We start from the raw sequence: 59,328 nt of genomic DNA, 5'->3' as shown, positions 1-59,328 counted from the left end.
TTTGAATGATGGCATATTTTATATTTAAATTATAAACATAATAAAATTTAGATTCATTAAAATATTTTTCCAACTTTTATGTGTATCATCAAAAGTAAAAATAACTAATTAGAAAATTATAAATTAGATTTAACAATAAACTATGATCAATACGATCATTCAATTACATATTAGATATTAATTAAATTTTAAAAAATAATTTTTTTCACTTAATTAGCATCAATTCCGGTTCATAAATTATATTTCCATTCTTTTAATTTTTTAATTAATTATCCAAATAAAAAGTTTAAATTTGCATCATATTATTAATCATAAAGAAAAATAATATACTAAAAACTTAATTGATTATCTGTCAAAGATATTTATTTTTATAATTATTTTAATTAACAATAAAATTTTATAATTAACTTTAAATTTAGAGATATATAATCACACACAATCAGTACTTACATCGAATAAATTTAGTTTTTATAAATTTATAAAATAAATTTTTTGAATGAATGTACTATATTAAATTATATTTTTACTATCACTAAAATAAAATTTTAAAATCATTTTAAATATATAATTTTTCATATTTATAAATTCTTGTTTAATTTCACAAATATATACTATAAACACAATTTTTAATTTTGATACGCATGATAATTTAGCAAATTTCATATCCGAATTGACAATTAATTTCCTTTTAATCAATAATTAATAACTAATTAGGTTTTATTAAATTAATCAATTACTTTTAATTGCCTTATCTGCGTAAAATATTAAATTTACACTTTATACTTAATTTGGGTCCGTACAATTCGTTGACTAAGTTTATTATTAATTAGTTTAATTGATTATTAAAAAAAATAAGAATGAAGAATAATATAGTCTAGTTTTTTAAATGTTTAAATATGTGGATTTTTTTTTTAACTAATACTATTTTATAAGTTAACATTAAAAATACAGAAACATATTCAAATCATAATTAATTCTTTTATCAATAAAAAATAATTTTTAAAATTGAATGATTTCACATTTTGTATATCAATTTATATTTTCATTAACTACATTTGTATTTTACTTATATAAACTATTAAACATCATTTACGTATTTTGAGACTTAGAATAACTAGTTAGAAAATGTTAAGTTAAAAAAATATTTATGTCTTGATATGAATGATGACCTTTAATTATTTTGATTAGATGTAAAGAAATACAATTGTTAAAAGTTATATCTTATGCACTATTGGAATATGTTTCGTGAAGTTTGTGTTTGATATTTCAGACAACAACACGAAAGAATCATGATTTGATATGATATTAAAGTTGACCTTTAATACTATGTGTTTGAGATCTGTTTTGTAAAGATATTCTCCTAGCATGTGCTGAAACCTATGAAGAATAACTAAAGTCAAGCTTTGAAATTCCTCAATTGCCATCAAAATGAGTGTTTTGCTACATAGACATGCCTTGATACAAAAGGAAGTTTCTTGCTATAATGTTCAACACACCAGTGACAAAAAGTGATTTTTGAGCATGAAGAAGTACGAACATTAAATGCCCCAATGATCACATTCTTCATATGCAAGCTTAAGAGAGGAAATATGTTCATTTAGAGACAACAAATACTTGATTGAAGGAGACCTTTAAATACTAGAAACTTTGAAGATATGAAGTACGAATTGGAGCACTCATTATTCAAAATTCTTTTTGTATAAAATTTTATGTGTAAATTCTTGTAAAGTTATAAATGCTCTCAAAATACTTTGTTTATCTTGAGAGAAAAAACTAAGTGTTGAAACTATTTATCCGTATGTAAGATGATAAAATGTTAGTCATTGTGCAATCAAACCAATAAATCTTCTTATTTGTGTTAAAGCCAGTCGTGGCTTGATAGGATAAAGAATATTGGTTGTAACAAGCTTGATGTAGAGTTTGAGATAAAGAGTCAGAAGTGATAGTAATAAATACTTGTAACTTGTTAAAGTTTGTGGAACATGGTAATTTGTCAAGAGCTGGACGTAGCTTCAGTGGTTGAGACGAGCCAGTATAAAGATCATAAACTATCATTTGATTTGTCTTGTGAAAATTTGATATTGTTTTCTTAAGTTTTATTTCATCAGATGATAACTTTGTTGTATTCAAAAAAGTTTTTAAATTTAGTAAAAATCAAAATTCAACCCCCCTTCTTATGATATTTGCCTTTACAGTTTGGTATCACAGCTCAACCTCTTAGGGTTGAGCACCTCATAGTGTCTAAAGGAAAAGATCCCAATGGCAAATAACAACATTAATAGTTAGTTCATTGTTGAGGGAGCATCTTTCACGATGCCACATAGCTGCACATGATAGGACTATCCTTACTAGAAAGACAAAATGGAGATGTATATCAAGTTCAACCACTACAGACTCTGGCTAGTCATCACAAATGAATATATACCCATTCCCAGACCTAAAGCAGAATGGACAAACACAAACCTTTCTATAATGGAGCTAAACAAAAAAGCTTGTTATACTTATACTCTGACATGTGCTCTATCCAGGAATGAGTACAACAAGATATTCAGACTTAAGAGAATTGGAGAGGTTTGGGACTCAATGAGCTTAAACTATGAAGGAATAGAAGATGTTCAACTAAGAAAGGCTACCACTCTAACGTGACATTATGAAAGCTTCTCCATGAAAGAAGGAGAATTTGTGGATGACTTCAAGTGCTTCTAAATGGTCTCGAAGCTCTAGAGCACACCTTCACCAAAGCTCAGATAAATTTAAAGATTCTAGACATGGGTTGAACTATTAAGTATCCTAAGAGTTCAAGAAGTTCACCTTTAGAATCAGGATCATCTACTTAAGAGAGATTTTGTTGCCCTCGAGACTGGAGAAGTTAGCTCTAAACAAGAAGAAAAGAACAACTCTTCTAAAGCTAGCTCTAAAAGTATAGATGACTGAGTCTAATGGCTTCGATAACAATTCTAAGGGACTCGCAGATGATCAAGTGGCTCTCATGTCCAAGAAGTTCAAACATATGATGAAAAAGAAAAAAAAGTTACAACATTCCTCCAAATGGAAACAATGGATGCTCACAACACATGACGGGCGGAAAAGTTTATGTTCCTTGACCTAAAGCCAATTGAAGGAGGAACAATTGCCTTTAGAGGCATGGGTAAGAGAAAGATTACTAGTATAGGTAAAATTGGTGTTCTTTCATTAGCCTCCATAGACAATACCTTGAATGTCTAAAATATAACTTATTGGTTATATTGTCAGATACAACAATCTGCATGTGATTGACAAAAAATTATATATTAGATTTAACAATTAATTATTATCATTCAATTACTAATTAGGTTCTAATTATATTTAATTAAAATAATCAATTTTACTTAATTAGTATTAATTTGGATCTAACAATTTGGTGCACATTAAAATTGATTATTCAGATAAAAACATTTTAATTTGATTCATATTATTAGTAATAGTGCAAAATAATATATTAAAAATATAATTTACTATTATTAGTTAATAATATTTCTTTTTAAAAATTATTTTAATTAATTAGTTAAAAATACAATTAATCATTGCATCGATTAAAATTAATTTTCACAATTTATGTTATTAAAAAATATTTTCTCATTTTGATTCTCAAAATAATTTAGCAAATTCTATATAAAAAATAAAAGATAATTTTGATTTAATCACAATTTAGGAACTAATTTTATTTGATTAAAGTTATTAATTGTACTTAATTACTTTATTTACATAAATATTAAATTGTCATTTTATCCTTAATTTGGGCATGCTACAATACTAATAAAATTATAATTAATCAATACATTAAGTTTTATTAATTTGCTTTACAGTATAGATCAATATGCAAAATTACAAAAAATTAGTAAAAGTCAAATAATGTATAACGTTGAACCATCTAATAAGTGGAAAAAATAGTTTTTATTTTACAAAATATAAAATCATCTCTTTTTTTCTTCGTAAAGACACAATCACCTTCAATGCCCACCACCTGCAACTGAAAAGTAAAGGAAAAAAATCAGAAGAAGAAATAAGGAATAAGAGAAATAGAAAAGGAGAAAAAGAAGTAAACATAATAAAAAAGAATCAACTCAATAATGTCAAATAACTATAATGTTTCTATCGCCAAAATCAATGTCTTTGGATCGTATTCTCGTATATAGAGTTAAATCACCAAATGATTTCCTAAAAACATTTTTTTCTTGCAAAATATACAACCATCTCTATTTCTTTTCGTAGAGATCCAATCACCTTCTATGTCCACCACTTGCAATTGAAAACCAATGAAAAAAATAAATAAAAAACACAAGGAAAAATAAAAATAGAAAAAAAACAAAAGTAAAAATCCTGATAAAAAAATCTCCTGCTATTATTAGCTCTGCCAGGGTCTGGAGACTTTTCTTCTGCAGCATGAGAAATGCAAAATGAGAAAGGCAACCTCAACTATAGAACCCACAACTTAGGTGCTATATATAAATGTCATATGAACTGATTTCAAGAAGTAATTGTATCATACATTAATTTGGACAATAATTTAATTGAATTAATTTACGGGAATATTTTTCAAAACGGAAGCAGCATATTTTATTTTCAAATAAGAAAACGTGTAATCACCATGATTATCAAATTCTCGAGTTAATTCGTACAAGTTTATTATTTTATTTACTCTTTGTGAGTTGACTTTTGAGTAAATTCTTTTTTACTAGACTCTGGGTAAACTCTATAAACTCTAAGTAAATTCGGTAAACTTTCGAATTTACTATCGAGTCAGCAAGTTAAAAAAATTAGACAAAAATACAAGTAATTTTGAGTTGTTTTTTGTTTATTTAGTATTTTATTTAGTGTGTTATTCTCAAATACAAAAATTCTCACATTTAATAATATCAAACTTTTCTTCTCTAATAACATCCAATCTTCAATGGAAACAATGTGTCACTACTATAACATCTAAAAGACTATAAATTATTATCTAGTAGTGATGCATTACTAGACTTAGTTATTTAAGTATTGTGAAATTTATGGTTTACTATTTTGTTTTATTATATTGTTGAAATTTGTAATTGCTATGTTATTTATAGATATTTTGTTATTATTTTTATATAAAGTTGACTCTTACGAGTCCATGAGTCGAATCTATAGAACTCTCACGAATCTACATAAACTTTCGAGTTTGATAACCTTCATAATAATTAATGTTACCAAAAACGTGTAATGATTACCTTGATTAAAAATTATTTAAAAAAGAAATAAATCCAAAATTCAAATGTGTGCAGCAAACTTTCGCTGTTTAAAACATATTAATATTAATTGGACAAATTTGACTGGTTATCAAAAATAAAAGAACGAATATAATTATTATCATAAATAAATGAAAAAATAATCATTTTAATAAATGTAATTATGATCTAAAAGCGAATCAATATCAACCATCATAAAACAATAGGTATTATTCGAACCTTTCTTCAAGTGATACGTGTTATTCAAATCTTAAAAAATTACCTGTTTTTGACATGTGTTATAAATAACAATTCACACATAAAAATATAAAATCTCAAAATCATTTTAGGCTAAAAATACCTCATATATAATAAATAAAATCAAACAAATAAATCTTTACATATGTCAAAATATTATCTTCAAAATATGGACATCTAAACTAAATGAATACTAAAGATATAGCAGAAGTGAGTGCATCCGACGTTTTATTCTAAAATACTAATCAACCTAAAATAAATGTAACTAAGAAAATTATGTCGTTAAGTCTGCTCAAACTCAACAATTTTTTAACAACACTTATAATGAGATGATGATCTCAATAAATAACCAACAGGAGTTCGCATCGCAAATACTGTTGTTCTTTGAATTCTTTGGTTCTCAAAACCAGTGCAGATCTCAGTCAGATTCTTCAAAGAGTTTATGAGTTCATATTTCATGCAATAACATCTCACTGACTTCCCTATCATAGATAGAGGTATCTATAATAATTTGATCACATCCTAGATGGAGGTATCTATCATATAATCTCATAATAAAATTATAAGAGTATCATTCTAAAAAAACTACCAACAAACTCCCTAATTTCATGCATTCAATAATAATTCTCAAAATCACATTACGACAATAATAGAATCAACTAATAATATGAAATCTGTTATGGTTGAATGACTAAGCCTGCAAATTCCTAGAATTCGAGAGCTTGGACTCTCTAGAAACAATAGAAGAAAAGATGAGTTTTATTGATTTCTGCCCTTTTTCATTACATAATTCTTGCTTTATATAGAGTCTATGGATTAAGTGCTAACAGAATTCTATCAATTCTAGTGACAGGGCCTAACAGAAAAAGATTCAAAAAAGGATTTTATCTTAACGGAATTACAAGGATAGCAGACATGATAATCCTTGGTGGGCCAATACTCATCTTGCTAGGTCAGCATTTTTTTGTCGGGTTGTTAGACAAAATCTCTCATGTATTGAGGTTTGGTCACCATTCTCTTTTGCCTTTGATTCCTTTTTGTTGGTATTTGCTCTGTTTGTGTTTTTGTTGGTGGCAATTGTGTAGCTTCTTTCCCTTTCATAACATTCCCATGCGTTTCGAAAAACACCTTGTCCTCAAGGTGATACTCTGCTTTGAGTTCATCCCAGGATTCCCAGGTAGCATCATCTGGGGCTAAGCCCTTCCACTGAACCAAGACCCGCAACTTAGAAGTATGATCCACTGTGTCCCATTTGGTGCTGAGAATGACTAGAGGAGCAATAACAAGATCGTTGTTGATGGAAGATGGTGGCAATTCGAAGGTGAGTGGCGCATTAGAGGTTTGATAGCATGGTTTGAGAAGGGAACAATGAAACACAGGGTGAATGTGGGAGTTCGGTGGAAGTTAAAGCTAGTAAGCTACGGGCCCCACTTTCTGTGTTATCTGAAATGGTCCAAAGAATCTCTTGGTCAACTTAGGATGCGAATCTCCTATTACAAATACCTGACGACGTGGCTTGAACTTAATAAACACCTAGTCACCCACCTGAAATTCAACATCTTGCCTTTTATTATCTGCAAAGTGCTTCATTGTCTCTTGAGCTTTGAGCAGCTTCTTTCATAAACTAGCAAACATCTCATCGCGATTGATCAGAAATTCATCCACAACATCAACATTGGAGGTTCTCACGATATACTGAGGAATGGTCGGGGGTTGTTTCCCAAAAGTAATCTCATATGGTGTCATTTGGATTTCAGAGTGAATGGATGTCTTATAGGACCATTCGGCCCACATGAAGTACCTCCCCCAAGTCGTCAGTCGGGAGTGCACGAAGGCTCGGAGATACTGCTCTACCACTCTGTTTATGACTTCAGTTTGTCCGACTGACTGGGGATTATAGGTCGAGTTCATGCGAAGCTTCGTGTCACTCAATCTGAATAGCTCCTGCCAAAAACGACTTATGAATAGGGGGTCACGATCGGAGACCAAACTACAGGGCATCCCATGGAGCTTGCCCACGATTTCCATGAAGAGGTGAACAACATTGAAAGCCATATGATGAGATGGCAATGAACCCAAATGGATTCCTTTGGAGAAACGATCAACGACAACCATCACCACCGTATGTCCCTTAAAAATCAATAATCCCCCAATGAAATCCAAAGATAATCCCACGACCGCGCCGGCATCGGAAGAGGACATAGTAACCCAGATTGTGTTGTGGTGATCATTCTTGGTTTATTGACAATCAACACAAGCAAGAACAAAGTTGTGAACATCGTCCTTAATTCCCGACCAAGTGAAATTGTCACGTAGTCATGCCAAGGTCTTGGTAATGCCCATGTGACCTCCAGTTGGGGTTGAATGGAATTCATGAAGAAGAGTCTCAATGAAGCAAAAGTGCTTTGGAAGCCAAATGTGACCCTTTTGCATGATCAGGTCTTGGATGATGATGTTGTCTAGGTATTTTCTTGGCTCGCGTTCAATTTCTGCTCAAAGAGCTATATACTCTGGGTGCACGTGGAATTGCTTCTTAAGTTATTGCAAAAACACGAAATTTGGTGTGGTTAGCAAAAACAATTGCCCAGGGGTATTTTTGGGAATTTGAGACAGGGCATCTGCGGCCGTGTTAGCTTTGCTGGAGCGATATTGAATCCGATAATCATAACCCAATAGTCATGCCAAATAAATCTGTTGTTTAGGAGTTTACACAACTTGTGACATTAATTCCTTCAAACTCTTATGATCTGTTAAGATTATAAATTGGTGGCCCAATAAGTACTGGCGCCACTTCTTCACTGCCGAAGTGATGGTGGCAAGTTCCCGAACATAGGTAGAGGCATGAAGGAGTTTGGGACAAAAAGCTTTATTGAAGAAGGCAATAAGGTGATTCTGTTGAGAAAGAATGGCACCCATGCCCACCCCTGAGGCATCAATCTCGATTACAAATGGAAGGGAAAAATCCAGCAACCCGAGAACCAGCGCATGAAAGATAACTTCCTTCAGCTTGTTGAAAGCCTCCTGAGCCTCCGGCGACCAACGAAATTTGTCTTTGGCCAAGAGTTGAGTCAAAGGGGCCACTATGGAAACGTATCCCTTAATAAACCTCCGATAGAAGCCTGACAAGCCGAGAAAGCCTCTTAAAGCTCTGGTAGAGGAAGGTATTGGCCATTGTTGAATAGCTTCAACCTTGGTAGGAACTGGTTTGAGAAACCAAATGCCCAAGGTACTCAACCTGCTTCTGCGCGAAGGTGCATTTGGATAGTTTGAGAAAGAACTGGTGATCTTGGAAGGTCCTGTTGTAGATTAAAATATCATCAAAGAACACAATGATGAATTTGCGAAGATAGGGTGCAAAAATACTATTCATGGTCACCTAAAATGAGGATGGTGCATTACACAGGCAGAACGGCATGACACAAAACTCAAAGTGGCCATTGTGAGTCCTGAAGGAAGTCTTACTCACGTCCTCCTCCTTCATCAATATCTGATGATACCCCTGTAACAAGTCCAATTCCAACAGGCACCACCCAATTTGTCCAACAACTCATTTATAGTCGGAATCGGAAACCGATCCTTGACGGTAATGGCATTCAGAGCCCTGTAGTCTACACAAAAATGCCATGATCCATCACATTTTTTGACAAGTATTACGGGAGAGGAAAAAGGGCTCGTACTGGGTCTAATGATACCCTGTTGTAGCATTGTTTCGACTTGTGCTTCAATTTCGTGTTTCTGAAAATAAGGGTAATGGTAGGGTCTTACATTCACCGACTCAGAATGACAAAGCAAATGAATGGATAGATTGGTGGTCCGTGAGGGAGGTAAGGTGGTTGGGGTCTGAAAAAGAGGGGAGAAGGTGCAGAGCAGGGTGTCAATTTCAGGGTAAAGTGTTTTGGTCGAAGGAAGCTCAGGTGGTATAAGGCGAATGTGGAAACAGGCGCTAGCACTGTCAGTTCGGACCATGCGGCGTAGCTGAGTGGGTGTCATTGAATGAAGGTCACAATTTGTATCTCCTTTTAATTCGACAATGTGCCCATTAGTGATGAACTTCATTGTAAGGTCATTGTAATAAGTCAGGACCAGACCCAATGATTTAAGCCACTGAACTCCGAGGACGATGTCGGCACCACACAGTGGTAATGCATGAAGATCCATGGTGAAATCCTGATTCTGGATGGTGATTGTAACTCCCACATAGAGTTGTTGGCAGAGCACCTCATTGCCGTTTTTTACCACCACTCGCAAGGGTTGAGTGGGTTATGCCGTTAGACCAAATGGACGGAAGAGACGCGCTTACACAAAGTTGTGCATACTCCTACCATCGATTAACACGATCACGGACTAATTTCCGACCCGACCTACCATTCAAAGGGTTTCTGGGGCTAGGTGACCCGATAAAGCATAAAAGCTTATTTGGGATGGGGCCAGGTTAGAGGAAGTATTTGTAGAGGAAAGCTCATTCTCGATAGGGTTTGAGTTTGCGGCCGCATTCTCGGCTTCAACGATGAGAATGAAAAACTTAGAGGAGCACCGGTGCCCTCGAGAGAACTTCTCATTGCAGTTGAAGCACAAACCCTTTTCCTGGCGTATCGCTATTTCTTCAGGTGACAGGCGTTTAAGAGGGATGGGATGTGGTTTGGCTGGAGGCGACAAGAGAGGAGGTGGCAAATTTTTCGATAACAGAGGTGGTGAAGGCGCGGTGAACCGCCCGCGAAAGGGACGACGATGGTCGACCAACTTCTCCTCATGCAGACGAGTGAGGGCCGTGACATTCGTTAGAGTGAGGGGTTGGAGAACCTGCACCTCATGGCGGATCTCTGGCACCAAACTTGAGATGAAGCAACTAAGCAAGAAAGGGGTTGGAAGCCTTATGGTTCTGTTCGCCAGAGTTTCGAATTGTGACAGGTATTTGGCGATTGAACTGGTTTGGGTAAGTTTGGAAAGGATCCCGGTAGGATCCTCATATTGTGACAAGGCAAAATGGCCTTCGAGAGCCTGCAAGAACCCCAACCATGAGGTGATTTGGCCACACCGCGTCATCCATTGAAACCACACGAGGGCCTGTCCTTCCATGGCGAAGGAGACCACAGTGAGACGATTGGGCTTAGGGGTCGAGTGATAAGTGAAGAAATGGTTAATTTTAAACATCTATCCTGAAGGGTCAGACCCATCGAAACGGGGGACATCCAGTTTCATTTGAGGTAAAGGGGTCGTGGGGCAAACAGGGGATGGATTAGTGGATGAAGAGGAAGGGGAGGGATTCGTGTGGTGATTGGTTTCGATGATCGAAACACTGTGTGTGAGGTCATCAAGCTTATTGGAGACATTGGGAAGGTTGGAGGCTAGTTTCGCAATTGCTTCCTTAATTCACTCCATCTTGGATTTCGAACGGGTTTATTTGGCCATGGAAGAGCAACTCAATGAAAGCACCAAAGCGTTATGGCCAAATGACTAAGCTGGCAAATTCCTAGAATTTGAGTGCTAGGACTCTCCAAAAACAATAGAAGAGAAGATGAGTTTTATTGATTTATGCCCTTTTTCATTACATAATTCTTGCTTTATATAGAGTCTATGGATTAAGTGCTAATAGAATTCTATCAATTCTAGTGACAAGGCCTAATAGAAACAAATTCAAAAAAGGATTCTATCTTAACAGAATTACAAGGATAGTAAACAGGATAATCCTTGGTGGGCCAATACTCATCTTGCCAGGTCAACATTCTTTTGTCAGGTTGTTAGACAAAATCTCACATGTATTGAGGTTTGGCCACCATTCTCTTTTGCCTTTGATTCCTTTTTGTTGGTATCTGCTTTGTTTGTGTTTCTGTTGGTGGCAATTATGCATCTTCTTTCCCTTTCATAACAAAATCACATATATAACAACGATTATATAGCAATATATTAACTAAGACATATAATATTTGCAATGACTAGAATATAATACACATACGTACAAATTGGTTATGATCCTAAAGGTTAAATAATATATTCATTAATTCAATGATATAGCCCTTTAGATAATGTCGTCTATATATATATATATATATATATATATATATATATATATATATATATATATATTCAAGAAAATACATTCTCAAGAATCCATACCATGAAGGTTTAAAAAAAGTTATTTTACTCACCTCTTAAAGCAAGAAATTTGTGTTCTTCATTATTCTTCTTCTCCTCTACCGATTATGTTGAAAGAATTTTCCCTCTTTCTTTCTTTTTCTCGGTCCTTAAGCAACCCACTAATACAAAGTCTCAAGGGAGACTGTTTATGTGTGTGATTTTAAGAGAATGAACTGTCTACTCTTATATATGAATTGTACATAATTTTAAATTTGTTTAACCAATTTTTCTTTATCTATTATTTCTATTACCTTTTTGGTAATTCATCACTTAAGAACTTCATAGTTAAGCGCATTTTGCTTTGAGTAGTTATGAGATGAATGATCTTCTGAGAAGTTTTTTAGAAAGCGTGAGTGAGGATAAAACATGCTGAAAAATCTTGTGTTGGTTTGTGGGGTTAGTCATTGATCCTGAAAGCATGCAGAGCTAATTTTTGAGGTCTCGAAAAGGACTATCTATGGAGGGTTCTGACTTACAAGGATGTTGAGTGAAGTGTTACCGCGTGAAGTGTCATAGCGTGAGAGCCGCTGAAAAGTTAAAAATTGGGAATGTGACAAATGATATGAGAGCAAACCTCTCTTCGAGTATAGTGTGGTTTAAGGATGAACCAGATGGAAGCTGGTGAACATGTAACACTCCAGGCAAATCACACCAAAATGAGAGGGATCCGAAGGCTGTGCAAGTATGAGACTATATTGTTGATGAAAACTTAAAGGAAATATTTTATACTACATATATCAACAAGATACATCTACTTTTCGATAATTCATCATTTAAGAACTTAATAGTTAAACATGTTTTGCTTGAAATAGTTATGTAATAAATGACTTTTTGAAAAAAATTTCAAAAAAATGTGAGTGAATACAAAATATGTTAAAAAATCTTACATTAATTATGGATTCTCAAATTTTATATTATAAATTATCATGAATGCCTTAATTCTGTACTTGTAATAACTATATATGACGGTCATAAATTCTTTCCCACGGTGCTTGATATGCACGCCAGTTTTCGTCTTAATTAAGAAAGGAAGACAAAAGCATTCACTACAAAATTTGTATCAAGAAAAAAGAGTTTCTTTAATTATGAAATGACCAAAATGGAAACAAGATCCTAGGATTCTTTTTTCCTGAGATATCCTAATATCTCAGGTTACTAAATTACGTAAAGTATCAATTTGAAATGAAATTCAATGAGCGACAAGTAGTTCACACAATTATTCTTAAATTGGGATGGTTGGTTGGTGAATCCTGACTCCATTTTTGTGGAGCTTTTGAGACTTTTCAGTAGTCAACAATCTCAACTTGTGGTTTTTCGGAGAATAGGGAGCTAAAATGCGTCTGAGAGTCACACCATAAAAAAATTATTTGACTCGGCTCTTTTATCTCAATAAACTATAAATTCTACGTTTCACACAGTTTTTCATGTTGCTGGCAAGCAAAAGAGAACTTAGGAAATATCACATTACATATAACTTTAAGTGTCAACTTGACATCACATTCGAACAACATTAAGTCAGCGAGAGACAAATAATTATATGGCTGAAATTTACATAGCAGTATATACGTTGTCCTTCGAAATGAAGCAAAATTTTCAAGGTAGTAACTACTAGCTGCTCTAAGTCTCTCTACGAATAACATTATGCATGCTGAAGGATTTTATAAAGGAAGACAAAGGCTTCTCACTACAAAACTTATTTGGAAAAAATGAATTTCTTTATCAACTAAAATGGCTAAAATGGAAACAAGATCCTAAGATTTTTTTTCTTCCAGGGATTTACATATAGCTAGTATCAATTTGACATGAAATTCAAACAGCCATAACTCAACAAATATCTTAAATAAGTCTATTTTGAAGCAGAAAGACTTTCATAGCGGGCCTTGAAGAAGGCAAAAAGTGGGTCTCTAGGAGGAAGGACTTCTTTCACAACAGGGTGGCTCATGAACTCTTGGCTCCATTTGTAGAGCTTAGGGAATTTCTCACTTGTGAATATCTGCAACCCTGCTATTTCCTGAAAAATTGGAATCCAAAATGCTATGAAAATAGCTGCAATATCTACCAACCCAAATTCCTCTCCTCCAAAAAACTTATTGTCCTTCAACTCATTCTCAAGAAACTGAAGAGCCTCCAATGATTCTTCAACATTCTTCTCACGCTCTTTCTCATCAAGAGTGAAAACAGATTTCCATGCAGCACCAAAAACCTGATTTGAGAAATCACATTACTTTTAGTAATTTTTTTACAAAACAATTAGCCCATAGCTGTTGATTATTGCGTTCTCTAACATGTTCAAAGATTTCACATGTCATGAAAGGTGATGCTTTGGGGGGAAATCAGCTCAAATCAAGAAAAATAAGAAGATTTTTGAAAAGCTGAGTTACCTTGTCATCAATGAATTTGGACCAGAAACGAGCCAAGGCTCTATGGTAAGGATCAGAAGGCAAGATGGGGTTGTTCTTCCATGTCTCATCAATGTACTCAACAATCACAAGAGACTCTGCTATGGGCTTCTCGTTGTGAATAAAAACTGGAACTTTCTTGTGAACTGGGTTGGATTTGAGAAGCAAATCACTCTTGTTGGCCAAATTTTCTTCCACAAATTTGTATTCAATTCCCTTCAACTTGAGGGCAATCTGGACCCTACACACAAATGGGCTTCCCAAAACTCCCAAAAGCTTCACATCTTCCTGACTAGCTGCCATTGTTTGTAGCACTTCTAACCTTCACTCAAAATAACTATATTGTTTATTTGTCTGTGATGGATACCTAAGGTCTTTTCCTTTTATAGAGCTAGAAAGGGGTAGGACTAGTATTCAGCAGAGACGTGATCAATTAGAAAAGGTATACTTAAATTATATTCAGGTCAATAGTGGGGAAACTAAGAAAAAAATTGGGAAAATTCTGCCGCGTATTAATTCCATTAAATGTATAGATGGTGCCGCATAATTAGTTGCAGAGGCGGAGGGAATTGGAAGCTGCAGGGCCTTGACCCCCCAAGGTTTCTAAACATTAGTAATATCATGTATAAAATTATTTTTTGTCCCCCTCTTCTTAATTCCTCAGTTCTCTTTAATAATTTTTTATTCATATATTTTATCTAAAGTGAAAATAAATTTTCTTTATTTTTTACTTTTTTTTGTTTGATAATTTTATTTAGTTTCTTATATACTTTTTTGACTTTCACAGATCACAAGTTTTTCCATTGTTGCTACTAGCTCTTCTTTCTTTGTGCTATAAGTTTCTTTTATTAGGCTTATAACATTTTTCATCTCGCATTTTTTATCCCTATGATTTTTTTATTGTTTAAACATCTAGTTATAATTATTGGCTGTGTCATTGCATCCCAAATGTATGTTATTTTTTTAATGATATATCTATACTTAATTAACTTATTTAAGCATTTATCATGTATAATTTATTTAATCAAGTATTTTCTTAGAATTTCTCATGTGTGAATCAAGTATCTATTTTTGAAATATTTCAAATAATATGTTTTGACTACAATGATTTTTTCCCACTTAATTTAAATGAAATTTTTTTACTTTCTTCTCCTTTTGATATCAGATGATTTAAACGTTTATGTGTTGATTGCATTTATTGATTAGTATCACTTTTATGCTCAACACAGTCACATATTTCTTTTTATTCATAAGAAAATATTAGTTATATATTAAATTTCTTATAAATATCATGCATGTAAAATTTTAAATATTTTTTCTGAGTCATACTCTCTTCGAACCTAAATATAAACAAATTTAATTATCAAAAATTTAAAATATTTCGATTAATAACACAATTCAGTTAATAACATTTAATTAAAAAAATTTCATTTAAAATATTTTTCTTCCTAAAATACCATTCATAATATTACTAGTAAAATAACATTTAATTTGATAACTCATTCGTCTTTCATTCATCAAGGACACGATAAAGTGTTATTCACATGTCAATGAGCAACCAAAGTTAATTTCCTAAAAGATAAGAGATAAAATATTATGACTTAGTAACTCTCCTTTACGTTTTTTATTTCTTTCATTTAGTGATAAAAAATTTTGGCGGCAGATATTTTTATTGTTATAAAATATATTGGCGGCAAAGATAAATGTTAAGTGCACTTTACAACTTCTCCGTATTAGCTGCTTAACTTCATTTAGACTTAAGTACTCCATTTGCAAGGATTTATTTAAACATCCATGTTGGAGCACTGATGCTTTAACTTGATAAAATGACTCTTGATATTGATTTAAACACTCATGGAAAGGATGATGGTTTGATGATGGAATGCAAAAAACCAATTTCAAATGATGAAACCCAACACAATAGGGACAATGAAGAAGATAGTGACAAAGTCACTCTCGGTGCAGTAACATTTACATTTTTTATGCTTATTTATCTTAATATTGTTTTATACTACTCATTTTTGTCATATGATGTTCTACTAATTCAAAATATTTTGTCATTTCATGCAAATATTCAAATCTTGCCTTTCGATGTTGATTTAACTATCCCATACAATGATTTGAATGACATTAACAATGAAGCGTCATTGATAGACTCCAATGAAGGACTTCCAACTAAAAGGATCCAATATGATTCAAACAATGGATGGAATGGAAATGTTTGTAGAAGTGACTATGAAGATATGCTTTCTAATAATGATAATGAAGACAACATCGTCGCGGATGAAGAAGAAGAAGCTAAAACATCTGTTGAAGATGCAAAATTTTGTTTATTAATTTAAATGAATAAGTCTTACTTTATTTCTTTTAATTGTAGGTGCCTGTTTAATTAATTTTATTGATTTTTATGAATTATTCCCTGTTTATTTTTAATGAATTAGTCCATGTTTAATTAGTTTTATAAACTTTAATGAATTATTCTCTGTTTAATTAGTTTTATTGATTTTAATTAGTCTCTCTTTAATTTTATTAATTTAAATGAATTATTCTCTCTTTAGTTTTTTAATTTTAATGAACTAGTCTCTGTTTAATTAGTTTTATTAATTTTAATGAATTTGTCCATGTTTAATTATTTTTTAAATTAGTCACTTTTTAATTTTATTAATTTAAATGAATTAGACTCTCTTTAGTTTTTTAAATTTTAATGAATTGGTCCTTGTTTAATTAGTTTTTTTCTTAAAAAAATTAATGAATTAGTCCATGTTTAATTAGTTTATTAATTTTAATGAATTAGTCTCAATTTAATTAGTTTTATTAGTTTTAATCAGTCTCTCCTTAATTTTATTAATTTAAATGAATTAGTCTCTCTTTAGTTTTTTAATTTTAATGAATTATTCCATGTTTAATTAACTTTATTAATTTTAATGAATTAGTCTCTGTTTAATTAGTTTTTTTAATCAGTCTCTATTTATCTTTATTAATTTAAATGATTTAGTCTCTCTTTAGTTTTTTTAATTTTAATGAATTGGTCCCTGTTTAATTAGTTTTATTAATTTTAATGAATTAGTCCATGTTTAATTAGTTTTTTTTAAAATTAATGAATTGGTCCATGTTTAATTAGTTTTGTTGATTTTAATTAGTCTCTCTTTAATTTTGTTGTAGAAGAAAACATTGTTCAACAAGAGGGGCCATCTAAAAGGCAACATGTTTTCTTGGATAACGACCAAAGGAAAATTATTTGTCGAATTTTGATTAATTCAAGTAAGAATGGAAAACTTAATCATGGCTTTGCTAAACAAGTGGCTCTTTCTAGTTTGGTCTCTAAAGATGTTATTTATCGGATTTAGAAACAATTGAAACTAACAGGTGATGTTTGCCACTTGAAAGCCAAAAATTGTGGTCGAAAAAGTATTGAGATAGATTTTGAGAAAGTGTGTGATGTTTCCTTACCTAAGCGGAGCACTCTTCAAGGTCTAGCATATGCTTTAGGGGTTAAAAGTAAAACAACATTGACGAAATATCTTATAGAAGGGTTTTGTTTCAACATTCAAATGCATTAAAGCCACAATTGAAGGATAGTAATATGAAAGCCAAACTTAAATTTTGTTTGTCCATGCTTGAGGAAAGTAGCATTCCTCATGATCCAATGTTTAAATCCATGCATAATGTTGTGCATATAGATGAGACATGTTTTTACATGTGCCCAAAATCTTCAAAGTTTTACCTACTTGCAACTGAGGATGATCCATATTGCACATGCAAAAACAAAAACTATATTGGCAAGGTCATGTTTTTGGTTGCGGTGGCTAGGCCTAGATTTGATGATGAAGGCAATGGAAAATTTAATGGAAAAATTAGCATGTTTCCTCTAGTTATTGAAATTGCTGCGAAAAGGTCAAGTGCTAATGAAGCATCGGGGACACTTGAAACAAAACCAATTACTTCTATCACTAAAGAAGTTAGCCGAATGTTCTTAATTAACAAGGTGTTACCAACTATCAAAGAAAAATGGCCACGAGAAGATGCCGAGGAATTTTGTAGAGTAGCTACCAAAGATGGGTTTAATGTGCATTTAACTTGTCAACTACCTAATTCTCCTGATTTAAATACACTAGATTTGGGTTTTTTTTTAGCGTAATTCAATCGTTGCAGCAAAAGGAAGTGTCTATGACAGTCAATGACCTTATTGAGGCTATGCAAAAATCTTATGAAGCATTTTCTAGCAAAGGTCGAATTTTTTTTCCTAACTATTCAGTCATGTATGATTGATATCATGAAAAAAAGATCAAATAATTATAAAATCCCTCATTCAAAGAAAGATGCAATGTTTGCTAAAGGTGAACTACCTAAAATGTGATTGACAATTATTTCATGAAGTTGAAGAATACTTAAACAACATTGAATAAGGTATGAAACTTATTACTATATAAATTTATATTTAAATTACAAAACATATTGGTTAATTAAAGAATTTTGACGTTTGTAAAAATTTATATGCAGGTTAACAACTTTGACTATGTGGACTATTCAAAGGCAATCAACTAGCACTAAAAGGATGCTAGCAAGTAAATTGGCATGGGACCTAAATACTATTGTACCATGCACTTGCATGTTATTGTACCCTTCAAGTGATTTTGTCTTTTTTCAAACCAAAGGACTTTTGCATATAACTAACTGCTAGTTTATTTACTTTTAGAAATTATCCTTTGTAAAAGTTCCTTTAGCCATATGATGCATTCTAAGAGTATTATAATATTACTATTACATAATGTCATATAATTTTTACTAAAGCTAAAACAATCACCATACAAAAAAATTATCGTCACAAATAAAAATGATTTTTTTTCTCGTGCATTTTTAGCACCAATTTTCAAATTACAACTAATAATATAACAACCCTAAGTAAATCTTCATCATCTCGTTAAATCCTTTCTTTATTCAATTCTTCACTCTCAAATCCTAAGTCCATTCCTTCTGCTAGCAATTTATTCAAATCTAATACACATTCTTCAACACCATCAACATGCACTTTGTTGAGGTCAAAATGATTTTCGGTCTCATTGACAGATGCTTCACCTCCAATCCCGACCCCAATTGATAACTCAGTTTCTGTTGTTGTGACCTCCTCTTTGTGGGCAGAAATAACTTTGAATTCATGAGAGAATAAGTTGTCTTGAATGTGGTCACCTTTCTCTTCCTTATCCATTGAATCTTCAACAATAAGAAGTGACAAATCTTCAAACTCTAGTTTAGCATCATTTTTAATCAAATCTTGAACCATGCACTCGTTGTCAATGGCAAGATCAAATGAGGGTCCATCAAACTATTCATATGATATTCTCATTTTTTGGGATTTAAACAAAGGAAGAAATGTGTTAATGAAAAAATATAACCTGTTACTTTTATATATGAAAGAGAAAAGTTATTAGTACTACACATTATGATTAATTAGAAGGAAGTTACTGGTAAAAAAAATTGGAACTAAGGGATTCATTTTGAAAGATTTTTGGGAATTTAATATAGAATAATAAATGATTCATCGCAAATAAAATTTTATTAAATGAAAAATATAATAAAAATATTATGATAAAAGTTAGTTAATATTTATTTATATTTAAATTTTTTTTGTTGATGCTTATGTTTAAGTCCGGAAGAAGTAAATCTTTTATATTGATCCCTTATATTAAAATCTTGACTATTAGTTGTGATGTATGAGAATGCGGATTACCATGAGAAGGATCTAGAAAAATACTAAGAAACCTTCCCCTATCAAGAGGATTCTTAGTACACAAACGTGGAAAGTGATGATGTAAGAGATTACGTGAGACATGTATAAAGAGGCAAATGCACGGTTTTTTCCCTATCAAGAAGAAACCCACTGATGAATGTGCTCGCATATTTTGTTTCCTTCATATTTTTTAATTAATATGCTAAGAATATTTATAAATTATCAACCTGATTTCTTAAACTGAACCAACCTAACTTTTATTGGGTTAGTTGATAAATTTTCATATCCAAATCAAATTGACCTAATTTATTTTAATTGATTAAAATTTTTTCTCTTCCAATAAAATCAACCTTTCTATTACTTTTATTTATCATGTTATTATTAACTTTATCGATCATTAACTTTTATTAGAAAACTTAACTTATCATTTTTTATAGAATTTCTCTTTCTAATCATATTTTTTATTTATTTATAAAGCTTAAATTTGAAAATCTTGCTTAAAATATTTGTTTTCAAATTCACTCAAATCAAAATAACATGGTAACTATGTACACTTCCGGTGCCAATTGAATATAAATTTTATTTATTTGTTTCTTTAGTTTTGTTCTCTGAGTTTTTTTTTTTTTGTAGAGAAACATAAAATTAATAAAACCTTGTTAATTAGTGTTTTTAGGTATTGATTAAGGAACTAAAAGAGAAAAATATTTATTGAATAAGTAAAAGAGAAACTTAAAAAAGATCATGAACAATATAATATTTGATCTTCCAATAAAAATATTTTTACTTCTAACTTCTTAACCTGTACCCTAATAATTAGAAACCACTTTGTTTATTTACTTCGATCTTGCTAATCTATTTACTCGGTCTTTCATATGCATCCACTATTAATTGATAATGCCTTTACAGAAGTTGGTCTTTGCTTCTTGCACCCTCAAAATTTTTAATATCTTCAACTTACCCTTCTCCCCTCTTTCCTCTCCCCTTGCTCACCCTATTCTTCTCTCTATCTTCCTTTCCCTGTCTTCCACTCTATCACACCTCTCCTTCCTTATTTCACCGCCACAATCTCCTCCACCTCAAACGCTCCAACCACGTTAACTCAAAGTACTGACAACCAATAATGTACACCGGGTTGGATAATCTGTAAGTTACACATTTTTTATCTTCCAAATTTGGGATTCTGCAGTTATGGTTTGATCATTCTGGAATAGATTGGTATTCCAAAAATGTGTACTAGATTGCTCAATTTGAAAGTATGAAACCATAATTCCGGAATCCATAAGCTAAAAAACAATGTTTCAGATTGAGTAATCCATAATACAAGTGTATTCTAGATTACTCTTTTTAGAATTAAGAAACCATAGTTCCAAAATCTGAAATTCAAAAGCTAAAAAAAATGTTCTAGACTTGTATTCTGGATTACTCATTTCAAAATTATGAAATCATAATTCCAGAATCTAGAAGCTAAAAAACAATGTCTTGGATTGGATTGAGTAATTTGGAATACATTTGTATTCTAGATTACCCAATCCAGAACATTGTCTTTTAGCCCATAATTATGCATGATTTCATAATTCTGAATTTATATTTTTTGATAATTAATTGTCTGGCATTTCTAGACAAAGGAGGAAATACCCGTTCCAGTGTCGGTGCTGGTGGTTGCTTGGAATGGAGGCGACATCAATCATTGCCTGGTGTGTGAAATATATAAGGGTGTCTTTGTCCTATTCAGTTATTTTAATTTTCATGTGGGGTGCAGGAAGCAATTGCCCAAGAAGCTTTATGGTTCTAGATGAGTGGCCCTGGAATTTCCCATCCTATATAGTCCGATGGACCTGAACAGCCTTGGGCCTTTTAGGGCTCAACAACAAAACATCTGCAAAACCCACTAAGTTCATTATTGGTAATATTGTATTAATAAAGTTGTCCAGATTTTGGATATTGTTGGTCAATTTCTGAGCGTTTCGTTCATCACTTTTTCTTTCATATTCAAATTTCAAAAGACTAGAAGAAGTCATTTCGTCTTTATTTGTTCATGCTTTTCACACCATTGTGCCTATGCCCTTACCACCTTCCACGTTGAATAGAACCAAAAGTTAGAAGAGGCAAGAAATGAGCACCCTCTTTTCTTAACGCTTCATTCAAAACTTGAATTGAAGCTGGTTCAAATCAAAAGAAGGAATAAGCTCAATACATGACTTTGAGAACTTGTAAGTAAAGAAGAAAAACCAAAAAAGGGAAAAGCGAGAAAGTAAATAAGGCTAGCTTTAATGCAAACTCAAAATTCTTGAGGCTTAAGTTTTGTGGTTCCCTCTCAAGGTTTTAAAACGTTTAGTCCACATCAACATAGTTGCTACTTGCTAGCCGTTGGAGGGATCTCTTTCTTTTTCCCTTGGCAAATTCTGTTGGAACAACCGCTATCATGAATAAATGAGAAAATTATGTATGTTAGTTTTGTTACTAGGAAAAGCCTTGAAAGGAACGTAAGAAATATGTAATTGAATGATATTATTATTGTTATTATTATCATGATTTGAAATTTGAAGTGCTTTGATTTGATCAGATCTTAACTGCAACTAACTTAATAAACTGATGTCTTTTTCACTCGGATTTATAAGTGTTTTTGCTTAATTCTGTTTGTGCCCTTTCGGGTGTTGCACGATTTGATTGTTTTTTCTTTTAATATTGTTTAGAAACAAAGTATTGGTCATATTGACCATGGAGTTCTTCTCTTTACAATGACGTCAATTTCACTGTCTAATAGTGGCCATTTGTGCCGTAACGTCAATGACATCTAGAGAAGAAAAACGAAAAAAAAAGACCTCCACCTAGAGAAGAAACATACTGGGAGATAGAGGAAGAAAAATACAAAATAATAGTATAGCTATATCTTGATTCTTGAAATTACCAAGCTAACTCAACACCCCTATAGCTATATCAATGCACCCTCTTGGCAGTTTGGTAATATTCCTTATGGAACTCCAAAATTATTAGAACATTTCTAAGGGTATATTACTTTTGCTAAATGACTTTCTAATCCTTGGGTTTCCCCAGGTCATGTGAGGCACTTGGAGACAAACTTCCCTATGCATTGCTAACATTTAACACTGCCTTCCAAGAGCCAAACAATTTCAAATTGTTCTCCTTTTAAATTAGCTGTGCTTGAAGAGAATCCAATTTTTCTTAGCCCTTTATGACCGTAACTAGTGTCAAAAAGTATGATTTCAGGACACAATTTGTTGAGTGACTTTATTGATCGACGAAGGAGTACATGTTGGAGCGTAGGCAATGCAAAGAGCAAAGTGAAGACATTACTCTAATATGCAATAGTAGTTACTAGTAATTTTAAAATCAGTATGACTAATTAACTGGGCTGGAATACTAAATTTTAGTTTTTCTCTTTGGGGTGTAGTAGTAGTTAACGAGTTATTATGAACAAAATAAAGCATAAATTTGGTAGACATTATAGCCAGATCCGTCGCTTACACGACTTCCCATGACACTTCTTTATTATATTTTTGAAAACATTGACATTTATTAATTCCCTTTTGATTTGGATACTTTAGTAAAAGCGTACTAACAAACATTGACCAGTAAACTAAAACTAAACCTTATTATGGCCTGTTTAAACATTTGTGACTGACAATTTAGTCCTTGTATTACAACATAGATTTCACATTATTCCCTCTGTTATCAGAAATGAAGACTCCAAAAATAATTTGAATAGTTCCAAATCCGAACCATACACCTAGTTTAAAGTTTAAACCTGGAATCGAGGTGAGATGGAAAGATTTTCAAGCACTAACTTATGTACATAATACATATAGCAGCTCCAATATTATTATTATTATTATTTTCTGTTGGAGATTATACATCTACAAATGAAGACCAAAATAGTTGAATTAGCCTCAAAATCAATGATAGTTGAGTTAAACCATTCAAGTTCTAAGATTTTCTCCATCTTATTTCTTTTGATATTTTAACTTTTTGGTTTTCAAAATAATTGATGTATTATTATTACTGTTATTCAGTTAGCTGTAGCTCAGAAACATGTCACATCGGTAGACAGACGCAAAGGAATTTTACTGTTGGGTAACTTGTATTAATGGTGCATGCTTGAAGACAGTAAGGTGCAATATTACTCAATTTTTCTATTCGAAAAGAAAATTTTAACCTATAAATTATATTATTTCTACTTTTCAACATTATAACAAAACTATGAAATGAGATCAACAAGTTTTTTTGTCTCGTACTTCACATAATGTTTTTGGGACAAAACCCGAGTTACCCTTGAAATATAAGTAAACAATCAGAGGTAGCCCAGAATTTGTGCTCCCTCTCTCTCTCTCTCCCTCTCCTCACGACCAGACATAAAACATGGTTTTTAAGTTAACAACGTATGGATAGTACTTTCACCCAACAAGAAGTGAGAGAACAAACCAAACATCAACATCAGAAGAAGCATTGTGCCCCTTTGGTGAGGCTCAGTAGAAGGTCCACTAATCCTAACCCATTTTCCTTTCTGGTGTTCTGGGTGTCTAAATCTCTTACAAGTTTGTGTTTCAGAGTTCAGCTCTCACAAAAAGGGTTTTGCTTGAGGAGGATTCAATACCATCATGGCATGGTGATTAACACCTCTGTCCTCTATGCTTCTTCTTCTTAGAAGGGAAAGCTGCTGCTGCTGTAATGGAGGGTTTGAGTTTGGCTGAGAATAGTACTGAGGCTGTTGAAGAGAGTAATAAAGGAAGTGAAAATGGTGCCAAGAGAGAAACTTTTGCTGATTTGATTGAAGAAAAGGGTCGTGAGAGCAGTTTCAGCTCTGAGTTTTTGTCATCTGAGACCACTCATGAGGAGCATAGTAGGAGTAGCACCGAGGACTCTTCTTCATCTCCTTCTGTGGGGTGGCCGGTTCAGGAAATTGCTGCATCTGATTGTGCTAGTCCTCATGGAAGTGAAGATGGTGAGAAGAAGCACTTGGTGTTGGAGAATAAGGAGTTTGAGAAACGAGTTTCAGCCTCACCAGGTATTCAAGGAGTGTTTTATGCACACAATCTACTTATTTCTGTAAAATGTGTTTTTAGGTCCCTCCAGATTTGGTTAAAATTGATTTTAGTTTTTACATTTTGAAAACAATTGTTTTGGTGGTATTTTTGAAACATGATGGACTTTGTCTTTGACCTTATATTTCGTTTTGACTACTAGAGATGAAATTCAGTACATTTCTGAAAATACAAGAATTTGTTTCTAAAATGTTGGAGAAACCAATTTCGACCAAATGTTGAGGGACATAAAATACATTTTATCTTTTTAAATTTTTACTATCTATGATCCTCTCTGATGATATCAGTATGATGAGATTTGATTTTCATTCTCACTTGTAGAGATTGAGATGATGAAGGAGAGGTTTGCAAAATTGTTACTTGGAGAAGATATGTCAGGTTGTGGAAATGGGGTCGCTACAGCCTTGGCTATCTCAAATGCCATAACCAATCTATGTGGTATGCAAAATGCACACTTGAAGCAGTTACTGTGTTTTTATTTTTTATTAATCGGTGTGGTGAATTTTATTCATTTGCTATTCTTGACTTTGATTGTTGTTGTTCATTTCTTTGCTGAATTTGCAGCTACCCTCTTTGGCCAACTTTGGAGATTAGAGCCCCTGCGTTCAGAGAAGAAAGCAATGTGGCGACGAGAGATAGAGTGGTTTCTTTCTGTTAGTGATCATATAGTTGAATTGACACCTAATTGGCAGACCTTTCCAGATGGAAGCAAGCTTGAGGTACAATTGTGCAAATAATTTTAATATGCACTTATGTTTGATTTATTTTTTGGTTACAAAAAATAACTCTTATTTGGCATTTGAAAGCCAAGAGACGCAGAAAAATATCCCCTTTCCTTTCCCAAAAGGTTTATGAATGACTGGATGTCTGGTCATCGATATAATTGAAATTGTGCTGTCACCTGTACGTAAATCATAAACTGTAATTGAATGTGAAAGCTTCATATTAAGTTATGCCAGTAGGTTTTAAATACAATGCAAAATGACTCTGTGTGGCATGTAAATTGAAGTTGGATGAAAGCAATGCAAAATTATGTGACTTGGTTAAGTGAGTTACTTGATCTAGATAAATTTCAAAAGATACATGTGCTTGAAATGTGTACTGTAGGTTAGTCATGTTAGTACATTGGATCAGGATGCCACAAGACCGTATCCTTAAAATCACCTTGTGCAGTCTAGTCTTAGTTTATTTCATTAGCTGCATATTTTACTTCATTTGTACAAAGTATCCTCATAGTTTATTTCTGCATTAATTTATTTCTACATTAATTTATTTCATGTGACTTGGTCAAGTTACTTGATCTAGATCAATTTTAAAAGATACTTGTGCATAAATTTGTTGAATGTATGCGAAAGGTTAGTTAACACAGTATCCTCATGCCTCAAAGTCGCCTTGCTTAGTCTAGTTTTAGTTTATTTGAATTAAATGTATATATTAACTCATTTCTATGTCTCAGAAGAATGGACTGTACTATAGAAATTTACTTGATTGGTTCATATGCTATAAACAGATCTTTGGATTGCACTTAACTTTGATCCTTTATTTGACTGTGTATTTCATATCATCATTGAAAGTAACGGATTTTTGTGTGATGTGGCCGAAAATCTGCTTTTTTTCTTTCCTCCATGCTTTTTGCTTCATTTTTTAGGTTAGCATTGCTTCAGGAAAGGGGGATGGACAAATAGTTTGTTGATGGTTAACATTGTTTTTGAAATGTGAATCAGGTCATGACTTGCCGTCCACGTTCAGATCTTTATGTCAATCTTCCAGCTCTGCGAAAATTAGATAACATGCTTCTTGTAAGTTTTACAACATTGAATAATGTACATCACTACTTCAGTTTCAAGAATTTGTCCATTCTAAATCTTTTGTCTTTTCACAGGAAATTCTAGATAGTTTTGTTGACACAGAGTTCTGGTATATAGACCAAGGGGTTCTAGCTCCAGATGCTGATGGTCCATCCTCTTTTCGACAAGCACTTCAGAGACAAGAGGAGAAATGGTGGCTTCCTGTACCACGAGTGCCTCCATGTGGCCTCAACGAAAACTCAAGGAAGCAGTTGCAACACAAGTGCGATTGCACAAACCAAATATTAAAAGCAGCAATGGCCATTAATAGCATTACTTTAGAGGAAATGGACATTCCTGAGTCCTATTTGGAATCTCTTCCAAAGGTATGATATGAATGAACAATGATCCCAATCTATTCAAAATCTTATAGCCTGAAGAGAGCAAATGGCGTAATGGTCTAATTCCTAATCCAACTTTCTTGCAGAATGCTAGAGTAAGCTTGGGGGATGTTATTTATCGTTACATCACATCAGATCATTTTTCTCCCGAGTGCTTGCTAGCTTGCCTTGATTTATCTTCTGAGCATCAAGCTATAGAGATTGCGAACCGAGCCGAGGCTTCCATGTATATTTGGCGCAAAAGGACCAACTCCAAGCCTGCTAGTATCAGTGCCAGGTCTAGTTCAAGAACATCATGGGAAATGGTCAAGGATCTGATGGTTGATGCAGACAAAAGGGATTTGTTTGCTGAGAGAGCAGAAAGCCTTTTGCTTTCCTTAAAGCAGCGTTTTCCTGGTCTCCCTCAAACAGCCTTGGATATGAGCAAAATCCAATACAACAAGGTTTGCATTCATTATTATTAGGTTAAAACACCATTTTAGTCCTTGAAAGTGTAAAGCACATTAGTCTCTAGAACTAAGGAAATTCATAACAAGTCTTTAAGATGTTAAAAAAGTTGTTAAACTTAACTAAATATTATCATCTTAATCATTAAACATATATTAATAGTATCACTTAAATCACCTGACTTTTTGAATATTGGACTAAAGTGATTGACAGATTGCACTTTCAATTACTTTTTTTTTTTTTTAACTTCGACTAATATACAACACTATACACTTTCAAGGACAGGAATGGTGTTTTACCTTTATTTTTATTTTTGAGCCATAAAGTCCATTGTTTCTTGAATGTCTTAGACCTTGATCTTAGTCCTTCAAATTTTATGTTGTCTAGGATGTTGGCAAAGCCATCCTGGAGAGCTACTCTCGAGTTCTAGAGAGTTTGGCATTTAACCTGGTAGCGCGAATTGATGATGTGCTCTATGTAGACGACTTGACCAAAAATTCAGATAAAATCTCATCTCTCTCAAAAGTTGGTGTTGTTACTCACAAGAGTATATCAGTTCCACACTCAGTGCCTGTCCCAGGCACTCCATACAAATCGGCTTTCGGCACGCCAACCCTTTCTCCAGCACATGGGATTAGTAGTCCTGCCAAGGGTGGGAAGTCCCCGCTCATCAATTACAGCAACCTTCCCCAAAGAGGGTCAGGGGTCAAGAAGTCTTTGACTGATTTTCTTAGCATTGATCCAAAAGGGAAGGACAGTGACACTTCAATTGAGAAACAAGATTCAGAATCAAATGTACTTGATGAAGTGACAACATGTGAAACAGATGTCGAGTCCAGTGCCTGCACAGAAGGTGCTGCCAGTCCAAGTATCTTGGACTGGAAATGGCATGTGTGAGGCTATTCATCTTTTATAGCCGAGGCATTTCTCAACTGGCCTTTTTTATTTTCACATCTTTGAGTTTTTGTATCATTGTATGTATATGAAATATGTAGAAGGTTCATAGTTAAGAGTGGATAGTGCTTTTTGTTATTTACTTATGGTAGTAATGTAATGCCTCTAAGAGAGGTATTCTATATTATGTTCATTCCCACTAACTCAGCTTCACTAAACCACTTTGAACTTCGAAGGATACAAAAAGAATAAAAGATACGAAGTTGTAGTTGAACTACCTTTTCAGGTTAGAAAATTTGTGAGAAATAAAGAAAAACTTCAAATGCCAACGGAAAGTGGGAATCATAGTGCTTGCATTCATGCGGTGATTTAATAAGTAATCAACGGAAAAAGTGGGGCATTCCGAGAATTGAACTCGGGACCTCTCGCACCCTAAGCGAGAATCATACCACTAGACCAAATGCCCTTTGTTATTTGGGATGCCAGAGATATATTTTTATATTATAGCTTCAAATTGTCTCTATAAGAAAGTCCTAGCCGGTGCTCTTTTAAGAATATTTTATTGAACATTTACAAAATTTCTAGCTTAGGCATGGAGTCGAGTGGATGTATCATTTTAACCCAAAATGAGCCAACTTGATGGTATGAGGATTTGTTGAGTATCAAATAAAAAATCCTAGGATATCTTTTGATTAAAAAAAAATTCTAGTCGGTGCTCTTTTAAGAATATTTTATGAACATATACAAGTAGGAGTTTTCTAAAAGATCACTTTCATTTAAAAAACATAAAATAAAATTATTAATTGACGTTATTCATTCAATTCATAATTTTAAAGTTACAAATTCATTCGCACCGCGAATGTCAAAATTGCGGACAGGATGCAATTACAGCTGTAGTTGCAAAAGACCTACCTATTATGAAAGCACCATACATACATTTGCTTCATGCATCTATACTGAAAATGTATCCAGAAAATATTTCACTGAAGTGCACCTATGAAGGATTCAAGTGTTGAAAAAAATTATGAAAATTTAATTTATATATATATATATATATATATATATATATATATAGGGGCAATTCCCCCACAAGCAATTTTTTTACTTGAAAAAACTTTAATGAAAAACAATTTGCCTCCCAAAAAAATAGTGTTGCCCTACTAAACAAATGAAGGCAATTGGAGATTGCATATGAAATTATGTATTTTGTAAAAAAAAAACAAAATATTTTGGATTATTTTTTTGGTCTCACTAAACAAATTTTTTAATTCGTCACTGTGTATATATACATATATATAGATATAGAAGTCTCTATAAGAGAGAAATGTAAAAGCCCTGTTTCTTATAATGAAGTAGAAATGGATATTGCCTTCTTTAAATTAAGAAGGAAACGAAATTGCATATTATTTCTGTTTGTAGACAATATAGGTAATGATTTATAATTTTTATATTAGCTTTATTAATATGGAAAAAGTATGTTCTTGATTTTAATTTACTGAGTTACATCTTATATGTTTTGTTATACTTAATGAACTTTATACTTATCTAAACTTATGTTATGCACGTATTATATTCGATATATTTAAAAAATGATATCACTATATTATATACTTATCGGATTTCATATTCATACCATATTTATGCATCCATCATAGCCTTCCAAACGGCAATACTATGATCAAAATTGTTTTTCTGAAATGTAATTCAAATTCAAGAAGATCTAATTTAGTTAATTAAGCATATATATATATATATATATGAGTTATTGTAAACACTTTATGTTTCATTCATGCAAAAAGAAAATCATCATTCGCATTAAACATTTGCGTAATATTTGTGCTTATTCTCAGTGAGTCACATTTGTATCAAGATGCATGATAGTTTGAATGTATTTTATAGTACTTTTAAGCTATAAATAAGGTAAGTATTTTGATTTGTTATGTTACTCCACAGAGTGTAGTGTAACTAGCGTTAGCTATTGTGTTGACGGCCGGTGGTAGTTGGCATATAAAGTTGGTCACAACACAAGTTTTTAAAATGTTTATTGGTGCTGCACTTGATTGAGGAGATGAGGTGGCATCACAACATTGCTGTCTTAATTTACACACTGTGGATAATGCTACATTTGGAAGTAAGAAAAACAAAAAGAATTGTGTTGGCAAAGACACACCTACCTTGATTGGACAAATAAGTGGAGCAAAATTGTGTTTACACCTGCTTTATGTTCCTAAGTGGTGCAATAATAAAACTCACCCTTTGTCCTAGTGCAAGCTCCATTAATCAGAGGGTGACAAGGCCAAGCACTTTTTTGGAGCATGTTAGGCTATAAAACCCCATGAGAGCCAAAGGGGTTATTGCATTGTGAAATCAACAGAGAAACATTTCACTAATAGAGAGACATAAGCATAATATTGAGAAATAATGGAGGGTTGTACTTATTGTGTGAAGTTGCTATGCCTTGTTGGGTTTGTGGTGCTTGTGAGTACTATTGCAGGGGTGGAGAGTGCTGGTGAATGTGGGAAATCTACCACCCCAGATAATGAGGCTTATAAGCTTGCACCATGTGCCTCAGCAGCACAAGATGAGAATGCTAGTGTTTCTCAGAGTTGCTGTGCTCAGGTGAAGAAAATTGGGCAGAACCCAAGCTGCCTCTGTGCAGTTCTGCTCTCCAACACAGCCAAAATGGCTGGTGTCAACCCTCAAGTTGCTGTCACCATCCCCAAGCGTTGCAACCTGGCTAATCGCCCTGTTGGTTACAAGTGTGGACGTAAGTTTGATTACGTACCCCTTCTTTATATATAAGGGAGTTACTTAAGTAACACTACTACTTTGCTAAAACAAGACTATTAAATGAACATAATTAAAAGTGTATATTCTAATCAATAATTACACATACTCTATAACTTCTATAGTGTATCTTCTCTCACTTTAGAAGTGTTATATCTATCAATGAGGTGTCGTTATGACCCCGCTTTAGCGGGAACAATAAATACAAAGGTAATAAGAAATGAAGTATGCTTGGTAGAATAGAAAAATATGAGAGGAAATAAACCATAACAAGTTTATGAATGATTTTGGCTTATCATGGTTCAAAAGTAGAAAAATGCTATGGTTTTCTTTCTATTTATTTTTTATTTTTTTTAAAACCAAACAATGTTATTTTCACTCTTTTATTTATTTTTTACCCATCATATTTCTCACCTATTTTTTCTTCTTATTATCAAACACACCCTAAAAGAGATTGAATGGAGCCAAATTATTTAGTGAAGATAAATATATAATTACATCAAATAACAAATAATATATTAAAAGAATAATGCTAGTCACACAACAATTTTTCCAATAAGGAGAGAAACAGAAAGAGAACAGAGAAAAATATAGAATAAGATGGAGGATATAGAGAGACAGAAAATATAATGAACATTTTATGAATAAAAACATCACCGGTATTAAACAGGGTTTCAAATAATTTATTGTTAATATTCCTCTTCATTTATTTGCCAGATGTGTTTTGTTTTTTGTTTTTTTTTTTATCTTGCAATATGCTAATTCTCATATAAAATGGTACTTTTTTGCAGCTTACACTCTGCCTTGAAAGAGTTGAGGTTGTTGCTGAAAACAAAGATGACAGGGCGTAAGTGCACTATGGCTGTTGGCTACTACAAACTGTGACTACATGTTTGTTGTATCGTCTTGTAACTTTCTAGTGAATAAGAGCTAGCAGCTCACTAGTGTACCCTATAATAAAACATGTACTTTCGGTGTTTCATGTGCCTACTCAAACATTTAACTGTTTTAAGTTTTAACAAAATCTTTTGATCATCGTTACCAAATTAAGTTTGTTATAATATTTAATATTATCTATTAATGACTTATTAATTCTAAATAAACAAAAAAAATCTTTTGATGATTTGACGGAGAAGAATCTAATACTAAGAGAGTTAAAATCCGAACTTTTTAGGTCAGACACGGGTGATACACTGAAAAAGTTTAATAGCTTATAGTACATAAAAATGGAATCTATTTTCCCCCCTAATCACTTTCTTGGAATGGAAGAATATTAAAAGGAGAGTTTGGGCTTATATCTCAACGATGAGTTTGGGCTTATTCTATATTGAAATTACAATGACACTGACACAGTAAAATGTTAGTTATATACATTATGAGTTATTTTATCCAACAAGTTTAGCACAACTGATTAAATAAAATGCGTAAATTATAAATTTTAGATGTCTTTTTATTTTTATTTTTATGAATAAAAATAATAATAAATTATTATTAAATTTAATTGTGGTACTTTGGTATCCTATCAAGAATTAAATATGGTAACATTTTGAAGAGGGTAGAAGGAAAAAGAATCTTCTAAACGACCAGAGACAGTGACCGCTAGAGGTCATGTTCCAACATCGATGGATAAGGATGGACGATGAATTTATGTTTTGGACAGAATACATTAACTGAGACTCAATAATATTATTTTGGAACCGAATTGTTGCTCTACATAAATATGCGTGCTAGGTGGTGGACCATGCCCCCACCTTAGGGGTGTTTTAACTTGTAGCAGTGCGTGGCATTTTCTTGCCTTCCATGGAGTACAAAGATGGTTCATGAACCAATAATTAACTATGGCTTTCGATTCTTTTCATGAGTACTTTATTATTCCCAGTACTGCAATATCTACTACCCATCAATGTGCAGCAACAATGACTTTAGATTAAGAATCTATCACGGTGGCATAAACTGAAGAATGTATACATTAGCATGACTTAATCACGTGAAAAAAGGAAATGCAAATGACATAGTTCTTCGATAGGTGGGATGATTTGGTCAGTGTGAATTTTCAAGTTAAAAATTTTAAAAACCATTTCGGGTGCGTATTTTTTGGTAATATGTTATTGTTGCAAATTATCTGTTAGAGAACCTCTGATCATTTTTATTAAAATCTTTCCTCTTAACCTTGTTTTTTTATTCACAGGACTCATTTCAAAATTTCTAGTTCAGTTTCACTTCAACTAACCACTTGTTAGTTATTCACTTGTTAGTTATTTGAAGTTTGAAGTGCGTATAACAATTAACTAGTGTGATACTTGTCTTTCATGCACAATGAATATGGACCTTTAGATGTAGTAATTAAACAAATACATGAAAAAGTTAATGGGCTAAAATGCACTGACTATTTATTTCACGTCTCAGTCCATAGTAAACCGGATTCGGTCCAATTAGATTGTTCACACACTCACGTAATCAACAAATTGAATCCGTTGAACAAAGATCAAACAACTAAAATCTCATAAAAGTTTAAAGTCTGATTTACCCAAACGAGTTGTTCAATCTTTAATTTGATCTGACTGTTCTAATATGCTGACTGTGCATACGTGAAAATTCCAAACTACAACAAGTCTTTAACACTTCCTTTTTCAGGTTTGGCTCTTTTAAAGTAGGAAATGAGGAAATCCACTTTACAGAATGAAATGTACACACAATGATTTGTTAAAAATAAAAATAAAAACTTGTGATAAAATAAAATACATATACATATATATAAGAATTAGCAAAATCTAAAATTAATTAGAATCTCAACTATTAATTTTTTAATTAATGATTATTATTCTCAGACTTCACTTTAGTAGAACCAATTCCTCCCTTACAGTCACTGATGAAGTGTCACATATCTGCCCTCTTACTTTCTATATCTTCTCTCCATCATGAAATATGACATTTTTGGAAGGGTGGAAAAGAGGGAGTAAAAAAATTGATGTAAAAATATCAGCCTGCCAAAATATACTGCCAGCAAGCACAAAAAACCATGCTAAGCTTCTTGGTCAGAAAAAGAAGATAAAATCAAAACCAAAAATAAACTTGTAGTTGTAAGCAGTAAAGGGTACTTCACTCATAAAGTAAACTAGTACTACAGTTCAGCCACATCACTCATAAGTGCAAGCTGATGATACATGTGCATAGTCATAAATGATCATTTCTCACTAATCACATCTGAAATACTAAGTAGAGGGGAAACCAGTAAAAGAGGGTTTCTCCCATATAAGTAAAAGTAAAAACTTGAAAGCCTCAGCCACATAATAATAGAGTAGCTGATGATGCATATAATTCCTATACCATACCATACCATACAACTCTTACATTACCACTGATTCGAATACTATACTCTTTACAGGTAAATGAAAAGAAATGCGTATGACTAACTATAGGTTCATATTGTGATTCTGTTGTTTGGATGGAGAAAGCAACTAGCCATCCACAACGTTCTCACTATTCATAACTTGTTCATGCAACAAAAGATGGACTATACTGTTAAACTATCCTCCTATTTACCTGCACAAATGCATGCAACTGATTAATAACAAATTATAAAATCAAAAGATGTAACATGGAAAACAGGAAACATGATTAGCAGTGCAGAAACATGGTCAAATGTATATGGAATTAAATGTACATGTTCAAAATGGATAAGGTCCTTGTAACCCCTCTCCTTTTGACTTTTTTCCTTATGATTTCTATGTTATGCAATTGTTGAAGAGGGTAGGCTGCCTATTTACATATCTTCACTCAAGTTTTCCTAAAATTCATGATTATAAAAAAACTGACAAATTTAGGAGAATTAACACAATTTAATTTATAAATCTACACACTATGCCTAAATCACAATGGAACATTAACAATTTACTGGATTTGCATGAAATATACTCCACCCTAAATATATTACTGAATCACACAATTAGTGTATTTCATGACACTTATCACCTATGGAGGTAATTGTCTCCTTCCCTTTATTCTCTCTCCCCTGAATTGGAGGGTAGGATGAGGTAATTCCATGTTGGTTCTTCTAGTTTCTGATTTGGCCTAGTTGATTTCAAACCCTCTTCATAATCCTTTTTTTCATTTTCCAAAGGCTTCTTAGATTTCAAATAAACTATACCTAAGAGGTAAAAGTTGAAGGGAAGGAATATTAATCAGATATCTAGAGTACCATTTGGCTAAGGCTATAAGAAACTTGTATACCTTAAGGAGCATATCCTTTGGCAAGTGTGATCTTAATAATAGGGACCCCCTGTGGATAGACAGTTGCACAAGACAGAAAGTGAATGAGAAACTTGTGACAGAAGACTAGACCAGTAGAAACCAATTGCAAAATTTACACTACAAATCTCTTAGATAGGTATATATGTCTTACCTTGCCACAGGTTACTTCCTAAATCATCTTCAACCCCATCTTTCTTGTACAGCTAAATAAAAAAATCATGTTAGGTGTTGCTAGTAGTATGAAAAAGTATCAACCAAATAAAATACAATAAACCCAAATAACAACTAATCATTCTTGTATATATATATATATGAATTTGTCTTGAATTCTATACAGGGCTCAGTTTAACATGATCATCCAGCTTTAAAGAAATTTGGTCTCCGCAAATTTCTATCGAGTAACTCATCTTTCCAATGAAAAAATATTTACATTTGATTTGAAATAGCAAAGCTTACAGTATAAATCAGCCCAATGAATGCTTTCAATCACACACATCTACTATGGTCTTTTGGTAGTATGGTTTTGAAATAACTAAAGTATAACTATAAAGAATAATAAATGTAATCACCAAAGAGTTGTATCCTGAATCTTGTGTACTCTTAGGACAAGAATATATGTCCTGGCCACCATAATGGATTGATGAGCTAAGTTGACATGGTTGAAGTCTTTGTTCCTGATATATAGAACTCATATCCTTTTGTGCTGTGTTCTGAGTTTCACCATGATTTCCCATGCTGATGTAATCTGTATTAATAGAAAAGAAAAATTGAAAAGCAATACTATTTGTTTCTCAACAGACTGATTGTTAGCAATCCTACCAATTAGGAGCACACTAGCAGACCGAGAGTACCCTCAAGAGGTCCATACACCTCATTGACTACGTTTAGTCCCAGCTCAGTAAAAGGACAAGGCAACAGAATATTCTCACTGCCTTATCAACCAATTCTGTCATAACAACCCATCCACTAATTCTGTTATTCCTTTATTTTTCAGTGTTATTGCAGCTGGCCAATGTTTGGCAACAGCACTTCCTTTGCTTGTAATCTTCTATAAATATCGTTCAGGCAATGGAATAAAACAGAATTGTTATCCTCATCATTCCTTTACTTCTTGGAATTAGCTTAGTAGTCTAACAATGATCTAAAGCTATTGAAGAATTAAATTATTGAACATATATCCATTAAATATCATTTCATCTGTATAGGGCTTTGCAAGTATCTTAACTAATAACTAGTTAAATTTTATTTAAAAAAAAATTATTGACAAGAATTCTTAATATAACTGACCCTCAGGACTCTGCAATGTATAGTAATTCGGGGAATTATATCAAGGACACACTAAGGCTGCAATATGCATATAACTGAGACATAATAAAGGAAACGTCTGAACAAAGTATTTTCTTTTTGTGTTACAATGGTTGCACCGATATTTGAACCTATGAACTCATGCATGCTACTTCAAAACCCCCACCACTAGACGAACCTAGTGGTTCACAAGGGCAGTATATAATAGAACATAACTGAGACATAATCTTACATTTTTAATCATTGCCAAAAATTTATAGAAACGTAACAAAACTTGAAAGTTGTAAGCAAGGTTTTAAAAAAGGTCTGCAACCGCGATTTTGACGGCAACATCAAGATTTGTTGCAATATTGAGGAACGCGACAAAACCACAAATGCAACTGCAATTTAAAACTTTGCGTGTCAGAAGAGTGTCTAAAAACAGAGTACACTAACCAAATTTGTAGTTCCACCCCTCACTGGAACTTTTTCCACTCACTTCGGAGCACAGAGAACCTCTCCCTAACACCTGAATCATCACAACCAAGAAAAACCTCAGAGCTGTTTCAACATACGTCCATATGCAATGATGATGATGAAACGGCAATATGACGAAGATGCTCACTGTTTGTTTCTTTTGTACATAAATTAAACTCGCTGAAAAGCTGAAATTGGATTTGCTAAATGACACATGAAGCATTAAATCACAGACCGTTAGCAGCAGAACAACAAAGCCAGTAAAAACACAAAACAGAAACTTTCATGTAAAACATGAAATGCACATAACAAACACAGAGATTAAACTGAATTGAACTATGAAAAATCAAACCAAACAAACATCACACCTTAGGCGGTGGAGGAAACATAGATTCAAAAATCCCAGAAGCAGAAGATTTCTGGAACTGGTTAGACCCAAAGAGCTCAGAAGTGAAAGAAGAAGAAGAACCCATTTTTTTCCTTCCTTCCATTTTTCTACTACCACCACACCCTTTAACAATCTCTGCCTCAACCCTTCAAACAAGCTAAAATTTTTACCAACCCCACAAAGAAACACCAAATACCGCCTAAGAACAACCTTAATAAGAGTAAAGAAAAAAATAAAATAAAGGAACCCAATTGAGGTTTTTCTCTTTTCCTAGGAAACAAACAGAGCAAACAGAACAGAGCAAGGGAAGATAGGGACACGTGAAACGATGGTGGCTAAAGAAACGCGGAGAGAGATAAAAATGTTGTAAATGAAACGGTTGCTCTACCCATTTATTTATAATTGGAAAATTAAGGAGTAGGTGAAAATTTTCATACAAAAAATTTAATTTTTTTGAATTTGTTTATTTTCTCTTGTTAGAAATTCAGAGAAAACAGAGCAGAGTGTCACTCTCTCTGTTTGATCATCTTCTATACCCTGTATCCCACGTGGACAGGTTAAACAGACTAGTGCCATGTAGATAGATTAGACAGATTAGTGCCACGTGGACTATAGCAACCCTACCCTTTTGTCCAATGCTTTGAGGGGACGTTTGGTTTTGAACCCATGTTCAAGTCTGGGTCAATCAATTTATGAGTATTGATAATGATTTGTTTAAATGTTAAATTATTTAAATATCACCTTAGCAGATTAAGAATCAATTTAAAATATTAAGTTATATGTTTTTTATTGTAAAATATTAAGTTATATCTAAAAATAATGTACTAATACATAATTTGGAAAATTAGTTTTGTTTAAAATAACGTACTAGATATTGCAGGTCCATTTGGTTTAGGTTTAGTGAAAATAATTTTATATATGTTTTCATCTTGTAACTCATTTTCTTGTTTAGAAAGACAAAAAAATAAATTATTTTCTTTTATAAAAGATTTAATTAAAATCATAATAAAAAAAGACATGATTTAACCTTAAAAATTAATAAATAAATTAATGTAAGTAATTCAATAGTTTGTCAAATTAAGCTATTTCTAATAAAATCATCATAAAGAGGACATAATTAAACAGAGAAGCTTCTATATTGAATTAAATTTTTACTTTTATGGTTGAAATAAAAAGTTTTACTAACACTAGTATAAAGTCATGGCCACCTAAATCCGGATGCAAGGCTTCAGATTCTAGTCCATCGTGACCCTGACTTCGGTATGATATTTGTAAGGGTGGTGCACCCTATTGCTAACCTAAGCTAGATTGTAGTTTAAAGTATCTTTTGTGGCATGTAAAGTTAGAAAGGAAAGGTTAGTAAAAAATTTATCTCTACATATACTAGGCATATGAATTGGTCTCCTTGTGACATGATTCGGGTCAATGTTGATGTGATGTCCATCTTAGCTTAGGTATCCTTATTTGAATTTAATTCCATCATAACTCGACTGTGAAACCGTAGGCCGTAGGGGCTTAAAGCCAGTGGCATGTAAAGTAAAAAAGGAATGGCTAGTAAAATTTTTACCTCTACGTGTGCTAGGAATAGGAATTGGTTGGAGGGTACGTAGAAATTTTGTCATGTCATGGCCCTCAATGCATATACTCAAATCTTTGCCTATAAATAGCAAGTCATTTTTCTCATTTGTGCATTCCATTTTCAGAGAGAAAGATTTATAATAGTGTCCTCTTATTGTATAATTGTATTATCCTATTAAGAGATATTGTAATAATTTTCTCCTTATATTTATAGAGGTTATAATTTTTCTTCCACCTGATAAAAGTATTTCTGTGATCTTGCTTATGATGTCTTCCTCATAAGTTAAGAGTTTTTTACATTAAAATATTAGTTTTTTGCTCATTTTTATTTATAATTATAAGATATTATTTTATTACTCTTGTACTTACTGCTTGTGGTGGTTTGAACATTGATGGCAGCATGGCATCTAAGATACATGATCAGGGATAATATTTAGCTTTTGACCCCATGAGCAAGAGAACATTGCACCCCATTGTGAGCCCAAAGGCTTTTGAAGCCTCCACTCTCATTTGATCATGTTGTTCTAAGTCATTTATCTTAACTCAAAATTCTTATTCCAATAAGAAAATTATCACCAAGGCTAATTATAAGATCAGTCAGAATCAAATTAAATAACTAAATAAAAAAATAATATTGAATTGATTGATCACAAGACACATATATGCCACAAAAAGGAGACATTAAATTACGCAAGAAGAAATTAATATCATTTCAAGAAAATAAAATCACTTTTATATAGTAAAAAAAGTGAATATTAAAGTATATTTTATTTTATATGTAACCAGGTTTGATTTTCAAAATAATGACGTGAGTCCATTCTTTCTTGACTTTACTTTTATAGGGATTGGATTTATTGGCTCCTTTTGGATGCATAGCATAGGCATATGTTTTGGGAAGGACGTACTATAGGAGTTAGAGGAAAACCTCACCTAATCTCACCTTATGCCATGTGAATGTGACCTTATCCTTTTATCTTGTTGGACCCAAATTGGGTGAGCCTTCTTTGCTCTTCTAAGATACCACCTTAAAATAGCTAAGATTTGTTGCTGTCGTATTAAGTCATAGAATAGGAAAAGGGAAATGGAATGACGTACAATTGGAGAAGGGAAGCCTTTCGGACGAATTGAATAGACAAGGACAACAAGTCTAAAGTAGGCATTCGAAAAAGGCACACCGATAAAGCTAGACGAACGATAACATGTTTGCACAATGATAAATATAGCCTTACTTAAATCGATATTTTTGTACTCTTTTTTATGTTCTTATACAATTATAAATATTGTTCCACATTTATATCAATGTTAGTGTTTACAAACAAAGTGTTAGTCTAAGTGGTATTACATTTGATTATTTTAAGTAAGATCGTAAGTTTGAATTTTGTAGATGAAAAATATGATTAAGAGAAAAGATCATAATAAAAGTGACTAGTTAGATTTTTCGATGGAAATTAATCATCAATAAAATTGGTGAATATTTTACACTAATATTATGTATAAAAAATATGAACATTATTGTTTAATTTTTAGCATGAGGAAAGATAAAATGAGATTTTTTTCCTTTTGTATTTTGTGGACCTTTAAGACTTAAAGGTGATCAAAGCATGTTAACAATTGACAAATAAACACATTTAGATCAAAACTCAAAAGTGGAAGCATAATAAAAAACTAACCTCCAACCATTGCAAGCTCCAACGTACATACACCTCAAACGGTTTTGGTTTTTCTAAACCTGCATTGACTCAACACGATAGTGTTTCATTTTCTGAAAGAGCAATAGGCTTGGTGAGTGTGACCCAAAATAGTGAACAAAGCTTCTTATATAGAACTCTTCCTATCATGGAGTTCAAAGCATGGAGGGGTTAGTGGGAACCACAAAATCCGCACATGATCTCATTTAGAATGTTAGTATTGATAATAAGTCTGAATTAAGGTTGAAAAATGGACCAAATTCAGAAACAAACTCTCAGATAACTCTTTCCACTCACTTTGAATGTAAAACATGGCATATATTTTTTTCCTTGAATATTAGAAATAACCAACAACCAACATTCTCCCACTTGCTCCATTTATCCCATCATCAATCATAACAAGAAACCAAATATATGAATTATAGTGATAGGTCCTCTAATAGTTAATATTATATCTCATGTATTATAATATATCAAGCCTTTCAACACTAGTTCTTAACTTAATGAATAAATCACTTGTTTATTCTAGGTCAAAACTAAATGATATTTCTCAAGATGAATAAATATGTGCACAAAATAAATGTGAAAACATCAAACTGAATAAGAGTTTCATTAAAACAATAATTGTACATACAACAAATATCACATCATGGAACTAAGTCTTATTCGTACTACATGATCCTTAAAAATCTTTGGTGGCATGCCTTTAGTTAAAGGATCAACTATCATCAACTTAGTACTAACGTGTTCAATGACCACTTTATATTCTTTAGCACATTCTCTTATGGCTAAATATTTAATGTCGATGGGCTTACTTCAACTTCCATTTTTGTTGTTCTTAGCCATAAACACCATAGTAGCATTGTCACAGTACAACTTCAACAACCTAGAAATAGAGTCTACAACTCTAAGCCCAAATACAAAACTCTTCGACCATACATCATGCGAGGTAGCCTTAAAACAAGAAACAAACTCAGCCTCCATAGTGGAAGTAGCATTCAAGGACTGCTTTGCACTTCTCCAAGATACAACTCCACCAGCTAGTATAAAAACATAACCAAAAGTAGATCTCCTGATATCACTGTAGCCAAAAAAGTTTGAATCAAAATAGCCAATCACCTCCAAATCATTAGTTTGTCTATACATGAGCATGTAGTCTTTTGTTCCTTCAAGATATCTCATTATCTTCTTTGCAGCTTTCCAGTGGTCAATACTTGGATTATTCTGATATCTTTCCAAAATTCCAACAACAAATGCAATGTCAGGACTGGTGCAAACCTGAGCATACATAAGGCTTCAAATAGCTGAAGCATATGGAATATTTTTTATGTGTTCCCGCTCAAGATTATTTTTCGAGCACTAACTCAATTTAAGTCTATCACCCTTCACAATGGGAGCCACACTCGGTGAATAATTTTTCATGTTAAACCTCTCTAAAATTTTGTTGATATAGGTCTCTTGAGACAAACCCAAAATGCATTTTTTTATGTGTTCATCTTTCTCTAAGGATCTTAATGCCTATGACATATGATGCCTCACCCATATCCTTCATATCAAAGTTCTCCAAGAAAAATTGTTTCACCTCATATAGCATACCCTTATCATTAGCCATAAGCAAAATATTATTCACGTATAAAACAAGAAAAAAAAAATCTTACTCCTACTAACTTTCTGGTATATACACTAATCCATGACATTCTCTTCAAAACCGAATGAAGATATGACCACATGAAATTTTAAATACCACTGACGAGAAGTTTGTTTCAATTCATATATGGATTTATTAAGTTTATAGACTAAGTGCTCACAATCACTAGAGAAGAATCCTTTAGGTTGTTTCATGTAACCTCTTCATCTAGATCACCATTGAGGAATATTGTTTTCACATCCATTTGCTGTAACTCAAGGTCAAAATGAGCTACTAATGCCATAATTACTCGAAGAGAATTTTTCTTAGATAGGGAGAGAAGGTCTCCTTGCAATCGATTCCTTGTCTTTGAGTGAATCCTTTGGCAACAAGTCTTGCCTTGTGTCTTTTAAGGTTGCCTTGTGAGTCTTTCTTTGATTTAAAGACCCACCTACATCTAATAGCTTTTACACCATTAGGCAACTCAACGAGATCCCATACTTGGTTAGATGCCATGGAATCCATCTAACCTTTCATAGCATTATACCATAAATTTGATTCCTTAGAACTCATGGCTTGTGAAAATGTTTCAGGATCATTTTCAGCTCCAATGTTACAGTCTGATTCTTGCAAATACACTTGATAATCACTAGGAATTGCTAACCTTTTGGCTCCACTAGATCTTCTTAATGCTGCCTCATTATCTTGTTGAGGAACTTATTGTTCAATCGATTGTTTAATAGGTTGTTCAACATTGACTTGTTGTTCCTTGTTAATAGCTTGATCTACATGATCATCTTTTGCAACTTGTGGAACTTCAATTATTGATTTTCTAACACCCACTTGAACTTGAGGGGCATGAATGACTACCAATCTGTCACGTGATCCAGTGGGTTGAGCCTCATAGTGACCTTTTTCAAAAGCATTGTCTTGAAATCAATCACTCCCACTGATCAAGTCATTTTCAAAAAAAATTTCATTTCTTGATTCCACAATTCTAGTGTCGTAAGATGGACAATAAAACCTATAATCATTAGACTTTTTAGCATATCCAATGAAATATCCACTAATAGTCCTCAGGTCTAGTTTATTCTCTTGTAGGTTATAAATTCTCACTTCAGGCAGGCATCCCCAAACACGTATATGTCGCAAATTAGGTTTCCAACCTTTGAATAACTCAAAAGGTGTCTTTGAGACAACCTTGGTCAGAACTCTATTTAATATATACACAATTGTCGTAAGTGCTTCAATCCACAAGAATTGAGGAAGTTTTGTATTACTGCTCATACTTTTGACCATGTCCATTAAAGTTTGATTTCTTCTTTCTGCTACACCATTATAATATGGAGAACTGGGCATAATGTATTGGGCAACAATCTCATGTTCTTGAAGAAATTTCGCAAATGGACCAAGTGTTTGTCCACTCTCTGTGTATCTACCATAGCACTTTCCACCTTTATCTGATCTCACAATCTTAATTTGTTTTTCACATTGTTTCTCTACTTCATCCTTAAAAACTTTAAAGGCGTACAAAGCTTCATCCTTAGAATGAAGTAAGTAAAGATACATATATCGTGAGTAATCATTTATGAAGGTGATAAAGTATCTCAGACTACTTGCATCTATGTCTAGACAATAAATATTTGTATGAATAATATCCAATAGGTTTGAACTCTTCTTTGCACCAGTTTTAAACTTGTTAGTTTACTTACCCTTAATGCAATCTAAACAAGTCCCAAAATCAGCAAAGTCTAAAGTACTAAGTACCTCGTCATTTACTAATTGCTTAATTCTCTCAATGGAGATGTGTCTCAATCTCAGGTGCCACAACATAAAGGAATCCTCATTTACAACACATTGTTTTAACCCAACAGAAACATACATAGAATTATAAGCAGTGTCATTTTCTAAATTAATAGAGTAAAGATCATCGTGTAGTTCACCAAAACCAATAATTTCAAATTTATTCAATAAAGAAACCATAATTAGAAAAATTAAAATAAAATCCCAAAAGTGCAAGCCTTGAAATAGAAATAAAGTTCTTAGAAAAACTAGGAACATAAAAAGTCTTTTCTAAATGCAAAATAAAACCACTACTTAAAACTAAACAGCATGTCCCAACGACCTCTACATGTGAACACAACTTGCTTCCTAAATAGATGTATTGCTCACTTCCCGTTGGCTTCCTTAGGTTTTCCATACCCTGCAATGTATTAGAAACATAGATTGTAGAATCAATCCACCAAGTGTTATGGTTAACATTAATCATATAAGATTCATAACAAACAAAAACAAAAGGAGTACTTCTCTTTTCAAGCCAATTCTTAAACTTTTGACAGTCTTTCTTCGTGTGTCCCTTCTTCTTGCAGAAGAAACACTTTGATTTCTTCATCATCATTGGCTGAGCAGAAATCTTTCCCTTGTGATTAACTTGATTCTTCTTATTCTTTTCAAAGGTGGTCAAGTCCACCCTCTCACCCTCTTCCATTAGTAACATTTCCTTCTCTTGAACACACATAGTCAACAACAACTCATTAACAAATCATTTATCCTTATGTGTATTGTGGGAGATCTTAAAGGGGGCATAATGATGAGGCAACATGCACAAAAGGAAATGTACCAGGAAAAAATCTTACATGGTAACCTCCAAGGGTTTCAGTTAAACCACAATGTCCCCTATGTCCATGATGTGATTAGACACTCCACTAATTCTAGTGAGCTTCATGGATGAAAATTGCATTATAAGGGTACTGATAAGGGATTTATCAGATGTCATAAATTTCTCATCTATAGCCTTTAATAAATCCTTGACTTTATCATGCTAATCAATAGAACCCCGAATATTAGCAGGAATGTTGGTTTTTATGAATGCCACAGAAAGACGATTAGACCTCTCCCACTTTTCATAAAGATTAACCGTATTTGGAGTGTTGGTCTCAATAATAGCCGATGGTTCTTCCTTCTTGATAGCATAATCAATGTCCATCCATCCCAAATGAAGAAGAACTTTCTTTTTCCAAACCATATAATTGTCAACCCTTAACTCGGGAATGCTACATTTGATATAAGAAAAATTCATAGATTGAGAAATTGCAAAGTTCAAAAATACATGCTCATCATCACAATTTAAGACTAAATAAATGTCATGTTTCGCCAATGCAAATACCTCCTAATTCATGAATCTAACGACATAAAACTTGCATGTAGGCCAAAGTCCTACTCAATTAGACTCATTTAATAACCTTGTGATAAAACTATCAAGTTATGTTGCTTTCCTTATTTCCTATCGGTAGATTAAGAAATATAATATGATATTTTATCCTAATTAATCATACAAACATAATAAAATTCTTGTGGGTATATTTCATGACATTACATATGATTAATTACAATTAATGTTTCTACGATGGTTCTAAAATTTAAATATAATTCTAATCAATTAAAGATGTTATGGCTACTCTCTAATTCGTTAAAATCATATCCACCATTTAACATTAAATCTTTAAACTGTTCATACAACATATAAATATTCAATATTGCATGCTTAATTAAAGAAGAATAAGTATACAATTTTTTACCAAATAAATATCTAATATGCATTCTGTAAATCCAATAAAAAGATTATATGAATATTGAAAACACACTAATTATATCAAATTGTGAATATGACATAGTGGTGGGCTCACATGCTAGGCACAAAAGGAAATAAGGTTTGTCTTTGGTTAGGACCAAATACCTAGTTTTATTTTTATTTTAAAGAAAAACATGTTAAGAGGTTAAAGGTTGACAAACAACACGTAGTCAACTTCAAACTCAATTACAAGGACTTTAAGGAAACGTGCTTTGGCATTGCACCACATTCACCTTTGTGCTTAGTATCCAAATCACGTTGTATATAACTTTATGCGCGCTTCTTAATTTAAACAAATAAAACGATCAAGTAACTTTCGTTTAAGTCATCTTCAATCTTAAGTCGGGTCATTCTGACCCGTTGCGACTCGCAAGCCCGAATACAAAATCCGACAGTTTCTCAACGATTTTAGCACCAAATACATTGTTTTAAAGCCAGAAAAGGTTAGAAACACTATTTTCATTTAACTTACAATATTAGTTTGAATTAAAAGGTCAAATTCACAATACCCAAAAACTGAAAAATTCAAACTCACAAAGGATAATAAGAACAAGCAAGGCAGAGGCATAAACACGACTTTGATTCCAAATGTAAGACTTAAAGGTGATCAAAACATGTTAATAATTAACAAATAAACACATTTAGATCAAACTGAAAGCGGGAACATAATCGAAAACTAACCTCCATCCATTGCAAACTCCAATGTCCACAGACCCCAAACGATTTTGGCTTCTAAACCTTCACTGACTCAATGGGATGGTGTTTCATTTGCTGAAGGAATAGTAGGCTTAGTGAGTGTGACCCAAAATAGTGAGCAAGGCTTCTTATATAGAACTCTACTCATCATGGGGTTCAAAACATGGAGAGGTTAGTGGGAACCACAAAATCCGCACATGATCTCATTCAGAACGTTAGTATAGATAACGGATCTAAATTAAGGTTGAAAAATGGACCAAATTTAGTAACAAACTTTCATATAACTGTTTTCACTCACTTTAAATTTAAAACCGAGCATACATTTTGTTCCTTGAATATTAGAAAGAACCAACAGAAAGTTCTTTCTTTTGCTCTACTAATCATCCAAACTAATTAACCAAAACTCCTAAAATTTCATATGTTAGGTTGCTATGGAGATATTAAGAATCACATCAATAAATGAAAAAAAAAGTCATTATGAGAATCACATCATCCTTTTGTTTGCACAAACAACTGTTCACCACTGAGGGTGGATATCTGTCTTCCAAATCACTTGTAATGACCCGCGATAAGGTTTATAAATGTTTTGGATAAGAAATGGTGTCATAGGATATACACCTAGTGAATCAAAAGGGACATGAATTGAAACACAGGTTCTGGATAAGGATTTTTTCTTTTCTTTGAATTTGTTGAGATATTTAAATACGGGATAAGCACCATGTATGGGGCCAATTGGTAATAGAAGCAAATTGGGTTCCAAGCACACAAGATAGCTATGACTATGAGAAATGAGACAGTTTATTAAACAAACTCCTAAAAAGACAGATAGCAGTTGATATGGTTTATTAATTAAAGTGTAAGGTTAATAATGAGAAGGGGCCCCCATTGGCATCAATAGCAAATGGTGACAAAATAAAAAGGAAAGATGACATAAGAACGGTCCACATTGAAGGCTGAGCCTCTCGGGCACTAATACACTCATCACTCACTACTAAGGGTCGACCCTTGCTATACGTGCATTTGCCTATCTTCCCACATGGAAGTGTCGCCAATCTTAATATGTAATACGTATACACGCATCATCTTCATTCCTCATGTCTTGTACTATCCAATGATCAGTACTTGACAATTGAACTATATGTACTAGCCAGAGGGAAGGTGGTGGATTTGTGTAAGTGAAGGGAAGCACTTTCGTTTTACGTGCATTTTTATTCTTCTTTTCATGATGAAATCATACAAAGAAAAGAGGCATATTTCGTCCTTTTCATTAGATACATACTGAAGGAGGTTGATACCAAACGAAACTCAAATTAAAGGACGCCAAACTATATGAAAGATTTGACGCATTTAATAATGAAAGTGGATCTCGGTGGTATGTAGATAGAAGTTGGATTTGAAATATTATATAGGCTTAGGATCACTTTTGTTCAGTTATGTTTCCCAATTATTTTGTTTTGGTAGGTTAAAATTTAAAAGTTTTATATTGATTCTTAATATTTTCAAAAAATATAATTTTGGTACTTTTTTCAGTTAAAAACGTTAGTGTTTTGTTAACTTTTAAATTTTAAAATAATTTAATGTCACTTTTTGTCCATTATGTTTCAAAGTTATTCCACTATCTTTTGGTCTTTTATGTATTGATCTTTTATGTTTTTGGTCTTTTATGTTTTTGAAGTTTTTGTTTTGGTCTTTTTTTTCAAATTTTCGTTAGAAACATAGTGTCAGTCAGTGTTTTAAATTTTATAACAGTTAAGTTAACATAGTGACATCTAAAAATTGTCACTATCTTTTATATTAAAAAATAAAAATCACTAAGTAAATAAAGAAAATATGGATCCAAAATCACGAACAACAACAACCTTCACTATCATATTATTATTAGTATTATTCTCTTCATTCAATTTAATCTTTTAATAACGATAATAATTTCATTCACCAATTATTCTAAATAAGGGCCCCTTCTTCTTCTGTCGCTGACCCAAAAAGATCGTTGTCCTGCTCCCACTTCCATCTCGTGACTGTCGCCAACAACAATGCGTTGACAAAGGAGAAGAAGAAGACCGAGCGCCCAATTGTGGGCGAGGTTTGACTGTTCAGGTTAGTCAGAATCATCTTTCAATGAAACACACCGTTTGATCCCTCTTTGTGTTGCTCATCTTTGCCCGACCCCAGTTGTACATGTTAGATGGGAAATCCTCTACTTGTTTAGTCCAATCGTTCGCAACAATGGAGGTTTTGCTCATAGAACTAAAAAAGAGCCACATTGTGACTTCCTCATTTAGATCTGGGTTAATTAGCGAGTTAGGACCATGTTTTTGTCTTTTGTAGAAGACAACTTTTGCTCCGATTTCCCCTATTTTTGTTTCCAATAACTTAGTTGTATGAAAGGTTTTGATTTTCTACCGAGGAGTATAAGAATTTTCGGTGGTTCCAAGGAGATTATGTGTTGACATCGTTCAATCTATGTGGTGTTGTATTTTTTACCTTTTAAGATCTGAAAGAGGTTGGAGAATATGATAATTTTTTTAGTAGTTTATTTTTTAAACAATAAAATAAAGACAATATCGATTTTTAGTCGTAACCATGTAAAGTTAATCATTTTAAAAGGCTTAATGTCACTTTTGGTCCATTATGTTTTGCAGTTGTTTCCCTTTAGTACATTAAGTTTTAAAAGTTTTATTATGGTTCTTTGCATTTTCGAAATGCATCATTTTGGTCCATTTTTAAAATTTAAAATTTAACAGAACACTAACATTTCTAATGGAATATTGAAAAAGGACTCAAACGATGCATTCCAAAAACGCAAAGAACTATAATGAAACTTTTAAAACTTAATGTACCAACATGAAAAAATTGTGAAATATAATAGACCAAAAGTGAGATTAAGCCTATTAAATATTAAAGGTTAGGGAGTTGTCATTGGCCTCACTCCCTTTGTTAATGGCCCCTACCAAGGGGCTGACACTTTGTTTTTATCCCTAAAATTCCCTTCTCACAAAATCATGGTTCTATTGTAGGTCATGCAAAATGGAACCATGATTATGTTGTATTACATTGTTTGCACCCCCTTAACACAATGAAATTGTGTTTCTGTTGTGTTGTGTTCAACAAAATCACAATTTTGTTGTTAAATTTTTTGTCAACCTAAACAACACAACAAAATCAAAATTTTGTTGCTATTTTTTTTTTTGCATCCCTCTTAACACAAAATAATCGTGATCTTGTGGTTTTTCCGTCACCCCAAACAGTACAACAAAATCATGATTTTGTTGTAATGTTTTTTTTTAAATTGAAAACAATTTTAAAAATAAATTTGGTGTTTATACTACAATAATTGTTTGAACACTGCTTTTTTCTAATATGTATTAACTGAACACTCTTTGTTTTTATACACATACCAACCATATCAAACATAAATCATGTTTCCATTGTGTCATTTGAAAGCAAAAAAAAAAAAAAAACAGAATTACAATTTCATTGTATATTTCATCAAAAATACATAGTGAAATCCTGATTTCATTGAATGTTCATTTTTTTAAAGAAATATGGAATCGTGATTCCGTTGAGCACAAAATTGCTAGAGAAAAAAATACCAGATTAGAGGGGCAACATGCAAAAGGGAAGGAGAAGGAAAAAGTTAGGAAGGGTTTAGAAGGGAAGGGTTGGGGGTTGGGGCACAAAGCGGGGTGCCAGAAAAGGTGGGGGGTGTTGGATCAAGTGGCCTCAGAATAATTAAGAAGGGGGGGTTGAATTAATTATTAATGTGTCTTGACTAATTAAAAAACTTATCCTTCTTAATATTACTAGATTCAATTAGGCTTTTAATACTAAGTTAAGAAAGTAAAGATCAGAAACAATAACTTAACCAAAAGTAAAAGCGGCAATTAAAAGTACACAGCGTAAATTAAAGAGTGTAGGGAAGAAGAAGATAAATACAAGATTTATACTGGTTCGGCAACAACCCGTGCCTACATCCAGTCCCCAAGCAACCAACGGTTCTAGAGATTTCTTTCAACCTTGTAAAATCCTTTACAAGCCAAAGATCCACAAGGGATGTACCCTCCCTTGTTCTCTTTGAACAACCAAGTGGATGTACCCTCCACTTGAACTGATCCACAAGAGATGTACTATCTCCTGTTCTCAGTATAACAACCCAAGTAGATGTACCCTCTACTTGTGCCACAAAGGATGTACCCTCCAATGTGTTAGGACAAAGAATTCTTAGGTGGTTAGTCCCTTGAATCTTTGTAAGGGGGATACAAAAGATATCTCAGGCGGTTAGTCCTTTGAAATCTTTTTTATAAAAGGAAAGGGAAAAAGATATCTCAGGCGGTTAGTCCTTTGAAATCTTTTGTCAAGAGGAATAAGGGAAGAAACAAAACAATTCTCAGGCAGTTATTCCTTTGAATCTTTTGACAAGAGAAAGAAGGGAATGAAGAAAAAGAATAGCTCAAGTTTTTGGTCAATGAACTTTTCTTGAAAGAGAAAGTATTGAACAAAAACTCTTAGAAAGATGAAGAGAAATGAATGAAAGAAATCAGTCTTTTTGAATGAAAGGAATCAGTCTTAGTTGTATATGAAATTCGTGCCATGGTAACATATTTCTAATCATTTGATGACTCAAATTAAAGTTTGTGACTTTTGGCAATTTCTTTAAAAACTAGTCACCTGTTAAAAATTGTGACTCTTTTGAAAACTAGTCACTTTAAAAGTCGTGACTTTTGAAAAACTCTTCAGAAATAAGTCACTTTAAGAATTGTGACTTTTTGTAATTTATTTTTCGAAATCAGTCACTGGTAATCGATTACCATTATAGTGTAATCGATTACACATCAAAATATGTGACTCTTCATATTTAAATTTAAAAATCAAAACGTTTAGAAACACAGGTAATCGATTACAAGTATTGTGTAATCGATTATACAAGTTTAAAATGATTTGAAAATGTTTTATCACTAGTTGTGACTCTTGAAATTTGAAATCTAACGTTTTAAAATATTGGTAATCGATTACATGCTCATGGTAATCGATTACAACTTTGTAAATCAGTTTTGAAAACAATGCTGGCTACTGGCAATCGATTACTACCTTCTGGTAATCGATTACTAGAGAGTAAAACTCTTTCGTAAAAGATTTTGTGAAAAATTCTTGTGCTACTCAATGCTTTGAAAAAACTTTTTTAGTACTTATCTTGATTAAGTCTTCTCTTGATTCTTGAATCTTGATCTTGATTGTTCTTGAATCTTGATTATTGAAACTTGATTGAATCTTGAGACTTGAATCTTGATTCTTTGAAACTTGATTCTTGAAGCTTTTTGACTCCTGATTCTTTGGAACTTGCTTAACTCTTGATTCTTTGGCATCATCAAAATAATCTTGGAAGTCATTGCTTCCACAGGGGGCACAAGTAAGAGGAAAGGAAGAAGATGGAGGGTGGAGAATTTTGAAATGAGGGACAGAAGGATCTTTTCACACAAAGGTAGGGACCAATAACAATCCCTTTAATCATAAGGGCCTGTTGAGAAAAAGGTTTGTTGAGGGAAAGGGCAAACACCCCCTGTGGCACTCATAAGGACACTAGGCGACAACATCCATCTGGAGGTCATTCAACTTCTCCTTGATCAAATGAGCTTGCCCAATGCCTCGTGTTGGCTTCCATCTACTGACTACCGGGTTATCCAGAGCACTAGTCCTAGGCTTAAAATAGCCAACAATGGGCAGGTGCACAAACACCCAAGACTGTAAAAAAAACATGGTCAAACAAATTAATTACAATAAGAAAGAAAATAAAAATACAAATAATCATAGTTAAACAATTATTTACTTATCATTACTAACGTCATGTAACCTCCAACCTACTTGGTGGTGTACTAGCTCGCATAAGGCATACTGGTGACAATCATCTAGGTTGATGAGGCAGAGGAGGTAGGCGACATGGACGTGAGTCGATGACTTGTAACAAATATTGTACTGTTGACCAAGTGCAAAAGATAAGTAGTGGCAACCCACAAATATGATCCTGACTAGATGTACTAGTGATATAGGTTTGCCAGCCATGTCAACCTAACCTTGGCACCTACAGTGGTCTCCGCTATAGCCTTTTCCTCTATCGGATGCCAAGACGAGTCATGAGCAGAACCTTTATGACCTTTTTAGTGAAGGTGGAGGAGACATGATCAATAGGTCTGCCTATCATAAGCAGGTGCATGAGATATGGCACATCATTCAAAGTGATGGTCATCTTTTTGATAGGCAGGTGGAAGGACGAGGTCCCCATGGTGCCACCTCTCCACAAGGGCATTCACAAGGCCCTTGTTTGTGACAGGGCACCACGTCATACCTAGGGCTAATAACCCCAACTACAACCCATAAGCCCTCATTGTCGGCTCAGTGGGGAATGGTAATACCTAGCCACTATGGCTAACCAGCTTCATCTCTGGCTGCGACTGTCAGATCCATACATGACCAACACAGTGGTCCCTATAGGATTGGATCAATGACAAATCAACTGGACCTCTTTCAAATGGAGGTCCACTGATTCTAACAGATGCACGTACCACTGCCTATGACTCTGGCTTTGTCGGCCAATGTCATTGGCCGCGTGTTGACGCAGTCAGCCTCCAATGCCTCTCTCCAGCATTCTCCCCTTGATGTGAGGGGCTTAGGTCCTCATTAGAGGGATCACATCCAGCTACGTATGAAGCATGTGTTTGGTCCAAACTATCTAAAATTAATGAAAAAATAGTTAAACGGTTAATAAAAAACTAACAAAAAAGTTAATTATTAAAAATAATAACAAAATAAAAAACTTTTAAGAACCACAACATATTGGCATAACACAAAATGGAATTGTGATTCCGCTATGGTTTTTGGCAAAATCCACAACGAAATCGTGATTTTGTTTGTGTTGTTCAAAACCCCAAAAAAAAAAACACAGAATCACGATTCCATTATAGATCTCTACAGCAGAACCGAGATTCCGTTGATTATAATCCCCCCATACTAGATCAAAGGGGGTGCACAAAAAGGGAGAACAAAAGGGTTAGGAAAGAGAAGGAAAGAATTCGTTTGAGTTGGGGAGGACGAAGGAGAAGGGGGCTACAAGGAAAAATGAAGAAGTGAGATTGAGAAGAAGAGGGAGAGGGGGGGGGGGGGGAATTTTAAAGTTAGAGGAGGACCAATAATAACACCCAATTTCTTATTTTCATATATATATATATATATATATATATATATATGCTTTTGCCCAAAACACATACACTCCTCCTTTGTTTTTTTTTTTAAATCCGGACCTAAAGTATAATCCACAAATGAATTTTAGAATGCAAAATGTTCCCGAAACCAACAGAAATTTAATAAAAATATTGATTAAAATTTTAGAAAAATATTAAAAAAACTCAAATTAATATAAATCATAGAGAAGCAAATTACTTTAAAACTAGATTAAATGTGAAGCTTGAAGGCCTCCATATAATTTGAATGGCACTTGCTGCATGACTTTTAATTGATCCGAAAAATTGTATGGACTAGTAGGAACTTTTGACATACAAATTTTGTGTCACAGTAACTTTTTTTTAGAATATTTACAGCATTTCCTTTTCATTACAAACCAGTTTATTCAGATTTACAAAATTTGAATTAATTAAAATTATTTGGAAGAAATGTTCGTAATAAAATCGCGTCAATAATTTTAAAATGTCATACTACAATATGGAAAATGATTTGGAAGAAATTATTTGGAGTATATGATTGGTGACATATCATCATGGTTATATAAGTGCTTTTTACGAAATCTCTTTAATTGCGTGGTAAGAAAATGAGTTAAATTCAATTATTTTTTTTTATAAACTTTCCTAGATGATTGATGGAATTTCAAATAAGCGCGTTACAATAATTCACTGCTAGAATAAACTTAAAAACCCAAATGATTGCCTCCTCTTCGTAGGTAGTACTAAATTATATCTGATGAAAGGTTGAAATAACTAGCCCTTTTTTTCTTTCAACAACGTGGCCTTGACTCTTGACTATTGCCTTCTTCATTTGAAAATAACTTCAATTTGGTATAAACTTCTAACGGAATCTAAGGTGTGAACTTACGTACCATGCGAAAGCTTACACAAATGGGGCGAGAATGATGTGTACCGTCAGATTTAGTAATAAAAAAAAAGGAATAGTTAGGATTCCTTGATGTCTACCGGTTTGGGGGATATTTGTAAGAAATAAGGTTATTGAAAATGTTTTATTGTTGTAGTGGCCAAATGTTTCTTATTTGTTTCGAGGCGCGGGTTCCATCCGCCTGCAATGCTTTGTTTCTCTCTTTATTTTATTTTAAGGTTGTTTTTGTTAACAAAAAGGGAAGAGGAAAAATTAATTGAAAATAGAAGTAAGTACGGGTCGAACTCACGATACATTGTTGCTCGTGATCATTAACATTAAATTATCACCCTTCAATAACCAATTAAGCAACTATAAATATTTTATAAACGTTATCTAATATGTTTAATTACACTTAAAAATAATTATAAATTATTTGATAAGTTTTAATTTGTTATATATTATGATTATATCTTTAACATTTGAGCATTTAACATTAAGTTAAATATTTTACATACATTATAATTAAGCTTATAATTTGTAAGTACTTACAAAAAAATATGTTATATTGATTTTGGTACCTAATAAATGTGAAATATGAATTAATTTGATAATCAATTTTTAGTTGAAATAAGGAAGAAATTAACATTTTTGTAATTTTTTATTAACAGAAGTCAAAAGAAGAAGAATTCAAGTACTTTAAGAGTGCTTTTGAATAGAGAATTTTAACTGAGAAAAGTAATTTATTAGAGAATTTGAATTTCTGTATTTTAGAATTCATTGTTTGGATGTTTTTCATGAAGAATTTAAAATTTTGAAATTTTAAAACAGAATTTTAAACAACTAAAAATCTGGAATTTTAATTTCCTTCTAAAATGTGAGAAATTGAAATTCTCTTCTTACAGTTTGAGCTCCTAAAATATCGATCGAGTGCGAGCATAGAGGAACACGTATAACTAGCACACCAACCATATCTTCTCTTTTTTTTCATTCATTTTTTTCATCCTCATATTTTTAATTTTTTTTATCCAAATACAAAATTTTGAAAATAAAAGAATTTCAATTGAAGTATTTAAAATTCTTAGAATTTAAAATTTCTCAGAATTTTAAATTTCTCCATCCAAACACACTCTAAAGGAAAATTGGTGCAAAAATTAGAAGAAAAAGTTGGAAGAATTGGACAGTTCACTTAGCACACAATCTAGGCTTAGCGCGTAACCTAGGTTTAGCGCACACTCTTGTTTAACGGGCAAGTTTAGGCTCAGTGCGCACTCAAGGCTTAGTATAAAGAAAGCCCACAGCGAAGCCCAAAGGCGTGCTTAGCGCAAAAGCCTGTGCTAAGCATGAAAAATAAGTTACCTGGAGTCTATATAAGACGGAGGAAGCAGAAGGGAAAGACACATTGAGTCTCAGAGCTATCCAAAGCCTGAGCCTATCCCTTAGGGGAAACCCTCATTCTTTAGCCATTCCTCCCTTTCTTTCTTTTAGTCATCCAACCCCTTCTTCCATCCACATTAGCCCCTGAAGTGTAAAGCCTCTCATGATCATGAGAGGCTAAACTCCCATTGTTCGGAGCCTAGCAGGCCAACACCCTTGTAATATAACTGTTCTTATTATCTATTAAATGCAATTTATGTTTCTATTGCTTCTTTTTTGCTTTTCATCTTTATTGTATGGTCTGATCATCAATGCATCAGTTTTAGGGGTTATACATTAGGAAGTGGTAATTTCTAAAGAATTGGGAAATGACATCTAAACAATTCATTGCTAGGGATAGAGTGACTTTATTTTGCCTCTGCATACATCTTCATGCTTAATGTGATTTACTATTCAATCTTTGCAAAGAGATTTAGGAGAGAGAATAGATAAATTAGGCTCTTCATTGTGAGGGATCATGGTTGAGTGTCTTAGTAGATGTGGATGGAAATTGGGAAAACATTTAATCGAGAAAAAACATTAATATTGAATCAAGGGCAGTTAGGCATGCTAGGCCCCAACATATTTAAATTCTGAAATTATCTTTTGCATTTACTCTTGTTTATTAGTTTACTCTTATCTTTTTAATTTCAAATTCTTTCTTTCTTCTTATCTCTATCACAATTTCTTATCTCTTACTTGAAAATTGGGTATACATCAACTCAAGTACAAAGAAAGTTCCTGTGAACTCAACACTTGGACTTCCATTTTAACTTTACTACTTATGACAAATTGGTACACTTGCCAATGAGTTAACAAGTTTTTGACGCCGTTGTCGGGGACTTTGTCCTTCATACTTGGTTGTTTGCATATTCCAATTTTACAGGAATCAGTTTTTATCTTTTAATTTTTTTTAATTTAAATTTTTTAAAAATAATATATATTTCTTTAAATTTTTTTTATTTACTCTTGTTTATTTATTTACTTTTTTTAAAAAAAATTAAAAAAAAATAGTTTTAGGTTTAATTTTTATTCTGTGATAATCTGTACGGTAGTTGTTTCTTTTGTGTATGCGAGGAAATAATCTTGTTCCTTTGGATCTAGAAATTGAAGGAACCAGCAGAAGGAACAACAATGCAAGAAGAAGGAAAGAACAACATGAGGTGCAGAGTAATCAAGGAGAGAGATGACCTTCATCATCTAAATTATCCTCTCCCTCTCGTGTGACCAATCCATATCCCTTCTTTGAAGAACACATCATGGAAGAAGACCGTCCATAGAGGACGGTCAAGCGGTCAACATCACATATCCACATTCCCTTATCCAGTTGATCCAAGGAAATCTATTCCATGGCCTGTCGAGTGAAGATCCGTACGCACACCTTGCCACATACATCGAGGTCTGCAACACGGTGAAGATAGCAGGAGTGCTATAAGACACCATCCGCTTCAACCTATTCTCTTTCTCCTTGGCCGGTGAAGCAAAAAGATGGCTTCACCCATTCAAGGGGAATAGCCTACGGACTTGGGAAGAGGTGGTGGAGAAGTTCTTGAAGAAGTACTTTCCAGAGTCCAAGACCGCTGAGGGAAAGGTGAAAATCTCATCCTTCTACCAATTCCTTGATGAATCGTTGAGTGAAGCACTTGATCGCTTCCATGAGTTACTCCGGAAGATTCCTACACATGGGTTCAGCGAGCCAGTCCAGCTCAACATCTTCATTGATGGCTTGCGACCCCGTTCCAAGCAGCTCCACGACGCCTCTGCCGGTGGGAAGATTAAATTGAAGACTCCAGAAGAAGCCATGGAGCTAATAGAAAATATGGCAACCAGTGATCACACCATCCTTCGTGATCAAGCCTACACACCCACAAATAAGAGTCTTCTTGAGCTCACTTCTCAAGATGCTATATTGGCTCAAAACAAGCTCCTGGCCAAGACCTTAGAGACCTTCACATCAACTCTGAGTAATCTCTCTTAACAGCTGCATGCAGTGCAACCTTCTCCATCTTCAATCATGCACATTGGGGATGCAACATCTATGGTGGTGCTCATGAGTCAGGCTCATGCATGGCTCACAATGATGCATCTACCAAAGTAAACTACATGGGTAGTCAGAATCATCAAGGATTCCATCAAGGAGGACCATCAGGATTCCATCAGAGAGGAAATTTTTCTTAGGGCCAAGGTTGGAGATCCCATCCAGGGAATAACTTCAACCAAGGAGGTCCATCCCATCAGCCTCCCAACCAAGAGCCCAACCTATATGAGAAAACCACCAAGCTGGAAGAAATGTTGGTGCAGCTCATGCAAGTTACAATGTCACACCAAAAGAGCACTGAGTTAGCAATTAAGAATTTGGAGGTATAGGTGGGCCAATTAGCTAAACAAATGGCCAAAAGACCCACTGGAACCTTTTGGGCCAATACTGAGATGAATCCCAAGGAGGAGTGCAAGGTAATTTTCACTGGGAGGGAAAGTGTTGAAAAGGAAAAGAGAATTAAGGAAGATGTGAGTGATGAGGAAGGAGAAAAGAAAAAGAGAGAAGAGGGAGAAAAAGAAAAAATGTGAGTAAGGATATTGGTGATAAGGTCTCAACCACTAAGACCAAGATCAAGAGCCAGTTAGCTCGAGAGGCTAAAAAGAAGATACTCTCAGTCCCAGTGAAGAATGTTCCATATCCCTTGGTGCCATCCAAGAATGACAAGGAGCGATAATTTGCTCATTTTCTTGACATCTTCAATAAACTGGAGATCACCATTCCCTTTAGAGAGGCTTTACAACAGATGCCTTCATATACCAAATTCCTGAAGGACCTCTTCACAAAGAAAGGGAAATATATCAACAATGAGAGCATATTGGTAGAGGGAAATTACAGTGCAGTGATCCATAGGAAGCTACCACACAAGCTCAAAGATCCAGGAAATATGACCATCCCATGCTCCATTGGAGATGTGTCCGTAGGGAAGGCTCTCATTGACTTAGGAGCAAGCATCAACTTGATGCCTTTGTCCATGTGCCAAAGAATTGGAAATCTAAAGATAGCTCTTACAAGGATGACACTTCAGCTAGCAGAT

The 59,328-nt window shown here is 33.3% G+C and overlaps 4 protein-coding genes and 1 non-coding gene across 5 annotated transcripts; 2 read left to right on the top strand and 3 right to left on the bottom strand.

The window, feature by feature from the left end:
* Positions 1 to 13,131: 13,131 nt before the first annotated feature.
* Positions 13,132 to 14,383, bottom strand: LOC114395575 (probable glutathione S-transferase). The gene is made up of 2 exons (XM_028357394.1): positions 14,003 to 14,383; positions 13,132 to 13,824 (listed from the first exon to the last, which is right to left on the bottom strand). Exons 1-2 carry the CDS (start codon positions 14,321 to 14,323, stop codon positions 13,468 to 13,470), a joined length of 678 nt encoding a protein of 225 aa, XP_028213195.1. The 5' UTR covers positions 14,324 to 14,383; the 3' UTR covers positions 13,132 to 13,467.
* Positions 14,384 to 24,047: 9,664 nt separating this feature from the next.
* On the top strand, positions 24,048 to 28,611 carry LOC114394544 (rop guanine nucleotide exchange factor 7-like). Its single transcript, XM_028356156.1, has 7 exons — positions 24,048 to 24,771; positions 25,130 to 25,246; positions 25,373 to 25,527; positions 26,533 to 26,607; positions 26,691 to 26,981; positions 27,083 to 27,439; positions 27,831 to 28,611. Exons 1-7 carry the CDS (start codon positions 24,435 to 24,437, stop codon positions 28,338 to 28,340), a joined length of 1,842 nt encoding a protein of 613 aa, XP_028211957.1. The 5' UTR covers positions 24,048 to 24,434; the 3' UTR covers positions 28,341 to 28,611.
* Positions 28,612 to 28,731: 120 nt separating this feature from the next.
* Positions 28,732 to 28,803, bottom strand: TRNAP-AGG. The gene has a single exon. It is a non-coding gene; the product is annotated as a tRNA-Pro (tRNA).
* A 1,874-nt stretch (positions 28,804 to 30,677) lies between these two features.
* LOC114395021 (putative lipid-transfer protein DIR1) lies at positions 30,678 to 32,114 on the top strand. Its single transcript, XM_028356708.1, has 2 exons — positions 30,678 to 31,104; positions 31,916 to 32,114. The coding sequence occupies exons 1-2, from the start codon at positions 30,759 to 30,761 to the stop codon at positions 31,930 to 31,932; spliced, it is 363 nt and encodes a 120-aa protein (XP_028212509.1). The 5' UTR covers positions 30,678 to 30,758; the 3' UTR covers positions 31,933 to 32,114.
* A 2,088-nt stretch (positions 32,115 to 34,202) lies between these two features.
* Positions 34,203 to 37,901, bottom strand: LOC114395153. The gene is made up of 6 exons (XM_028356860.1): positions 37,505 to 37,901; positions 37,116 to 37,188; positions 35,945 to 36,120; positions 35,527 to 35,578; positions 35,355 to 35,403; positions 34,203 to 34,667 (listed from the first exon to the last, which is right to left on the bottom strand). Exons 1-5 carry the CDS (start codon positions 37,625 to 37,627, stop codon positions 35,387 to 35,389), a joined length of 441 nt encoding a protein of 146 aa, XP_028212661.1. The 5' UTR covers positions 37,628 to 37,901; the 3' UTR covers positions 34,203 to 34,667; positions 35,355 to 35,386.
* Between the last annotated feature and the right edge of the window lie 21,427 nt (positions 37,902 to 59,328).

This window comes from Glycine soja, chromosome 18, assembly GCF_004193775.1.
Source record: "Glycine soja cultivar W05 chromosome 18, ASM419377v2, whole genome shotgun sequence".
Classification (NCBI taxonomy): Eukaryota; Viridiplantae; Streptophyta; class Magnoliopsida; order Fabales; family Fabaceae; genus Glycine; species Glycine soja.
The sequence above is the reverse complement of the archived record's forward strand: the minus strand, read 5'-3'. Positions and strand labels throughout refer to the sequence as shown.

Bases quoted from the DNA above. Each gene is read 5' to 3' on its own strand.
- LOC114395153 (XM_028356860.1), bottom strand. From the start codon at position 37,627: ATGGAAGGAAGGAAAAAAATGGGTTCTTCTTCTTCTTTCACTTCTGAG. The intron at 37,189-37,504 runs GTGTGATGTTTG...GTGATGATTCAG, and splicing joins TGTTTCCTCCACCGCCTAAG to GTGTTAGGGAGAGGTTCTCT. The intron at 36,121-37,115 runs GTTAGTGTACTC...CTATTAATACAG, and splicing joins GGGGTGGAACTACAAATTTG to ATTACATCAGCATGGGAAAT.
- LOC114395575 (XM_028357394.1), bottom strand. From the start codon at position 14,323: ATGGCAGCTAGTCAGGAAGATGTGAAGCTTTTGGGAGTTTTGGGAAGC. The intron at 13,825-14,002 runs GTAACTCAGCTT...TTCTCAAATCAG, and splicing joins CCAAATTCATTGATGACAAG to GTTTTTGGTGCTGCATGGAA.
- LOC114394544 (XM_028356156.1), top strand. From the start codon at position 24,435: ATGGAGGGTTTGAGTTTGGCTGAGAATAGTACTGAGGCTGTTGAAGAG. The intron at 25,247-25,372 runs GTATGCAAAATG...CTGAATTTGCAG, and splicing joins TGCCATAACCAATCTATGTG to CTACCCTCTTTGGCCAACTT. The intron at 27,440-27,830 runs GTTTGCATTCAT...TATGTTGTCTAG, and splicing joins GCAAAATCCAATACAACAAG to GATGTTGGCAAAGCCATCCT.
- LOC114395021 (XM_028356708.1), top strand. From the start codon at position 30,759: ATGGAGGGTTGTACTTATTGTGTGAAGTTGCTATGCCTTGTTGGGTTT.